Source organism: Lygodium microphyllum, chromosome 16 (genome assembly GCF_053477565.2).
Source record: "Lygodium microphyllum isolate KBCC chromosome 16, Lygodium_microphyllum_v1.1.10, whole genome shotgun sequence".
NCBI lineage: Eukaryota > Viridiplantae > Streptophyta > Polypodiopsida > Schizaeales > Lygodiaceae > Lygodium > Lygodium microphyllum.
The window spans coordinates 124107922-124180010 of NC_141150.1; the positions used below are offsets into that span (position 1 = coordinate 124107922).

A 72089-nucleotide genomic window follows, 5' to 3' on the forward strand; every position below is an offset into this window, starting at 1 on the left:
AAAATAGGTAGCTAACTTATCTCCCATTGAGGATATCAAGACATAGTTGAAGAAGAATTAGCAGAATAGGGCATATGTAGTAGAGTAAATCAACAAATTTTTGGATTGTGCTAAAGGAAATTGTGCATTAGGGGAACTTTGAGGTCATTTTTTTGCCCTGTAAGAAATACTAGAGAGAGAAAATCAAATGGAAATAAAGAAATAGAAAGTTCTAATAACATCATATTTTTAGAGGGGTAAATCCTTGAATTTTTACTAGTCAGCTTTTCGGCCATTTAATGCTCTCTCTAAATTCAAAACATCAAAGATCTTGTGTCACATCAAAACATTCCAAGATCTTTTTCCCTCCTCTCTCGAAATTCAAACTTTCCTCTCTCTCTCTCTCTCTCTCTCTCTCTCTCTCTCTCTCTCTCCTTCTTTGCTCCCCATGAGATTTTTAAAATTTCACCTATTCAGCCCATCTTCTTCTTTGTTCTCTCAAACCTACAAACTTGCTATTAGTATGGTGGAAAGAGAAGAGAACTCTAGCAAAAGGGCCCTTTATCATCTTCACATTGAGCTAGAAAGAGAATATGAGCCTCTTCATAAAAGGAGTAAAGTTTATACTGTCCCAAGGTCTGCACTACATACCTTGTGATTGCAATAGAGGAAGAATTTAGATTAATGGACAGATGGTGGCTTGTATCCCATAGATCCTATTAGAAAAACTAGCCCCCCATTTTTTAATAGTTCATCATTGATGCGGTTTGTTGGTGATGGTTATGGTGGGCTTCTTGGCTATACACAGAATCTTATAGCCGAGAGATATATCTTAAGATTGGAAAGTCACTTGCTAAATTAATAAAAGGACTCATTGTGTCAACAACTTGTAGAGTGCAAGGAGAAGATTATGGGTCTTGAGAAAAGCTTGAATACAGTAAGGAGAAAACAAACAAAGCTTGGATATCAACAAAGGCAAAGAAGACTCAAGAATATAGAGAATCTAAAGCGTGGAGGTGGAGGTTGTAGCAAACAGATACAAGCGGTAAGGTAAGGACATTTCTCTCTTCATGGTTTAAATAGATTATTGTATTTAATTTTGGTGGTTCTTTTTAGGTCAATATTTTTGTTTCTGATGTAGTATTTATGTTGTTCTTTGTAGGTTATTACTCCAACCATATAAGGAATAGAAAGACGTGCTTAGAGCATCACAACACTATAGTGATGTCCTTCCTCCAATGCTAGTTGGGAATATAATGGAGGAGAAATGTTCAAGAAGGCAAAGAAGCAGTGTCTGAATACTTTCTTGAAAAGTTCTTGTTTGGAGCCAGGGGAAGTCTAAAGAACTAAAGGAGAAGAAGCTGAAAGCCTCTTTGTTGCCAAAGCCATCATCAATTAGATAGGTTCATCGTCCATCTATTAATAATAAGGTTATGGAGATGCTGGGGAAGCCCTTCCATATCACAGATACTTATGTTGGTAAGAAAAAAGACCTTAAATTTGATGAATTCAATAATATATTCTTTGATCTTCTTACTTTACAAAGAGCTATGATTAAATTTTATGACCTTTCCCATGAAGAGGCAAATGGGGTTGCAAAGTTTGTGATCAAGCTAGATGAGTTTGAGATTCTGAAGTCTAGAAAGCTTGAAAGGGTTTCAATAACTCTTATGAACAGAGCTCTTTTAACAGAAGGTGATTTATTCTTGAAAAAGGATCCAAAGCACTTTAGTGTTCAGTCAAAGCAGCATATTTGGTGGCTTGGGGCTTTTGAGGTGGATTCTGAGGATTTCAACATACTGCATTGGGATTTCCATCAGACTACTATACCAGAGGTTATCAAAGTCCAGCAAGCAGGAGAAGAATTGTATGTTGAGGGTTTTGGGAGATACAAGGTGGAGTGGCATATGGTAGGTGATTTAAAGACTTTGAAATGTATGTATAATGTGTCAAAGGGGGCAAATGTTTGTACTGTATGTCTACAGCAGCAGCTGGGGAATGTAAGTCTTCAAATTGGAGCAAAACCCATTGATAGACATGTAAAGGACAATGGGCTCCAAGCAATTCTTGATATTCCTCTTACACATGTTCATATATGCACATTACATGCCCTTTGTAGGGTTATAAAAAAGCTAGTGCATCTCTATATAGGCTTTGCATGGAAGCTCCAACCATTATCTGCTAGACAAGAGGCCATTAAAAAAGTTGTGGGCACCCATGCCATGTCCCTGCAAGTGCGAAAGACCTTTGTTTTTGGCACCCATTGGTGCGCAGATCGGTCGCAGAATGCTCACGTAGTGAATCCCGGAAGGTCCCCAAGAACAATGAACTCTACCTTTTTGCACAAAAAACAATGTAAAAGCATGAACGACAAGAAGCAAGAGACCAATTGGGTTCAATCTCCCCCCATGCCTTGTGTGAGCGCTTCACAAAGCATGTATTTTATGTATATTTTCATCTTCATGCTCAATAATAGCCCAATTTACAAAAATATGACAAGCTTTTAGCTTTTGAGTTTGTTTTCTACAAAAATAGGAAATAAAGCTAATGGACGGTGCCCATAGAGCCTGGCACGCCCAAGATCTGAAATAATCACTTTTGGCAATCCATGGTTAGTAAAAACAGTTTTCAAAAATAACTGTGCTGCTTGTGATGCTGTTAAAGTTTTCTTACATGGAATGAAATATGCTTGCTTACTAAATCTATCTACAACTGTCCAAATCATGTCATGGTTAGATTTAGTATTTGGTAAACCAGTAATGAAATCCATAGAAATATGTTCTCAAGCTTTAGATGGAATAGACAAAGGCATTAGTAATCCATACTGTTTACCATGATGTCTCTTTATTCTTTGACAAATCAAACATTCAGAAATGAAATTAGATACATCTGCATCCATATGCGGCCAATAAAAATCTTTAGTTAACATGCGTAATGTAGATATGATACCTCTATGACCTTGATATGGGGGACAATGAATTTCATTCAAAACAAAAGATCAGAATGGAATAGTAATACATAGTCTCTTTTCATAAAACATAAATCCATCATTATATGACAATGAATCAACAGGAATGAAATTATTTTGAACTAATTTTTGCCAATCAGACTGAAAAGTAATATCCTGATGATATGTATCTTTCATAGCAATCAAAGAATCAAAAGATATGACATAAATATTATGAATTGCAGGTCTTCTACTCAATGCATCAGCAACTACATTTTCTTTTCTAGGTTGGTATTGAATGATAGGATGAAAACTTTGAATGAAGGAAGCCAATTTGATATGACGGTCAGAAATTTGGGGTTGGCTAAGTAGATGTCTAATGCTTTGCTGGTCGGTCTTTATCATGAATTCTGAACCCATTAAGTAGTGTTTCCACTGTTTTAATGCTTGTAGAACTGCTAATAGTTCTTTGTCATAAGTGGAATATTTGAGCTCAGAGGGTTTCAGCTTAGAACTAGAATATGCTATTGGATGATTGTCTTGCATTAGTACGGCTCCTATTCCTGATCCGCTAGCATCGGTCACAACTAAAAAGAATGGTCTATGAAAGTCAAGCAATTGTAGAACAGGGGCATTGGTTAATGCATGTTTCAGTAAGTCAAAGGATTTTTGCTAAGTTTCAGTCCATTGATAAACAATTCCTTTCTTGAGAAGTTTGGTTAATGGTAAAGCAAGTAATGAAAAATTACGTACAAACTTCCTATAGAAACTAGCAAGACCAAGGAATGAGCGTAACTCATGCACGTTTTTAGGAACAGGCCAATGCAATATTGCAGCAATTTTCTTAGGATCAACTTTAATTCCTTCTTTTGATACAATATGACCTAAATACTCAATTTCTGTCTTAAAGAATTCACTCTTTTCAGGATTTGCAAACAATTGATTTTCTTTCAGTAATTGAAAAACTAATGATAAATGCTCATAATGCTCTTTTTCACTTTGACTAAATACCAAAATATCATCAAAGAAAACAATCACACAGTACTGATATTTCAGAAAGATACGGTTCATCATTCTACTGAAAGTGGCAGGTGCATTAGTCAATCCGAATGGCATGACTAAGAATTCCTAATGGCCAAACTGTGTTCTGAATGCAGTCTTAAATATGTCAGATCTATCTAGCCTTACATGATGATATCCAGACTTAAGGTCAATTTTACTAAATATAGAAGATCCTTGCAGTTTGTCCATAAGGTCATCAACTCTAGGTATAGGATACCTATTCTTTACAATGATCTTATTTAAAGCTCGGTAGTCAAAACACATACAATAGGTATTATTCTTTTTCTTGACTAAGAGTACAGGTGCACCGAATGGAGAACTGCTAGGTCGAATTAAGCCTCTATTTAGTAATTCTTCAACTTGACTCTGGATTTCTTTTTGCTCTATTTGATTGTGCCTATATGGTGCTTTGCAAGGTGGTTGTGTGCCAGGGATTAAATCAATCTTATGGTCTTCTGGTCGTGAAGGTGGTAAACCTGGTGGTAGGTCTTCTGCAAAACAGTCCTTAAAATATGCAAGAAATTCCTTATGCCTAGGGTGCATATGATTTTCCTTTGCTTGCAATTCATTCACCCAAATGAGATATGATTTAGTACTCTTTCGTAATGCACGTTTTGCTTGAGTATGCGAAAGCAGTGGAAAGACATTAGATGCATGCATACCATATAATGTAATAGATTTTCCTTGAAAATTAATATTCATTGTGTGTGTGGAATAATCTATATTTGGATTATGCTGGTGTCTCCAAGGCATTCCTAAAATAATGTCGCTTGACTGTAATGGAACAACTAAGAAATTTCTTCTTTCAATGTATGAACCAATTTGAATCTCTAAATCTTGTACTTCTTGTGTGCCATTGTACCTAGTGCCTAAAAATGCAGCTTTTATGCGATAATGCGTAGGTACAGTCTGTAATTTCAATTCCTTTACCAATTTTGCTGAAATAAAGTCATGAGTACTACCGTCATCATGCAAGATAGTTCTTTCCTTTCCATGCACCAAACATTTCATAGTCAATAATGAATGTGGAGTAGGCATACCTGGTAGTGTCGGAAGTAGTAGTAGGATCATCCTCATCTTCAGTGAAATCAGGCATATCCTCGTGCTCGTCTTCGTCCATGGCTCCAAGATAGTTGATATGTGCTGGTGGCTTCTTTGAATGACAATTTGCTGCGAGATGCCCTGGCTGGTGACATTTATAGCATACTATTGGCTTGGCTTTGGTTACATTATTTGCAATGGCTGGAAGTCTGGGTACATTTGGATTTGCTTGTGGAATAGACTTAGGATTTGGATTGACATTGGATGGTAATGCAGGTGGTTTAGCCCAATTCTTGCGGAAAGATGGTGATGAGAAACGACCTGGATTAAACCTTCTAAAATTGGAATTGAATTGTTTAGATCCATAATTACCATTGCCTCGGAATTGCTGTGGTCGTCTGTCCCTTCCGCGTAACTTATCTTCAGTGTCATGAGCTAGTGAAATGGCGTCTTCAAGAGTAGCAAGCTTGAACATATTCACTTCAGCGTAGTAATGTCCAAGAAGTCCAGACATATACTTTCGCTTATGTGTCGTCTCTGGTACGTCTTCAAGCATGCGTAGTTGTAGGAGTGCATTCCAAAAACGCTCTGTATATTGTGGAATAGTCTCACGATCCCATTGTTGAAGTAGATCCCATTGCTTGATAGCCTTCTCATGAAATTGCGGTGGAAGGAAATTCTGCATGAACTTCTTCTTGAAATCTTCCCAAGTAGCAGGACATTCTATACTCTTGCGTACTACAGTCCACCAAAGTGATGCTCTGTCTATCAGATGATTAGTAACACACTTGATTTTATATTTTTCTGGATAAGTTTCCTCATGGAAATAGTCATCAAACTGGCTAATGAATGATAAAACAGTCTTTCCTTCTCGTATGCCATTGAAAGTGTGAAATTTGAAACTTCGTTTACTTATCTTGGATTCCTTGCGAATGGTTTGTGCTTCAAGAGTGGCGTCGATGGTACGTCGAATCAAATCTTCAGCTTGTGGTTCTTCTTTGTCGATGGATGCTCTTTGTAATTTTGTCAATTCCGCTTGCAATGCTTGCCTAGCCCTTCGCTCTTCTTCCAATTTCTGCATGATTAGATCCATCTTTTGTTCCATGGTAGGCTCAGGTAAGTCGTCTTCAGCCATAGAATCATCCATATGTGGAGTCCTCATCCTGTAAAACTCAATAAACCTTTCTCACTCGAAATCAGGTTAGCGGGATGAGCGTAGCTCAAATTCGGGGTTACAAGGCTATGTATTTTTTGGGTATTTCTTTCTCAATTTTCAAAAAATCTGCAATATTTCCTTCTTTGTTTGCTGGAAATACTTCAGCGAACCTGTAGATAGGTGGAATACTTTGTCACGAACAACTTTCCAGTTCAGAGTTTTTGCATAGGAACAAGCCTTCTAGGAGTTTTGAGCACTAGTCAGTTCTGACTCCAGTTGATTAGTCTGACTTGCAGAGTTGCAGACTTAGCCGACTTGCAGAGTTGCAGAACTTAGGCCGACTTGATGAACTTGCAGGACTTGATTCCAGTTGACTTGCAGAACTTGACTTCTGATGCGCAGGACCCGGAGTTTGGTGACTTTCTTGCCCTGTGTGACTTGCAGAACCTTGCTTTGACTTAGGAGTTTAAGCTTAAAAAGCTTAAACAGTAGGTCGTCTGATTTCGTGGGGGAGGGGGGGCCGTTTTTTCCACCACGCAGAAAAATCGGAGGTCCTCAGAGACCTCAAGATTGAAGATTTGAAGCAATAAGCTTCTTTTTAAGCTTATAAGCTTAACAATTAAGCTTTGAAAAAGATGGATTATGGAGTTTGCTCACTGTTTCTTGACGACTTGATGAAGGAGATGGATGCGTGGTCCTCCGCCTGTACAGCCTGATCCTTCGCGATCTGAGAGTAGAAACAGGGGTTCTTGATCGCCAGAAGTCTGCTTGTATCGACGGTTCACGACGAGATTGATTGTAGAGCCTGATCGTTCCTGGAGCTCCGCCTTCGCTCGAGATGGGTAGCAATTGGAAGCTCTTGATCTCAGCTCCGCTCTGATACCACTGCTGCACAGATCGGTCGCAGAATGCTCACGTAGTGAATCCCGGAAGGTCCCCAAGAACAATGAACTCTACCTTTTTGCACAAAAAACAATGTAAAAGCATGAACGACAAGAAGCAAGAGACCAATTGGGTTCAATCTCCCCCCATGCCTTGTGTGAGCGCTTTACAAAGCATGTATTTTATGTATATTTCCATCTTCATGCTCAATAATAGCCCAATTTACAAAAATATGACAAGCTTTTAGCTTTTGAGTTTGCTTTCTACAAAAATAGGAAATAAAGCTAATGGACGGTGCCCATAGAGTCTGGCACGCCCAATCTCAATGTCCAAAATAGAAATAACATATCCGTGCGCATAGGCGCATACAAAATAATAATCAATAATCGATGTCTCAATAGACATAACAAAATATAGGCGTGGCGCCTATCAAAATATAATCCAAAGGTCGAATACTCGCTAGACTCCAATGCTTTCCTCCGCCACTGCTGCTATCTCTACACATCAACTGAAGCATTCACAATCGTTAGTAAAATAATACAATTAAACCGACAAAAGTGAATACCTAGCAGTCTTCGGCTACATAAATAAATCAACTGGTTAGAAATAAATCCTAACCTTAATTTATTACGAGTGCGCACTCTAAACTCATAAATGTTTATTAATTTAATATGCATTTTGCGGAATCACCCGCTATGGAATCACCCATGTACACACTAAATTAATGAAACGCCCGAAAAGGACAGGCGTCCCCATCAACTTCTCGCACAAAGAATCCACTTTGTGTATGAGCCCCGGTCATCTAAGTTTACGGAATCCACCATAAAACCTCACGGAATCCACCGTGGAATATGCCTCTTGGAATCACCCATTGTCCTTCTTGTTCTCTTTTCTTCGATTGAAAGCCGTCCCTTGAAGAGTAGTGTTTCTTACAAGCGTTTAACGTTATTTCTGGGTGGAGAAGCTTTGCCTTTGGGGATCCACATATATGTAGATCCAGGTTGTGTGTTGATTAATGACTTTCTCATCCATTTCTTCGTTACTATGCTTTGGCTTTATGGAAGAACCTTTCTGAGTCTTGATCCGTTTAGAGGCTCTTTCTTGTACCTTGCCCTTTTGTTCTATTTAGTAAATGCTATTCCTAGAAAGCCCTCTATTGGTGGTGTGAAGGCAAGGATATTTCTAGGATTCCATGGAGAAATAGGAAAGATTAGCTCAAGAACAGGTGGATCCAACATCAAGTGGAATTAGTGGAAATCACTACACAATGCAATAAAAGATCATGTTGATGATGGCCAGGCCCGTAATAGGAAGGCAGCAGTGTGGAAGGCATTAGACACAATATTTTTCTTCTGCAATAAGACATTTTGGTAAGAGGGGGACCTGTCTGAGTATAAGAGGTAGCTCAATAAGTTCAAAAAATCCATGATAGAAGCATGGAGTGGTCAGCACTTTACACACTACATGAGATGTATTTTCCTACTTTACCTTTGATTACTTATAAAAGGAATAATTTCAATTTTATTTTATGATTCAATCAAGTGACTCCATGCTTCTTTCGAATCTTACTCCCTAGTTTACAGCATATACTTTACAATCATACTCCCTGGTTTGTGAAAGAATATGGAAGTTTATCTATCTGGTCAACTCAAGGCATGGAGAAGTCCCATTATCAAGCAAGATCCAGATATTTTAGACACACAAGTCATGGTGATGGAAAAAACAAAGCAAACAATCTATTAGAAGTCCTCCAATGGTTTTACATACAATACTGGCATAAAACAAAGTCAAAGGAGGCCAAAGTGTTATATGAGAGCTCAGATACAACAAGGACTATACAAATTTACTGAAAATAGACAGAGAGCATATAGGAGGTTAGATGCAAGAGAAAAGTTTTTACAATGGCTTGAAACTAAGCAAAGGGATGGACTTCAAGGCAGAGCTTGACTTGATGATGGATTTCCTTGCTCTTCTTTGGTGCTGTCTTTAATCTCCCACTCTATCGGTCCTCTGCACTTCAAAAGCTCTTGTTTCCTATATCCCACCATATTTTTCATATTCTTTGCACTACCTGTATGTGCAAGGACATATGCACCTAGAGTAGCATAGTATGCTGCCCTAGAGGCTACAACACCAGGCATATAGCCAAAGACCCTAATAGCCTCCTGCTTCTCTACAAGTATTATTTTTTCCACTCCCCTATGCAAGGGTTGAGATCCAACAACCCTTGAGAGGGCCTTCAAAGCTAGAAATGGAACTCCTGGATTTGTGCTAAATTTATTGTGGTAAATTGTAACTGTATATGTATTTAGGTCACCTATGTAGTGACCCAAGCTTTGATTTCTGCCTGTGCCGTGGGCCTTGAACCTTTTGCTCTCCCCAAGAACTTATTTGGGTCTTCAATGTCAATCTAAAAAAATAAAAATCTTAATTTAGATACTTTGTTTCAATCCTTCATGTGAAAAAATATCAAATACAAACTTATACATGTGGATTTTCATCATTTTCTATCAGCTCAGTTGAGTGAAGATTTATTGAGTTCTTTGGTTGAGTCTCTTGTGGCACTATTTCCTGAGCATTTTCAAATCCCATATCTTGAATATTTATCTCCTTTGAATTTCTTGAAATTCCTCTTCTAATGGAAGGCCTTTGCTTTCATAAGCCACACGAAGATCTGTGAAATATTGCCCTACTGTAGCTTTGTCCAATAAAATTATCACCCTGGGTATCCAATGTAGAGATGGGATCTATTGAACTATCTATAAAGCCTCTATCATTTTGGCCCCACTTTGCAAGGATGGCTAAACAATAGTCTTCCCTCAAGTCATAAAGATGTTGTATGTCATTGAGGAGGACATAATCTTTGTTGTTGATTTTGTAGCTTGGAAATGTTGGAATAGCCTGCAAAGGTTTTTCCAAGTCAATATCATCATCATTGATATTATGCTCAACCTTGGTTAAATTATGGGTCTTGAATTTTGCAATATCAAAAACCCTCCAAGTTCTCCTCTCTTCCTGTTCCTTTTGAAACTCCTCAGCTGCATCATCAACCTCCTGTGCCTCAACATCAGCTGTCTCTACCTCTCCCTTTGCTTCAGATTTGGGAAGACTCTCTTATATCCATTGAAAGAATACAAGAAGTGCCATATCCTTTTCTAGAATCTAGTAATTACCATTGACATTCCACTCACATTTCTCCAATATCCTCTTGAAAACATTTTCAAGGAGATTCTACTTGTGGGGACAAGAAGATGACTTAGAGATATAGCTTGCCACAACAACATCTGAGAAGCGGACATAATTGTCAACCCTATGATCCCTTGTGAAGAGGAGAAATACCTCTAACAAATCCATGAACCTATTTGAAAGGGATTGAAGGAGAGAATTGAGGTCCATTGGTGTGTTGAACATTTGGCTTATACTTGACAATTTAGATACATTTCCAGTACTCATAAGAAATTCAAAAACTTTGACCTCTGGAGCATCTTCAACATCCTCAACCTCTAGATCTGCAAATGAGAGCTTCCTCTTACTCATCCTTGTAAATCTTGAGGAAAGGTAGATATTATTGAGCTGCATGAAAATGGAAGGGAAGGTAAAAAGAGGTATATGAGGAATTCGAATAGCTCAACAATGGTTTAAAAAATATGCTATAAGAGGTGTAATTGGAATACGTAAGGATTATGGGCATGAAATCTTGGAAAAGGTCTTAGTAGTTAACAATTGATGAGTTGCGCAAAAATAGAAGGGAAGCTCAAAAAAGCTATATGAAGAATTCACGCAGCTCAACAATGGTAAAAAAATATGCTTTAAGGTTTGTAATTGGAATACTGAAGGCTAATGGGCATGAAATCTTGGGTGTAATTGGAATACTGAAAGCTAATGGGCATGAAATCTTGGTAGTTAACTATTGATGGGCCGCGCAAAAATAGAAGGGAAGCTCAAAAAAGCTATTTGAAGAATTCCCGCAGCTCATCAATAGAGATTCATATGCCTGAAAGGCTAGGAGGTGTATGTCTGTGTGTGTGGAGTGTTATTGTGGATGAAAATGGGCAAGATATGAATGATGCAGAATGTAAAGTGTCATCATAAAATCCTTTTCATTTTTATAGGTGATAAATGTGACCATTGCCTCACACGTGTGTAGCACATTTCCCAAGGCACCACATGTGTGAGGCAATGGTCACATTTCTCACCTATAAAAAGGTGAGGAGAAGGGCAGTATTATTTTATATTCTCTCCATTCCAACCCATACCTTCCTATTTCGAATTCCATTTTCTTTCCTATACACATACATTGCACACACACCTATTGATGAGCTACGTGATTTTAGAAGGACACTCTCCCCACCTTCTCCATTGAATTCGCGTAGCTCATCAACGTATCCTGATTCACACTTATTGCCAAGAAAGTCCAACTCACACCCTCTAAAAACCATACTATTTCTCATTGATGAGCTACGCGAATTAAGAAGGACACTCCACCCTTGTTCACTATTGAATTCGCACAGCTCATCAACTGTCTATTTTTCACCCTCATTACTTAGCAAGGCCCATATTCAACCTATTCCCCAGCCCACACCCACTAAATAACATATTTTTGCCCATTCACGAGCTACGCAAATTTAGAAGAAGGCTCGCCATTTACTTTACACAGATTTAGCACTGCTCATCAATGGAAATTTTTATTCCCCAAGGCTAAGCTTTGCCACTTACATTGCTATTCTTTACCTCCTTTGCTTTTAGATATATTCTTTCACATTGATAAGGTGCGCAAATTAGGAAGGGCACCTCTATCTCCTTGTGAACTGATTTTGCATAGCTCATCAACACTTCTTTGCTATGGCTAGAACCAAGCAAACTGCAAGGAAGGAAAAGGTTGACCCTAGAGGCATACCAGCCAAGATATACAAGGGTTAGAGCCAGGAAAGGAAGAAGCCACCCATGACAAAGCGAAAGTTCAAACAGTATGTCACCTCCCTTAGAGATATAAGGAGGGCACTGAAAGCATTGAACCTTGCAATACCAAGGCTACCTTTCCAAAGGCTATGTAGGCAGATCTGTGACCAGAGGAGTATTTCCATGAGATGGTAGAGATCAGCCCTTGATTGTCTCCAGGAGGCCGCTGAAGATTTCATCATTGAGTTTTTCCAGGACTCTTACATTTTTGTTGCCCATGCTCACAAAGTCACTCTCATGGATAAGGACATGGTTGTCCTTAGAAGACTAATGTATAGATTTAGTAAATTTCTTAAGCCCGTACCATTCAGGGATGAAAAGACCTTCAACATATTGAATATACCTCCATGGAGGAAACCAAAGCTAGAGGATAAAAAATCCAATGAGGAGGAGGTCAAGTACAAAGATGAGGAAGGGGGACATAAGAGGCAAACCTAAGCAGGATGCAAGGAGGGGGATGGAAAGGCAATGGAGGAGAGTGAAGAGCAGCTAGCCTACCTGAAGCAGGAAATGAAGGTACTTTTCACCAAAGTTGATGCAGCTGGATTCCTTGTAGTTTCCTTCCCTCCAGATGATATTGTGAAGAGAGAGGACTACATTGTCTTGGACCATGAGTGCCTGACACTACTTAGGGACATCAAGAGGGAGATAAATGACACCATTGTGCTAGCATCATTGAGGTAGGAGAAGTATTATGCTAAATATTTTTTATTCTTTTATTTCACAATATCAAAATCCCATCTTATTTGAATGTCTATGTTCTTGAAGGGTAACGATGCATAGTTTCCAGCTGGGAGTGCAACAAAAGGTGGAGGTTATTGATCCCTCCATATCAGTGTATCTCAGGAGGATGGGCACTGAGGTTGCTTCATTTAAGCACTGGGTGGCCAAAATTGATATGGAGACCCTTGAAGTGGTCTTACTGCCCTATAACGAAGGGTAAGTCCTTTTAACCAGAGCTTCTGTAATTAAAGACTGATATAGATTTTCTAGAAGCCATTAGAGCCTAACATTTACAACTAATAATGATTTACGGAAGCCATTGGAGTCTTATTATCATAGACATAGTTGACAAGAAATGTTTTTATCTCATTTCTATGAGAGGATCACATGGTATAGCAAAATTGTAAGCAATTTCATAAAATCTTCACTATGGTTACCTCAAATACTATATTAGGTCAACCACTAATTTCTAATACATTGATTGTTTTGTTTTGTATAGATGTGCAATGAGATTCATGTAGCTTCTGAAGAGTTGTCCACCAATGCCTCCAATCTTATCTACAGTTGAGTATCACCAAATCAAGGTCCCTTGAACTCTTAGTTATGTTATACAATCATGGTTTTCTGCCTTTCTTAAGAGTAGTCTAATTTCTCCTTATTCATGTAGTGTCCAATCCAATCTGACTCCCACTCATGTGGATGGAGGGTTGTTATAAATGCTGAGAGGATGATTAAGTTCATTTATGACAATGAACAAAAGAATATAAAAGTGTTTTGTATAGATGTGCAATGAGATTCATGCAGCTTCTGGAGAGTTGTCCACAAATGCCTCCAATCTTATCTACAGTTGAGCATCACCAAATCAAGGTACCTTGATCTCTTAGTTATGTTATACAATCATGGTTTTCTGCCTTTCTTAAGAGTAGTATAATTTCTCCTTATTCATGCATTGTCCAATCCAATCTGACTCCCACTCATCTGGATGGAGGGAGGGTTGTTATAAATGCTGAGAGGATGATTAAGTTCATTTATGACAATGAACAGAAGAATATAAAAGTGAGTATTTCAATCCACCTCTTTTGTAATGCAAAAAAATTCTACACTTATTTTTACAACCCTCTTACTTTCTAACCCCCTTTTCTTGTTTTGGCCAGTTTTCCTTGGATTGTTACAATGCTACACAAGTCTGGCTTGTAAGAGCCAGAATCATTGTAACAATGGTTGTGAATAATTTTCCTCTACAGGAGCTAGAAGAAGAGAAAAAACCATCTAAGAAGAGAAAGAGCAAAAGAGAACGGACGGCAGGGACCTCCAAGGAGCAGGATGAGAAGGAGAAGGTCCCTACTCCTAGGAAGCCAAGGACTCCAAGGAAATCCAGAAAGGCTAGAGAGGAGAAAGTGGAGGAGCAGAAGGAGGAGAAGGAGGAGGAGCAGAAGGAGAAAGAAGAAGCAGAAAGAGAAAGAAGAGGAGAAGGAGAAGGAGAAAGAAGAGGAGGAGGAGAAAGAAGAGGTGAAAGAGAAAGAAGAGAAGAAGAAGGAGAAAGAAGAGAAGGAGGAGGACAAAGAAGAGAAGGAGGAGAAAGAAGAGAAGAAGGAAGAGAAAGAAGTGGAGAAGAAAGAAGAGAAGGAGGAGGACAAAGAAGAGGAGAGGGAAGAGAAGGAGGAGGACAAAGAAGAGGAGGAGAAGAAGAAACAACAACAGGAGGAGAAGAAAGAGGAGGATAAGAAGGTGAAGCAAAAGAAGAAAGCAAGAAAGGCAGAAGAGAGAACACCACCAAGCACCCCTTCAAAGCCAATACTTGCCTCTACTAGGATGAGTCCAAGACACAAGAAATAGATTGACTCTTCTCATTAAAAAAATACTTTGTACATCTTTCCCTTTTGGGTTACATTCAGGTGGAAGTTTTTTGTATTTCTCCAGCATTTTGTAAATCCTTGATAGTAATCTCCAGCAACCTTCTTAATCCGAGATATGTAATCTCCTACAGAAAAGGAAAACAAAAGTTTGCACTTGTAAATATAATTCAAAGTAATTTGATATGTAAGTCTTTGAAGAAATCAATCTGATTATGTTTTCATGTTTCTTTTACCTAATTACTTAAACAGCAGTATTTTGGATGTCTTTGCATCTTATATTCCTTTCACTCCTTTTAGAGACCTGCAAAGAGTGTAAAGTAAGAAGATATGCATGCTAGTATGAAATGTTAAGAACATTAATGTTAGTGTCAAAAAAATTGCCTTTTTGTCATCCACTTTGAAAGAAAATGACTTTGGCGATTCAATTTTTTCATTTAGAAGATTCTGTCTCACTTGTTGCAATGTACACATGGCCCTTATCTTTAAAATAGTGATAACTTCATTGTTGAGCCACAAATCAAGATCAATGACTGGAATCACGCCAAAATCTTCCATGTCTTGGTCTAGAGGGATTATGACACCACCCACATGGTGCCATCTACTATAATAAAACGTCAAAATGAAGTTTTGTGTAGCAACCATATACTTGCAAGAAATTGACTCTTGATGCACCTTACATGTGATTCCACTAACTACTTTTGTGTCCCAGCCTTCATCAAGAAACTGAAGAACATTTTTTGCTTGTAAGCTTCTCACTGAGAATAAAGTTTTACACCTTCTAGCTTGCATATTAGAGAAGAAGTCTACAAACACAAGGATAGGCATGAAGAGGACAATTTTTCTCTGTTTACTGGCAATATTAGGTTTCATACATATCTGAAGTTCATTGAATAGCTTACATCTATAGCACTCACTTGTGCTAGAATTTGGTAAAGGCCACTCCTCACACCCAAAATCAGGAAGTGGAAGCTTGGTCAGAGAACCCCATGATCCTTGTGAGTTAGGAGAGACATAGAAATGGTCATAAAAGAACACACCATTCTCTGCAAGCAACCCTCTTGTTCTTCCTTTATAGAGTTCCTCTCCAACAGAGGCATGAAAAACATCAATAATATCAACAATACACTCCACTGGCTGCCATTCCTCTAAGTTGGAGGGATATAAATCTACAAAATAAAAAGCTAAATGCTATAAATCTAACTTCAGTTTTAACATGCAAAGAGAACTTATAGTTAGGCCTGTGTAAAGGAAGATCCCAAGTATTTGGTTGAAGATGGTATGCATAAAAACATGTTGTACCAGCACCTCTTTTATTGTCTTCATGTTTGAGCCATGTCTAAAATCCTTCACTCTTCCTTTCCAACACGAAATGAATGGATTGGTGGTTACCTGTTTCTTTTTCCTGTTTTGTTGCATAGTTATCCAACTACCCTTAGCTATGGTAATAGGAATCCATCTACCCTCCTGCAAATCAAATGTATTATATGTGGATATATATTCAATGGAGGTACTAGGACGTTTAGATCTGGCATAGTTTTCTATAGCCAAAAAATGAAGAAGAAGAATGAGCAAGAGAAGGAGAAGGGGGAACAACAAAATTCAAAATGGCGAGAAAGGGGGGGGTGCTTTTGTCAAGATTGTGGGAGAGAAGGAAGGAGTCTCGCTTGAAGCTTTCTTGCTTGCACAATGGGGGAAGACACACAAGGGTGGAGGCTGAAAACAGTTTTCCTCTTCTTAGTTGTGTAAGCCAAAAGAACTCAAGTACAAAGAAATAGAAGAACCCTCTATATGGGTCTCAAACCAAACTCAACTAACTAAGGTGGCATACTAACTGAGCCACGAACTAGAGTAGATAAGGATAGCTATCATGTAGCTATTATTCATGGGCGGTGTACCAACCGCGTCTGCAACTGACAAGTCGGTGACATAAATATACAACGGTCACCCTGGCGTATCACGAGTGGAGCTCGATATCTCAACACTCCCCCTCGAGCTCAATCCCAATTCCTGCACACCAAGCAGGTCTCTGAACTTGCGCAGCTTCTCTGCGCCCAATGCCTTCGTGAATATGTCAGCTACCTGATCCTCTGTGCTGACATAAACTAGATCAATAAGACCTAGTAAAACCCTCTCTCGCACATAGTGATAATGCACCTCAATGTGCTTTGTTCTAGCATGATAGACTGGGTTATTTGCCAAGTGTATACTACTCATGTTGTCACAATAAATGACAACTGGCCCATCTGTAGACTGATGCATATCATAAAGTAGCTTATGCAACCAAGCTACCTCACATGCAGCCATTGCTGCACCCCTGTACTCAGCCTCTGTGCTCGACAAGGCAACTGTAGGCTGTTTCTTGCTGCTCCAAGTGACTGCAGCACTCCCAAAAGAGAATACATATCCACTGGTAGATCGTCTATCAGAAATACTACCAGCCCAATCAGCATCAGTGTATCCATGCAACTGTATCTGAACCCCAGTCTCATAAAATAGTCCATACTGCAATGTGGACTTCACATACCTGAGTATGCGTCTAGCCGCATCCAAATGTGGTTTCCTTGGAGCCTGCATAAACTGACTTACCAATCCAACAGCATAGCTCAAATCTGGCCTGGTAATAGTCATATAAATCAAGCTTCCTACTATGCGTCTGTACATAGTAGGGTCTTCTAGAAGCTCACCTGCATCTGTGCTCAGCTTCACATTTTGCTCCAAAGGAACTGAAATAGGCTTACAGCCTGTCATCCCATATTTGGACAGCATGTCCAATCCATACTGCCTCTGCAAGAGCTGTATCCCACTTGGTGATCTAATCACCTCAATGCCCAAGAAATAACGCAGCTCTCCCAAATCCTTCATCTCAAACTTCTGCTTCAATAGCATTTTCACATGAAGGATATCTTCATCACTGTCACCTGTCATAATCAAATCATCAACATAAATGACAAGTAGCATAATACCTTTCTCTGTTTTTCTCACATAAAGTGAGAAATCTGCCTTGGAAATCTGAAAGCCAATAGTGACAAGATACTGTCCTATCTTGTCAGACCATGCTCTAGGTGCTTGCTTCAAGCCATACAAGGCTTTCTTCAACCTGCAAACAAACTCAGGATGAACAGCATGCACATAACCTGGTGGCTGCTCCATATAGACCTCTTCTTGCAAATCACCATGCAAGAAGGCATTCTTTACATCCATCTGATGTAAAGACCATCCCTTTGATGCAGCCATAGCAATGACTGCTCTTACGGTTGCCATCCTTGCAACCGGACTAAATGTTTCTTCATAGTCAATGCCATATGTTTGTGCATACCCCTTGACTACTAATCTTGCCTTGTATCTGTTCACAGAACCATCTGCATTGTGCTTCACCTTATAAACCCACTTACAGCCAATTGCATTTTTACCTTTAGGCAAAGGTACCAATTCCCATGTAGCATTTGCTTCCAAGGCATCCATTTCTTCATCCATGGCTTTCTCCCATTTTTCTTTTCCCATGGCTTGCTCAAAAGAAGTGGGTTCTGGTTCCTGTATCACTTTGACCATATATGCATAGTGAATGGCTGTAAATCCATCATATTTCAGCCTATCCACAAGATACCTAGCTCTCGTAGACCTGCGCAAAGTAGGTTCACTCCCAGGTGCTCTCAAAACATCCCTGGTCTTCCTTACTCCAGGTGTAACAATAGAAGGAATACCCAACTCATCATCAATGCTCTGTTCTGAGCCACTGGATTCACCATCCACATAAGAGTGACCTGCATTCACATCAAACATGGGCTGATCAACCTTCTCTTTTCCTTTTCGTGATACCTGCATACCACTATCTGCATTGCTTTGAGAAGATTCTCCTGATCTCAATCTGCCTGTCCATGGCGAAGAATGTGAACCACTGCTAGAGGACGCTCCAGGTCCACTAATATTTTGTGACTGCTGCTGTGAATTCTGTGTAGCATTACCATTTTGTGCATCTTCATCATCAATCACATTTACTGGTTTATACCAGCTACTCATCTCATCAAAAACAACATCTCTGCTCACTGTAAACTTACGAGTAGAAGGGTTATAGCATCTATACCCTTTTTGCTGCAGAGAGTAACCAATAAAGATGCACTTCTCAGCTTTTGGATCCAACTTGGATCTCAGCTCATCTGGCACATGTACATAGGCAATGCAACCAAAAATTTTCAAATGAGAAATATCTGGTTTCCTACCAGTATACCTCTCCTCTGGAGTCATTCCATGTATTGCTGCAGTGGGAGTCCTGTTCATTATGTAGACTGCTGTAGCAACTGCTTCAGCCCAATAAAAATCTGGCAAGTCTTTTTCATTGAGCATGGCACGAGATACCTCTCCAATATGCCTGTTTTTCCTTTCTGCAATTCCATTTTGTTGTGGGGTATAACTGCATGAATATTGCTGCTTTATGCCATGCTCCTGCAAGAACTTTGCAAACTCATTTGAGAGGTACTCTCCCCCTCCATCTGACCTTAGGCATTTTATCTGCAAGCCTGTTTCTTTTTCAACCATAGCTTTAAGAGTTTTGAAATGCCCAAAAACTTCACTTTTCTTTTTCATAAAATACACCCAAACTTTTCTGCTATAGTCATCAATAAAACTGACAAAATAATGACAGCCTCCAAGAGATGCAGCTTTAGTTGTCCACACATCAGAGTGAATTAATTCCAATGGCTTCTCACTCTCTTGAACATGTCTAGGAAATGGTTTCCTTGCCTGTTTTCCAAACTGACAGGCTTCACATACCTTATGCATTTCTGCAACCTTGAATTTCGGCAAACCTGCAACAATATTTTGGGCCTGCATTGATTTAAGTCGCTGTACATTAACATGGCCAATGCGTTTATGCCAGATATCAATATCTGCAACTACACCGGTCCCATGTGCAAACATTGCTGCACTCAATTCAGACATGTCTGCATCCAACGTAAACATTCTGCCCTTCTTCTTTCCTTTTGCTATCAAGCGACCTTTATTTTTCATATCCTCAACAAAGCATCCATGAGGATTAAATCTGACCTGCAAGCCCTGTTCAACCATTTGACCAACTGAAACCAGATTCTTGGTGATATTCGGGACATGAAATACATCGGACAGGTATTTCTTTTTCCCACCCTGCATAGACAAGGGAATTTTTCCAATCTGCACAATAGGATGTGCAGTATCATCACCAGTCTCCACAAATCCTGGTTTTTCCATTTTCTTTGCATCCTCCATCCATTCTGCATGACCTGTCATGTGGTTTGATGCACCTGAGTCAACATACCATACATCATTGCTTTCTTCTGCACTTGTCATAGAATTGTTCATGTGCTGCACCATGAACAAATGCTCATTTCTGTCATCACCCTGTCTACTAGAAGATGCATAATTCCCTTGTTGCAGTTTTCCATTCATGATGTCATTCTGCTTTTTATAGCAGTCTTTAGCCATATGACCCATTTTACCACAGTAGTAGCATTCAACATTACTGTTTGCATTTTGACCTCTTTGCCATCCACCACGACCTCTTTGGCTCCCCCTGCCTCTAGAGTTACCACGTCCTCCTCCATAGGACTGGTTTTCTTGAGTTTGCTGCATATTCTGATTTCTACCACGACCTCCAAATCGGCCTCCTCTACCTCTGCCTCTACCTCTTCCAGCATTTGAGTAGAAGACAGCTTCTTTTGAAGTTCCTCCTGAAGAAGATGCACCACCATTTCTCTGCTCCTCAGAAATTAGAAGAGCAATCAACTCCTCAAAATCAGGAAATCTTTCACGAACTGAAATGGATGTCCGAAACTGTGCATAATCCTTTCCCAGACCATTCAAGGTCACGGAAACTAAATCATCATCTTCCACTGGCGACCCAATGGAAGCAAGTGCATCTGCAATCTTCTTCACCTTCATGTGGTAGTCGTTGATGCTCATATTTTCTCTTTGCACATTGTGCAACTCTTGCTTGAGCTGCATTTTCCTGGCTTGCGTATTTGTGCTATACATTTTTGACAAAGTATCCCATGCCTCCTTTGGCGTACTTGCATCCTGAATATGCACAATCATAGAGTCTGAAATGCTGATAGACAGCCAGTACATAACTTTCCTGGCTCTCTCATGCCATGTTTTAAATGCCTGCATTTGCTGTTGATTGGGAACATCAGGAAGAACTGGTTCTTCTTCATTTCCTGCAACAAATTCCCAATATCCTTTTCCCATAAGGAAATTCGTCATTCTAAACTTCCATGCCTGGAAGTTGTTCTTATCAAGCTTTTCAGTGACAATCTGTGAAAGAGAATCAGACGCCATTACAGAATACTGCAAGAAATTCTGTCACTGCAAAAAACACAGCTTCACCCTCACAAGGGCAAATCTGCAAAACTGGCGAAAGTGGTATTTGACCACACAGTCACTTCCTAGTGACGATTTTGCATAAATAGGAACCAAGGATGATTCTGAAACTCCCAATGTCTCTGCGCACAAGCATACGATGCAATTTCTACAGTAACTTCTCACCGACCTGTAGAACAGTGGTCGCACAGCATAAAACTGAGCCTTTTCTTGAGTGCGTGCAGAAAACTTCCGTCTGCAAAACAGGCCCCGAAATGGCCTCAAATCAAAAAAACAAGGTCGCCGAGGAGCATATACTGCCCTCTTGCTTCACCGCGAAGGGCGTCTCAACCTGAGACAATGCACTCCTGCAATTTCCGGCTGTGCTACCTGCAGAGATCTGCTCCCAAAACAGGAAATGAAAGCAACACTGCTCCTCTTACCAGACCACCGCGAGCTTGGCTTGCTTTCTTGAGCTCCTTACCACGAACAAGGCTCTGATACCATGTCAAGATTGTGGGAGAGAAGGAAGGAGTCTCGCTTGAAGCTTTCTTGCTTGCACAATGGGGGAAGACACACAAGGGTGGAGGCTGAAAACAGTTTTCCTCTTCTTAGTTGTGTAAGCCAAAAGAACTCAAGTACAAAGAAATAGAAGAACCCTCTATATGGGTCTCAAACCAAACTCAACTAACTAAGGTGGCATACTAACTGAGCCACGAACTAGAGTAGATAAGGATAGCTATCATGTAGCTATTATTCATGGGCGGTGTACCAACCGCGTCTGCAACTGACAAGTCGGTGACATAAATATACAACGGTCACCCTGGCGTATCACGAGTGGAGCTCGATATCTCAACAGCTTTGGCTCTAAAGAAAGTAGGTGGCCTCGTGAAGAGAGAAGGCTGAGCTCGACATTTGTCATGATGGTTTGGGGGTGAAAAAGGAAGAGCTAGAGGAGAAAAAAGGTGACTTCTGACATGAAAAAGACCCTTTCACGAATTTTCCCCTAAATAAAATTAGCAAAAGAAATGCACTTCTTATTTTTAAAAAGAAAGATTCCATAGCGTAAGCTCTCCTCTCATTGGCTAAGAGCACTCTCTCTCTACATGCTAAAAGGCAAAAAAATGACCTCAAAGTTCCCCTAATGATTTGGAGGGATATTATCATCACTTCCTCATCTTGTTGCAATATGCATCTCCAAGAATGACTTAAGAAGTCAAGGTGGCTAGATTCATTATAGCTTTGAACCCTCCATTGAATTCTCATTTGCAATCTCTTTGATTGGCTACTTTCATAGACGTATTGGATGGTGGGAAGCCAATGGAGTAAGAAGTGAATTTAACCAAGAAGTGCAAGGAGGAACCTCTACCAAATTGGGATGTTAAGTGGAATCATTCCAGCTTCAAACCTAATCCTCAATGGGAGATAAGTTAGCTACCTATTTTCCTTAAAGAGAAGGCCTTCAAAGAGAATTTGTGCCTTAATTGTCTTGATCCAAGACATTGTGCTAGAGATTGTCCTCCAAACCCTAATCTACATCAACCCTCAAACCTAAATCCTTCAAATGTTCACAACTCTTGGGACCCTAACAAGAACTTTAACCAAGAACCTAACCCCAATAAAGGCTTCTCAGATCAAACTAATCCTCTAGCTTCTAGAATTTTATGAATCTTTCCCAAAGGAACTTCTAGCAATAGCACATTAAAAAATAGGTGGATTTAGAGGACCGCAAGGAGCATTCAAGGGTAATGAAAGTTAGTCTAATGTTGGATCTCAAATAGTGAGATATAATCCTAAAGCAAATCAAGGTGACAAATCTAAGGCTCAAGTGAATCAATTCATTACAAGAGAAGAAGGACATAGAGATCAAGCTAGCTTATGTCTATTTCAATATTGAGCACCAAGGAGCAAATCAATATTATAGGTGCTAAGAGGCCTCAATTCCAAATTTCATAATTTTCCAACTCTTCTAAATAATTTCCCTAATAAATTTATTCCTAAAAACTCATTAAATTAGAAAATTCTCTATACTCTTAATTCACAAATTAAGGGGAAAATTATCCTAGGTTATACTAAGTGAGAGGAAGTGATTAACAAATCCTCTTAGCTTAATTAAGTGTTTAGTTAATTTCCCCATAAATTCTATGTTATTTTTTCACTAATTTTAGAGTTTTAAACTCCATAATTACACATCTATTTATCTTCTCCTAGTCCCCTACTCAATTTTCTAAAGTAACTCTTTAATTAGATTTCCCAAAATTTCATCATTATAATGACACTACCTTCTCAATTAAAAATAAAATTGAGCCTTTTTTCAAAAAATAAATAAATAAATATATAATCCATGTAAAGAGGAGTGAGTATTTATGTTTCTAGAGTAAAGAATCTCTAGTTTGAATAAATAAAAGAGAAAAATTACATATTCTACTAGCGAAAAATGATAAATTACGTTTTCCTACTAGCAAAAATGATTAAATAGAGGTTGTCAAACAAGATTTCTCTTCCGTATGGGTTAGGCAATGATGTAGGTAGGGGGCCTTTATATAGCCTCTAGGGGGCCAGGTGACTGTGTAGGGCTTAGTTTAGCCTTTAGAGGGCCAGGTGACTATGTAGGGCTCATTTTAGCAACAAGAGGTGCCTCTCTTCTTGTAGTTCTTTGTTTGATTGGCTGAGAATGTGCTAAAAATGTGTTTTACCCCTCTTTTGAGGACTTGCTAAAGTTCTTACATTCTCTCTTCTCCATTGGGTGCTCCTGGAGTGGAAAGTTTTCACATTTTTTCCTTTCGTGCTAATTCCACTTACATTCTTTCTCCTTATCCACAATAGTTTGGAAGAGAAACTTTCATTTCTTACTCAAATTCGGGTATGTCAACCTTCCGAGAGCGAAAAACTCCAAGGAGGTAATTTTTGAGTAAGAAAATTCATACTATTAAATTTACATAGTTCTCTAGGAAACTCTAAGTTCACTAACTTTGAAAGGGACAAGATCCCTCAAGTACGCACAAACTTACACAAGATTGCATAAAGATCAAGCATAACAATTGAAATCTCCATGCATAGAGTGTAACATAGGGTAAAGATCAAATAAAAGCATCAACACAAGAATGGGTTCAATCTCCCCCTCCAAATGGCGGCACCCTTTCCATCTTGAGTATTTATATATTAAAGGGTGCCCTTTGTGCCAAAACTAGGGTGCACGACAAATGACTTCTTTATTTACAAGAAGGAGCTTTTATCCCAAAAGCAAGCTCCTATTTTTATTGTATGTCTTATCTGTTTATCTCAAGGCTATTTACAAGTGCACCCTCTTAGGGTATTTATTTACAAGTGACTATTAACCATAGTCATAATAAAAATCTGGGTAATCTCGGCTACTAGTAAGCCGTCCAAAATGTGTTCCCGCCATCCGTTGATCCTGCCCTTTACTTCATTATCACTCTCTCCAACCTACAGTTGTCCATCACACACAATTAGTATTTAATACACCAACAACAGACAATAAATCGATCAATTCAATCCAGCTATCCATAAGAGTATAGTGCCCATTAACCATGGATGTTACACACTAGGAGGGTACGGACACCTCGTAACATCCCTCCTACCTAGGATAGCAACTGTCCTCAGTTGCTTCACTCATAACTATCTAGTGTGTGATTATAAGAGTCCAGAAGTTCGGGATAAGTACGGAAAAACGTTTAGGGAAACCATTTAGCATCTTCTCTAGGATGGTTCTTAAAAGTCACAAGATAATGGTTTTACACAGAACCAACACGTGTGGTGGTAGTCTCATGGTCCACTATAGCATCAGGGAGTAGTTGTTCCTCTTGATCCACCAATTGAGGAGCTTCATCATATATAGGATGAGATGGAATAGTACCCTTGAAAGGTTTCAAGAGACTAATATGAAAAAAATTATGTATCTTCCAATGATTAGGCAATTCAAGACGATATGCAACATCATTAATTTTGTGAATGACTTTGAAAGGTCCATAAAATCGTGGTGCTAGCTTCACAAAGGGGTTAGTGTAAACACTTTTGATATGACGCTTTTGAATGTGAAGAATCACATAATCTCCTGTCTTAAAAAGATAAGGCTTCCTGTGCTTATTAGCTTGACGAGTAAACAATTCTTGCGAGTGGGAAATGGCAGCACAAACATCAGCATAAATTTTATCAAAATCAACAATTAAATTGTCAGCAGCAGCAGGAATAGTATTTGATAATCGTGTAATAGGTGTAGGGAGTGTGTGACCATATACTATTTCAAAAGGTGCTTTTCTAGTAGCAGAATGAGTGGTGTTATTGTATGCAAATTGCAAAATGTGTATGTAGTCATCCCACTGTTTTGGTTGTGTATGAACATAAGCTTTGAGCAAATCAATGATTGTGCGATTAGTGATATCACTCTGACCATTGGATTGTGGATGGAATGTAGTAGAATAGTCTAAGGTAGTACCTAGATTAGAGAATAAAGCTTGCCAAAATGCACTACAAAACGTGGAATCTCTATCAGATACTATTACCTTAGGTAACCCATGGTGAGTGAACACATGCTTCAAAAATAAGTTAGCGGCTTGAGGTGCAGACAATTTCTTATTACAAGGAATGAAATAAGCATGTTTGCTAAAATGATCTATGATGGTCCAAATCATGTCATGCTTATGCATCGTTAGAGGAAACAACGTAACAAAAATATGTTCCCAAGGTCTCTCGAGAATAGAGAGTGGATGGAGTAACCCCAACTTCTTGCTTATGGTAGACTGAACCTTTTGACAAATCAAACATTCAGCAACAAAGGATTTGACATCTTGTTTCATAAGAGGCCAAAAGAAGTCACGAGATAGATTTTGAAATGTGGCTGCTACACCTCTATGTCCCGCATAAGGTGGATTATGCAATTTCTCTATGAGAGGGTTTCGAAATGGTTTAGAGATGCACAATTTCTTTTGAAAATAGAGAAATTTGTCTTGAATAGAGTAATCAACAATTGATTGTGCATTGGGTTGATTCATTTGAGTCCAAATATGCTTAAAATCATCATAAAGTGCATAAGTGTCACGCATAGATTCAAATGAAATACTATGAATGACCGATAGTAGGTGATTAAGAGTTGTCTTTCTACTCAAAGCATCTGACCAAGATGGTATTGAAGAATTGGTTGAAAAATTTGAATAAATACAGCCCACTTAATATGCCTATCTGAAATCAATGGCTGTGAGAATAAATGTTTTAAACTTTGATGAACAGTTTTTATAACAAAGTCAATACCCATCAAATAATGCTTCCAAATTTTAAGTGCATGCACTACATCAGACAATTCCTTATCATATGTGCTATACTTAACCTGTGCTGGTCTAAATTTCGTGCTTTCATAAGCAAGTGGATGGTTATCCTGCATTAAAACAACACCCAAACCTTTTCCACTAGCATCAGTAACAACCACAAAGGAGGGACGATTAAAATCAGGTAATTGGAGTACTGGTGCATGTGTTAAAGCGTATTTAAGTGCTTGAAAAGACTGATCCTGCACTTTACTCTATGTGTAAGGTGTATTCTTCTTTAGCAACAATGTGAGATAGTGAGCTTTATATGAAAAATTGCGCACAAATTTCGTGTAAAAACTACATAAACCAAGAAAAGAACTAAGTTCATGCAAGTTTTTGGGTCTTGGCCATGAATTGATAGCTTGTATCTTCTTTGGGTCAACCTTTATCCCTTCCTTAGATACTATGTGGCCTAGGTATTCAATTTCTTGTTGGAAAAACATACTTTTCTCTGGGTTTAGATAAAGTTGATTTTCCTTGAGTAATTGGAAAACTTTGGCAAGATGTTTCTTGTGTTCCTCTTCAGATTTACTAAAGACTAGTATATCATCAAAGAACACTATAACAAAGTATTGGTGATCTATGAAGATCCTATTCATCATCCTTGTGAAGGTGGCCGGTGCATTTGTCAAGCCAAATGGCATGACAAGGAATTCATAATGACCGGTTTGTGTATGAAACGTCTTATAAATATCCTCACTAGTCATCCTCACTTGGTGATATCCTGATTTTAGATCCATCTTGCTAAAAGTGGTGGCCCCCTTAAGCTTGTCCAATAGATCATCTATACGTGGAATAGGAAACCTATTCTTGATAGTGATCTTATTCAATGCGCGGTAGTCTATACACATGCAGTATGTACGATTCTTCTTTTTGACAAGGAGAACAGGTGCCCCGTATGGTGAACTACTTGGTCTTATGAGCCCTCAGTTGAGTAGCTCTTGAACTTGAGACTTAATCTCTTGTTGTTCAAGAGGGTTTACGCGATAGGGAGCTCGACAAAGGGGTGCGCTACCATGAATGGTCTCTATGCTATGGTCCTCAGGTCGAGACATAAAAAAGTGTTAAATCATGCATAAAACACTCTTGAAATTGAGCAAGAAACTCTTTTTGTGCATCATTACAATGTGATTCTTGTGCAGCAGATATTTCATTAATGTACACAAGAAATGCTTTATCTCGTTTGCGAATGGCCCTTTTAGCTTGAGTGTGAGATAGTAATGGTTGATCTTCACTTTCATATGCAGTATGTAAACAAATTTGATGACCTTCATACATGAAAGTAAGAGAACGATTGCTATAATCAATCTTAGGATTTAATTCATGACGAAATGGCATTCCTAAGATGATATCTATCCCATGCAATGGAGCAACAAGAGAAGTACGCTCTTGAGAGTTCTCAATTGAAATCTTTAAGTTTTCCACTTGTTGAGTGCAATTGTACCTTTGGTTATTGAAAGCAATCTTAACTTTGTATCCATATGATGTAAGAGGTAGATTAAGAGATTTAGCAATGTGATTCGAAGTAAAATCATGGCTACTTCCATCATCAAACAAAATACTCACTTCTTTTCCTTGCACAATACCTTTGATTTTTAAAAGAGTGTAAGGTGAAATGGATGAGGGTTTAGGGTTACCTTCATTCGGTTGATCATCATTACCCTCATAGTTTGGATCGTAATCATCATCGTAGTCGTCGTTGTCTTCCAAATCCGCTTCTTCTTCTACGATAGGCTCATCTTCGACCATGTTGACTTAAGCAAGAGGGTGAGCTTTTTCTTCTTTCTTCATTGGGCATTTGTCTGCATAATGTCCTAGGCGATGATAATTGAAGCACTTTACCCTCTTCAAGCAGTCCTCGGCCCTTTGGTTGGAAGTGCCGTTGGTCTTCTTGAAGTTAGGATGAGCGCCTTGACCGTTAAAACCGTTGTGGTTGCCTTGACTGTTGTTGAGGACCTTTGCTTTCTTGTCCTCCCAAGAGTGTGGTTGTGCTTCCTCTCTTTTAAAGAAGGGATGCTTGAATTTATTATACCTGTCACTTATAAAAGACAAAGCAGGCCTCTTGCCTTGATTAAAATTTTGATGCTCTTGCTTCATGCGATTACCCCTAAGTTTCTTTTCACTATTTAGTGCTAAAGAGATTGCTTTAGCCAAGGAGTGTGGGTGAAACATCTCAATATCCCCTGAGACCTGCTGGCTAAGAGGTAGCTTTAGGCATCACTATGCCGAATTGACCAACGGGGCCCTCTTAGACCCGGCTGTCTTAATCCACGATAAAGGGATTGTTGCCATATTGGCTCACCCTGGGGTTGTTGCCGCTCTTGGGCTCACCCGTCACCTGAGGGACCGTTGCTCCTTCTTGAGCTCACCCAAACCTGTGGGGATTGTTGGCTCTCTTGGCCTCACCCAGAACCTTGAGGGAATGTTGCTCATCTTGAGTTCACCCTGAAACCTGAAGGGACTGTTGCCACTTTTTGGCTCACCCAGACGTCAAGGGACTATTGGCTCTCTTGGCCTCACCCGTTCCTTCCTTCGGTGTTGCATGATGCCCACTCATCTTCATCTTTGATGGTGGGTAGAGGAGTTTTATGTGTTTCCAATCACACGTTATTGTCCCACTCACTTTTGGCATAGTAGTGGGTAGAGGAGTTTAACATACATCCAATCCCACGACCTTGCCCTGTTTAAGGCAGATCCCACTGCTTGGGTTCAGGTCCATGGTTCTTTCTTCTTGAGGTCCTCCTTTCTGAGGAATGAAGGGGGTAGTCTCCGGCTCTCATCCTTTGTTTGAAGCATGTTGGTCCATCCCTTCTCTAGCTGTTGGCGGCTGGCTTCCTGTCTCTTTCATGACTCCACCCCCACAACAAGTCCCATTCCAAGTTGCGAGCTTTCTTATGATAAGCCACCCGTCCCATAACAGGCGCTTCCTCCACAGGTGGCTCCGTTTTGCTTTGTCATAGATACATGCATTCTTGTACACTTTTCTGATCTTTGCCTTTGATAAGAGCGTTCCTCACACCTGACTTCCCGCGAGGCACCGAGGGGAGTATTGACCACACGCCCTCCCTCGAAGGCGCTATAGTTCCGCTTTCGGCTCTTGCATGTTGGTCACCAGTCATCTCCTAGCCTTGCTCGGGGAGTGCTTTTCCTAAGCCTCATGCCGGCAATTTGACCACCACCGCTGGCTGGTTGATTCCAAGCTCCTTGATCGTTCCACCTTTGCTTCGCCTCTGTAGAGTCTCAGCAAACTCCCTTGTACCTTCATTGGATTCCACGAATCCTTGAGCTCATAATGCTTGCAAGAATAGAAGAGGTGAGCTGCCCCTCATCCCCTTAGCTTGTGCCACACAAGCTTGAAGCACTTTGCGTTCCCTTGGAAAATTTTTCCTCGGGATGTATCTGCCATGCCTTTCAAACCAAGCCAGTTTTTTCTCATGAGGCGAGGTCTCCCTCATTGATCATTGAGACGAGCCCCGCAAAATCCTTGCAACCCAGCTCCTCCTTAGGTGGCGCGGGTGCATCTCATCGCTAAGTGGCTCCTCCTTAGGTGGCTCACTTGCTTGAGTTTCCTTCGGCAAGTCGGCTCCTTCTTAGGTGGCTCGATGACCTACAATGCATCATTCTGCACGTCGCATGTGCAAGGGCCTGGTTCATCCGGGAGACTAGCCACTTGTTCGGTGCTATCTCATGTAGAAGATGAGGTCCCTCGTTTTCACTTGAGAGCCTTGGTTGATGGCTTTCCTTCATGCCGCCCCTCGCTTGCACTTGAGAGGTCGACGGGTCTTCATACCCTCCGGGATGCCCATTTTCCATGTTGGGTCGCCCTCTTCGCTTCACATTGCCGATGTCGCTCGACTCCCAAAACAGTCCCCCGAAGAGCCACACTTTTCATGTGAGAGCCCCCGGCTCGGTTAGGATCACATTCGGGCCAGGACCGGCTCGCCTCAAGCCATCGTTGGGCTCACTGGCGGCTACTTTACCAAAATCTGCCCCACCGGCTCATCGGCAAGGTTTTGCGCTCAAAACTGTCCCGTTTTTAGCCCATAAGATGTTAAGTTGCCCCCTAGCTTGGCGGGTCAACTTTATAGAAATTCCACTTGTTGCATGTCCGCAGCCATGGTGGGCACACCCCCGCCATGCTCTTCACCGCGTTTCGAGCCCCGGCGCATCACGCTTGAGGGCTGAAAATTTCCAGCCATGTAAAATTTCAGCCCACCCCCCGTCTTAGTGAGGCAGACCGGCTCGGACCACGGCCCCGTTTCTGGCCACATATCGCTTTTCTTCATTTTTCCCCCCTTCGGGAGGGACTTTTCACCATGAGGGACACTACCTTTTTCACCTCAAACGCATCACATGCCGGCTGGACTCGGCTCCCCAGCCTCGGCTAGGCTCACCGGCCTGCTTGACTCACACCGTCTTGTGCGGCTTGAGGGAGCACCTACTCCCTTATAGTTGCGAAAATTTGGTGCGGGCTGGAAAACTACCCAAGCACCACCGGTCACCGGATAGAAATTCCACCGGCTGGAACGCGGCTCAAACTCCACTGACTGGACCGCCGGGGCTGGACCGCGGTTCTCGACTCCACCGGCTGGACCCCAGGGAACCGCACTGCTATCCCGGCTGAAAACTGTTTTACACATCGGCACCACTCCGTCTTCGCGGTTCCACCATGGCTCCCCATCTCGGCTGCCGTTTCCTTTCCAAGAGCTCAACACAGCTCTGATACCAAGTGTCACGGGCGTAGATTTGAGGTTTCTGCCCACATGTACTCGGGACCCTCTAACACCATGTGGTGAGGCCGAGTTGGGATCAAACTCGCCTCGCCTCTTTGCGTTCCATCCAAGTAGAGTGGCCTCCTTTGGGACGGCTCACTCGGGTTGGCCCGACTCGCGGCCCGCGGCTCGACTTGCAGCGGAAGATCTTGAATCACATAGCTCTTTACACATCCAAGGGACTCCCCATGTCCCTTTGAGCGGCCTCACTTGGGACGGCCCGCTCTACCCTCACCACATGGAGGGGAGGCACTCCCATTTCCGGGCGACTCAACCACTAGTCATACCACAGGGCATAGCGTCTGCACCACACAACCCCGCACCGGGAGGTAGCAGTGCTCGAGTGCGTGCTATGCTCGCTAGTGTGCCTAGGGTGAGTTTCTTGTGGGTCGAGATTATGCCTCATCGTCCGTCATCCCCGGGGTCCCTGTCTTGAGTGAGGCCTTACAGGCAGAGCGTGCTTGGTTTCTACTGCACTACTCTCGTGAGCTTCACAAAAGTGTAGTGTTGGCATTGGCAGAGGATCTTAGAGGTCGCTCGGAGATAAATCTACCTTGGCCAGAGACTACATATGATTTGTTTCCCAATTCAAATATCATATGGAATGTCCAAAAGATATTCTTGGATGATAATAACCATTGAAATGGTAATTTGAAATTGGTTTTAGCTAAGGAAAATTTAGGTCTTGTGCGTTTTTTTCATGTGACACACCAAAGAAATGCGAGAGTTCCTCTTGATGTAATGCATTGTAGAATGAGTGTCTTGTTTGCGATCATACCAAGTAAAAGACTATGGTATTGTCATTCTTGCAAGTGATATGTGCGAGATTTGTAATTGAATGACATTATGTTTTATTCTTTAAAGTAGTGTGAGAATCTTTTTGAAGTTATACATGAGTATCTATAAAGTTTGAAAGATAATTATAGATCAGAATTTTGTTGGATATGTGTTACATTTATGATTATGGCCACCTAAAGGAAACAACATTCTAAAGAACTCTCTTCTATAGCCATGTGGTCTTTAGGCCATAAGGATGTGATTGTATATCCCTTTGGCCATATAGCTAGAAAAGAGATATCTATAGCTATAATAAGTATTTTTTGTTGAGTCCTATGGCTCTTTGGCCATAGGGCCATGAATGAATATACACTTAAATAGATCTAATGCCCTTTGGTCACCATAAGACTAAAGGACTATGAATGATATCATATGGGACTCTTTTTAACTCAAACAAGTTGTGGATACTCTTGATTGTTTGGATAACATTCCTATACCTATAATTGTGTATTATGGGCCTAGAAAATAGACTTTTATTACAATAAGAAATCTTTCGGGGTGAGCCCTATGACCCTTTGGCTATAGGATTATGATTGAGTGTAATGGCCCTTTGGAGACCCCATCAAAAGGGATAATAGGATATGCTTGAGTTTGATGGCCCTTTGGAGACCCCATCAATGAGAAAATCCAATGTTTGAGTGACCACTAGTAACCCCTGTGGCCCTTAGGCCATAGGTTTAAGATGTAGATATTCTTCACCAACAAGTTGTATATATCTTGAATCATTTGGGGGGGCTATATTTGAGTGTCCTTTTAATGGGGCCCCATCAAGAGGTTACCCCTATGGCCACTCAGTCATAGGCCTTTGTAGGAGAAGAGGAAATTCATATGACCACCTAGACACATGAATGTATAGGAGACCCCATCAATGAGAAAACCCAATGTTTGAGTGACCAGACCTCTAGCAACCCCTGCGGCTCTTAGGCGATAGGGTTAAGATATAGGGATTCTTCACTAACAAGTTGTGTATATCTTAAATCATTTGGGGCTATATTTGAGTGGCCTTTAGATGGAACCCCATCAAGAGGATACCCCTATGCCCACCTTTTCATAGGCCCTTGTAGGAGAAGATGGAATCCATATGACCACACAAACATAGGAATGTATAAGAGATCTCATCAATGAGAAAACCCAATGTTTGAGTGACCACCACTAGCAACCCCTGTGGCCCTTAGGCCATAGGGTTAAGATATAGGGATTCTTCACTAACAAGTTGTATATATCTTGGATCATTTGGGGCTATATTTGGGTGGCCTTTAATCCATACATAGGAATGTATAGGAGACCCCATAGGGATTCTTCACTAACAAGTGGTATATATCTTGAAGTATTTAGGGCTATATTTGAGTGACATTCAAATGCAACCCCATCAAGAGGATACCCCTATGGCCACCCATTAGAAGAAGAGAAAACCCAATGTTTGAGTGACCACTAGCAACCCCTCTTGGGCCATAGGGTCAAGATATAGGGAGTCTTCACTAACAAGTTGCATATATCTTAAATCATTTATAGGAGAAGAGAAATCCATATGACCACAAAGACATAGGAATGTATAGGAGACCCACTAGAAACCCCTAAGGGCCATAGGGTCAAGATATAGGAATTCTTGAATCATTTGTAGGAGGAGGAAACCCATATGATGTTGAGATATCGAGCTCCACTCGTGATATGCCAGGGTGACCGTTGTGCATTTATGTCACCGACGTGTCAGTTTTGCAGATGCGGTTGGTACACCGCTCATGAATAATAACTAGATGACAGCTATCCTTATCTACTCTAGTTCATGGCTCAGTTAGTATGCCACCTTAGTTAGTTGAGTTTGGTTTGAGACCCATATATAGGGTTCTTCTATGTCTTTGTATTAGAGTTTTTTTGGCTTACACAACTAAGAAGAGGAAAACTGTTTTCAGCCTCCACCCTTGTGTGTATTCCCCCATTGTGCAAGCAAGAAAGCTACAAGTGAGACTCCTTCCTTCTCTCCCACAATCTTGACATGGTATCAGAGCCTTGTTCATGGTAAGGAGCTCAAGAAAGCAAGCCAAGCTCGCGGTGTTCTGGTTGAGACACCCTTCACGGTGAAGCAAGAGGGTGACCCTATTTTTTTTATTTGAGGCCATTTCGGGGCCTGTTTTGGAGTCGGAAGTTTTCTGCAAGCACTCAGGAAAAGGCCATGTTTTATGCTGTGCGACCACTGTTCTACAGGTCAATGAAAAGTTACCATAGAAATTGCATCGTATGCTTGTGTGCAGAGACATTGGGAGTTACAGAATCATCCTTGGTTCTTGTTTATGCAAATTCGTCACTAGGAAGTGACTGTGTGGTCAAATACCACTTTCGCCAGTTTTGCAGATTTGCCCTTGTGAGGGTGAAGCTGTGTTTTTTGAAGTGACAGAATTTTTTGCAGTGTTCTGTAATGGCGTCTGATTCTCTTTCACAGATTGTAACTGAAAAGCTTGACAAAAACAACTTCCAAGCGTGGAAGTTTAGAATGAAGAATTTCCTTATGGGAAAAGGATATTGGAAATTTGTTGCATGAAATGAAGAAGAACCAGTTCTTCCTGATGTTCCCAATCAACAGCAAATGCAGGCATTTAAAGCATGGCATGAGAGAGCCAGGAAAGTTATGTATTGGCTGTCTATTAGCATTTCAGACTCTATGATTGTGCATATTCAGGATGCAAGTACGCCAAAGGAGGCATGGGATACTCTGTCAAAAATGTATAGCACAAATACGCAAGCTAAGAAAATGTAGCTCAAGCAAGAGTTGCACAATGTGCAAAGAGAAAGTATGAGTATCAATGACTACCACATGAAGGTGAAGAAGATCGCAGATGCACTTGCTTCCATTGGGTCACCAGTGGAAGATGATGATTTAGTTTCCGTGACCTTGAATGGTCTAGGAAAGGATTATGCATAGTTCCGAACATCCATTTCCGTCCGTGAAAGATTTCTTGATTTTGAGGAGTTGATTGCTCTTCTAATTTCTGAGGAGCATAGAAATGGTGGTGCATCTTCTTCAGGAGGAACTTCAAAAGAAGCTGTCTTCTACTCAAATGCTGGAAGAGGTAGAGGCAGAGGTAGAGGAGGCCGATTTGGAGGCCGTGGTAGAAATCAGAATATGGAGCAAACTCAAGAAAACCAGTCCTATGGAGGAGGACGTGGTAACTGTAGACGTAGGGGGAGCCAAAGAGGTCGTGGTGGATGGCAAAGAGGCCAAAATGCAAACAGTAATGTTGAATGCTACTACTGTGGTAAAATGGGTCATATGGCTAAAGACTGCTATAAAAAGTAGAATGACATCATGAATGGAAAACTGCAACAAGGGAATTATGCATCTTCTAGTAGACAGGGTGATGACAGAAATGAGCATTTGTTTATGGTGCAGCACATGAACAATTCTGTGACAAGTGCAGAAGAAAGCAATGATGTATTGTATGTTGACTCAGGTGCATCAAACCACATGACAGGTCATGCAGAATGGATGGAGGATGCAAGGAAAATGGAAAGACCAGGATTTGTGGAGACTGGTGATGATACTGCACATCATATTGTGCAGATTGGAAAAAATCATTTGTCTATGCAGGATAGGAAAAAGAAATACCTGTCCGATGTATTTCATGTCCCAAATATCACTAAGAATCTGGTTTCTATTGGTCAAATGGTTGAGCAGGGCTTGCAGGTCAGATTTAATCCTCATGGATGCTTTGTTGAGGATATAAAAAATAAAGGTTGCTTAATAGCAAAAGGAAAGAAGAAGGGTAGAATGTTTACGTTGGATGCAGACATGCCTGAATTGAGTCCAGCAATGTTTGCACATGGGACCGGTGTAGTTGCAGATATTGATATCTGGCATAAACACATTGGTCATGTTAATGTACAGCGACTTAAATTAATGCAGGCCCAAACTATTGTTGCAGGATTGCCCAAATTCAAGGTTGCAGAAATGCATAAGGTATGTGAAGCCTGTCAGTTTGGAAAACAGGCAAGGAAACCATTTCCTAGACATGTTCAAGAGAGTAAGAAGCCATTGGAATTAATCCACTCTGATGTGTGGACTACTAAAGCTGCATCTCTTGGAGGCTGTCATTATTTTGTCACTTTTATTGATGACTATAGCAAAAAATTTGGGTGTATTTTATGAAAAAGAAAAGTGAAGTTTTTGGGCACTTCAAATCTCTTAAAGCTATGGTTGAAAAAGAAACAGGCCTGCAGATAAAATGCCTAAGGTCAGATGGAGGGGGAGAGTACCTCTCAAATGAGTTTGCAAGGTTCCTATAGGAGCATGGCATAAAGCAGTAATATTCATGCAATCATACCCCACAACAAAATGGAATTGCAGAAAGAAAAAACAGGAATATTGGAGAGGTATCTCATGCCATGCTCAATGAAAAAGACTTGCCAGATTTTTATTGGGCTGAAGCAGTTGCTACAGCAGTCTATATAATGAATAGGACTCCCACTGCAGCAATACATGGGATGACTCCAGAGGAGAGGTATACTGGTAGGAAACCAGATATTTCTCATTTGACAATTTTTGGTTGCATTGCCTATGTACATGTGCCAGATGAGTTGAGATCCAAGTTGGATCCAAAAGCTGAGAAGTGCATCTTTATTGGTTACTCTCTGCAGCAAAAAGGGTATAGATGCTATAACCCTTCTACTCGTAAGTTTACAGTGAGCAGAGATGTTGTTTTTGATGAGATGAGTAGCTGGTATAAACCAGTAAATGTGATTGATAATGTAGATGCACAAAATGGTAATGCTGCACAGAATTCACAGCAGCAGTCACAAGATATTAGTGGACCTGGAGCGTCCTCTAGCAGTGGTTCACATTCTTCGCCATGGACAGGAAGATTGAGATCAGGAGAATCTTCTCAAAGAAATGCAGATAGTGGTATTCAGGTATCACGAAAAGGAAAAGAGAAGGTAGATCAGTCCATGTTGGATGTGAATGTAGGTCACTCTTATGTGGATGGTGAATCTAGTGGCTCAGAACAGAGCATTGATGATGAGTTGGGTATTCCTTCTATTGTTATACCTAGAGTAAGGAAGACCAGGGATGTTTTGAGAGTACCTGGGAGTGAACATACTTTGCGTAGGTCTGCCAGAGCTAGGTATCTTGTGGATACGCTGAAATATGATGGATTTACAGCCATTCACCATGCATATATGGTCAAAGTGATATAGGAACCAGAACCCACTTCTTTTGAGCAAGCCATGGGAAAAGAAAAATGGGAGAAAGCCATGGATGAAGAAATGGATGCCTTGGAAGTAAATGATACATGGGAATTGGTACCTTTGCCTAAAGGTAAGAATGCAATTGGTTGTAAGTGGGTTTATAAGGTGAAGCACAATGCAGATGGTTCTGTGAACAGATACAAGGCAAGATTAGTAGTCAAGGGGTATGCACAAACATATGGCATTGACTATGAAGAAACATTCAGTCCGGTTGCAAGGATGGCAACCGTAAGAGCAGTCATTGCTATGGCTGCATCAAAGGGATGGTCTTTACATCGGATGGATGTAAAGAATGCCTTCTTGCATGGTGATTTGCAAGAAGAGGTCTATATGGAGCAGCCACCAGGTTATGTGCATGCTATTCATCCTGAGTTTGTTTGTAGGTTGAAGAAAGCATTGTATGGCTTCAAGCAAGCACCAAGAGCATGGTCTAACAAGATAGGACAGTATCTTGTCACTATTGGCTTTCAGATTTCCAAGGCAGATTTCTCACTTTATGTGAGAAAAACAGAGAAAGGTATTATGTTGCTTGTCATTTATGTTGATGATTTGATTATCACAGGTGACAGTGATGAAGATATCCTTCATGTGAAAATGCTATTGAAGCAAAAGTTTGAGATGAAGGATTTGGGAGAGCTGCGTTATTTCTTGGGCATTGAGGTGATTAGATTACCAAGTGGGATACAGCTCTTGCAGAGGCAGTATGGATTGGACATGCTGTCTAAATATGGGATGACAGGCTATAAGCCTATTTCAATTCCTTTGGAGTAGAATGTGAAGCTAAGCGCAGATGCAGGTGAGCTTCTGGAAGACCCTACTATGTACAGACACATAGTAGGAAGCTTGATTTATATGACTATTACCAGGCCAGATTTGAGCTATGCTGTTGGACTGGTAAGTCAGTTTATGCAGGCTCCAAGGAAACCGCATTTGGATGCGGCTATTAGGTATGTGAAGTCCACATTGCAGTATGGACTACTTTATGTAACTGGGGTTCAGATACAGTTGCATGGATACACTGATGCTGATTGGGCTGGTAGTATTTCTGATAGACGATCTACCAGTGGATATGTGTTCTCTTTTGGGAGTGCTGTAGTCACTTGGAGCAGCAAGAAACAGTCTACAGTTGCCTTGTCGAGCACAGAGGCTGAGTACAGGGGTGTAGCAATGGCTGCATGTGAGGTAGCTTGGTTGCATAAGCTACTTTATGATATGCATCAGTCTACAGATGGGGCAGTTGTCATTTATTGTGACAACATGAGTAGTATACACTTGGCAAATAACCCAGTCTATCATGCTAGAACAAAGCACATTGAGGTGTATTATCAGTATGTGCGAGAGAGGGTTTTACTAGGTCTTATTGATCTAGTTTATGTCAGCACAGAGGATCAGGTAGCTGACATATTCACGAAGGCATTGGGCACAGAGAAGCTGCGCAAGTTCAGAGACCTACTTGGTGTGCACGAATTGGGATTGAGCTCGAGGGGGAGTGTTGAGATATCGAGCTCCACTCGTGATATGCCAGGGTGACCGTTGTGCATTTATGTCACTGACGTGTCAGTTGCAGATGCGGTTGGTACACCGCTCATGAATAATAGCTAGATGATAGCTATCCTTATCTACTCTAGTTCGTGGCTTAGTTAGTATGCCACCTTAATTAGTTGAGTTTGGTTTGAGACCCATATATAGGGTTCTTCTATGTCTTTGTATTAGAGTTTTTTTTGCTTACACAACTAAGAAGAGGAAAACTATTTTCAGCCTCCATCCTTGTGTGTATTCCCCCATTGTGCAAGCAAGAAAGCTACAAGTGAGACTCCTTCCTTCTCTCCCACAATCTTGACATATGACCACAGAGACATAGGAATGTATAGGAGACCCACTAGCAACCCCTATGGCCCTTAGGCTATAGGGTCAAGATAAAGGTATTCTTCATGTTAAAACGTGAAGGGAAAACCCAATGTTTGAGTGACCACTAGCAACCCCTATGGCCCTTAGGCTATAGGGTCAAGATATTCATCACTAACAAGTTGCATATATCTTGAATCATTTATAGGAGAAGAGAAAACCCTTAGGCTATAGGGTTAAGCTATAGGGATTTTTCATTAACAAGTTGTATATATCTTGGATTATTTGGGGCTATATTTGAGTGGCCTTTAACCCAGACATAGGAATGTATAGGAGTCCCCATCAATGAGAAAACCCATTGATTGTGTGACTAGGTTAAGATATAGGGATTATTCATTAAGAAGTTGTATATATCTTGGATTATTTGGGGCTATATTTGAGTGGCCTTTAACCTAAACATAGGAATGTATAGGAGTCCCCATCAATGAGAAAACCCAATGATTGTGTGACCACTAGCAACCCCTATGGCCCTTAGGCCATCGGGTTAAGATATAGGGATTCTTCATTAGCAAGTTATATATATCTTGAATCATTTGGGATTATATTTGAGTGGCATTCAAATGGAACCCCATCAAGAGGATACCCATATGGCCACCCAATAATAGCCCTTTGTAGGAGAAGAGGAAACCCATATGACCACCTAGACATAGGAATGTATAGTAGACCCCATCAATGAGAAAACCCAATGTTTGAGTGACCACTAGCAACCCCTGTGGCCCTTAGGCCATAGGGTTTAGATATAGGGATTCTTCACTAACAAGTTGTATATATCTTCGATCATTTGGGTCTATATTTGAGTGATCTCTAATCCAGACATAGGAATGTTTAATAAACCCCATCAATGAGAAAACCCAATGTTTGAGTGACCATGCCACTAGCAACCCCTATGGCCTAAGGGCCATAGGGTTATGATATAGGGATTCTTCACTAACAAGTTGTATATATCTTGAATCATTTGGGTCTATATTTGAGTGGCCTTTAGATGAGACCCCATCAAGATGATATCCCTACGGACACCTTTTCATAGGCCCTTGTAGGAGAAGATGGAATCCATATGACCACCCAGGTATAGAAATGTATAGGCGACCCCATCAATGAGAAAACCCAATGTTTGAGTGACTATTAGCAACCCCTATGGCCCTTAGGGTCAAGATATAGGATTCTTCACTAACAAGTTGTATATATCTTGAATCATTTGGGTCTGTATTTGAGTGTCCTTCAAATGAAACCCGTATGACCACCCAAACATAGGAATGTAGAGGAGACCACATCAATGAGAAAACCCAATGTTTGCCACTGGCAACCCATATGGCCCTTGGGCCATAGGGTTAAGATATACGGATTCTTTGCTAGCAAGCTGTATATATCTTATACATATGGCCAAGTGGTCCCCTTTTAGGACCTATCATGGACCTAGAAAGCCCTATGGCCTAAGGGTCATAGGTCTCATGAAGAAACAATACCTTGGTAGAGATCTCCTTCAACCTCTCTTATTAATTTTGTCTATTTAATTCAAAATATTAGGTGACTACTATTGAGTTTGATTAGTCTTACCTCCTTACTCTACAGTTGTTCAGCAAAGCAATGAGGTGAAGCAAATCGATGATAGTAGTGATATCAACCAGCAAATCAAAGATAGAAGTGATGTCAACCAACAAATTGAAGATAATAATGATATCAACCAACAAAAGGATCTTTACAATCCTTTAGATAGTGTGTGTAATGATCAAGAGAGAGTTACATTTCCACCTAAGTTGCATTATACATTATACGACTATACGTGAATAATTGTATAATCACGTATTTGGTGAACCCTTAGAAATAAATGGTTGCATTATACGATGACACATCACCTTTAGACATTGACTCGTTTTTTTACAGGTTGTATTCGGTCGAATAAATATATTATTCGATCGAAATATATTCTCTATATATACAGGAAACTTTCGGGTTAATTTTTCTCGATTCTATTTGTACTCTTCTAGGTTACACACAGGATGTGGTACACACACTAGAACTAAATTGGGTGCTAGTTGTGGATACCTATCCTTTACATCGAGACATTAAATAGCATGCACACGCCAGTGCTAGTTTGGGTGTTGGAGGTGGACACGCTAATTTGGGTGTTGAATGTGGACACGCTATTTTGGGTATTGGTGGATTGTGGTGCTAAAATAGGGTGGACACGCCAATACTACTTTGGGTGTTGGAGGTGGATACACTAATTTAGATATTAATTGTCCATGGTGATATTTGATTGTAGTGCATACACAGATATATATTGTTAATTAATTTGCATATATCTTTGCATCTCCCCTATTATTATTTTGGTTAATTCTACAAATTCTTGTAATTTGAAATGACTTGTGGTAATGAGTGGGAATATGTTGAAGAATTAAAAGCTGGAAAGAACACTTCTCATGTATGATGCAAGTCATGTCAGCATGAGTTCCATGCTAGCGCAACTAGAACTAAAGAGCATCTACTAGGGATGGGTGTTAACGTGAATCATTGTCGTAATCCACCTTCTAATGTACATGTAAAGCTTTCCAAATATATTCAGAAATTAAAGGCCTCTGGAAAGTGGGGGGGGAGGTTACACTATTGAAATTACGTCTACTACAAGAAATAATGATGCACCAAGCAATTTCGTGAATGTACTACAACATGTGGGTGGCTCCTCATCACAACACTCACAGTTGATGGACGAAGAACATAGATACAATGTGAGTGCAGGCTCTCAGGAACACGGATGCTCTAACAACATGGACAAATCAAAGAAAGGAACTCTGTATAGTGCATTTGATAAGTCATCAATGCTAGAGTTGCACTTGAAATGTACACAAGCTTTCATTGCTTGTAGGATATCTTTGAATGTAATGAGAAATCCCTTATTTCAAGATGTTTTGATGTCTCTTACAAAGCCTGGGTTTGTTTTTCCGGACTACAATAGGATGTGCACAGAGTACTTAGACAAAGTCAAAGGTGGACTTGAGCAAAGCTTGAAGTGTTCTGTCCTTGATTATGTACCTACCTACGGATGCACCATAGCTATTGATGGATGGATAGATTGCAAGAAGAGGCCTCTAATAAATATCATGTGTATATGTCCAAGGGGGTCAGTGTTTTTGGATGCAATAGATACATCTCTTAAAGAGAAAACCTCCATGTATATTTCAAAGATATATGAGAGGGCTATTGCACATGTTGGAGGACCTATTAATGTCACATCTATAAAGACTGATAATGCCTCTAACTATAAAGGAGCAGGGATGATTATACAAGAGAACTACAAAGAGATTACATGGGTTCCTTGCGCTACACACTCAGTCAGTTTACTCCTCAAGGATATACGGAAAATGAGTTTTTCAAAACTTACTTTAGTAGAGGCACATCATGTGGTTAAGTGCATCAGGGAGCATCAATTTACGTATGTACTCTTTCGCACAAGGTCGGAAAAAGTATTATGCATATTTTGTGCTACATGCTTTGCTACTGCTTATTATGTCCTTGAACGTTTATTGGAAGTGGGAGATGCATTGAGGGAAACAATTGCAGATGGACGATAGGTTGGATGGGTCACTAAGCATTAGATGCATGCACTTACAGCAACGAAATGCGCAGCAACAATCAGCTCAGATGCATTTTGGGTCAAGGTGGACAAAATTGTGAGTGTCACTAAGCCATTTGTAGAATTGCTAAGAGTTGTGGACAGTGACAAATTTGTACTTGGTAAAGTATACTGGCTCATGTCTGAAGCAATATGCAAGGTAAAATCATTTGAAAAATTGAAGCTTGTAGAGCGTAAAGAGATAGCCAATTGTGCAGAAAGACGATGGGCAAGGATGCACACTCTCCTACATGGTGCTGCATTCATGCTAGATCCTTCGTTTCAATTGCATGATCAAACAAAGAATGATGAGGTGACTCGAAATTTCCACTTTGTGTGTGCCCAGCTGTTGCCTGGGGAAGATGGAAAACGTGCATTTTATGGTCGCATACGGTTTTTTGGTAGAGAGGGAAAGTTTAGTGACAAGTGGTGTTTAGATGCCATTACATGCTTAAGTTCACTTGTTCAGTGGAATGAGTATGGTTCTAATGAAGTAGAGCTTCAACATGTGGCAAGAAGGGTATTATCAGTGGCAACATCTTCAGGCAGTTGTGAGCGAAATTGGTCTGCATATGATTTCATTCATACTAAGAGGCGTAATCGTTTAAAAGCTTCAAGGGCAAGAGACCTAGTGTACTGCTTTTGTAATATGCGACTGCTTCATAGGTCGTCATCAATTGCAACTCGTATTACACATGCAGAAGGGAAGCCACATCGAAGACGAACGCACAAGGTTGTTTCTAAAGACCAAGGTTCAGAGTCTGAGAACGAATGGGAGGTTGATTCAACTAATTCCAATGTGGATGATATAGTCCCTACTATTGACAGAGTGAAGACAACATAACATGCATTAAAGACTAAAAAAACATAGCAGGGGAAAAGAATAGCATAAACGATACATTAGACAGAATCTCAAAATTATATTCCATGTATCAGGTCTTGAAATTGAATACCAAGATATATACAAAAGTTGTCTATATATCAACAAGTCTTAATCCAAATTTACAAAATCACGAGTTTGTGTGAGCTTATCAATTGCAAAAGTATCGCCAATTATAGGAGGTGGAGGAGCATGTGCATCCTCATATCTCTTGCATACTCCTTTTAGTCATTGATTCTCTAACTCCATTTCAACTATTCTCAACTCTAGCTCATGGACGCGAGTTACCATAGTGTCTACGGTGAGTCCTTGTGTCACTAAAGTCATGCCTTCGGCTGCAAAATTCGTTAAGATGTCATGGTCGTTGGTGGTGAGTACCACAGGCTTTGTCTGCTTCAATTCTATGCCCATCTCTCTTGCCCGCTTTCGATCGACGGGATGACCCATGCCAATGCCAGCGTTCTTGGCTCTTTGCAGCCACATAACTTGCCTTCCTAATATGTCCTGGAAATATACTTGTTGAACAAGGTATATTGCCACTTGTCCATTATTAGGTTCAGCCTGGTGGTTCTCCGCAAATCTTTGATATAGTGTGCATGATAATCCTATGTGTTGAAGCTCTGATAACTTCATTGGATATTTGCGCTTTGGGTCTCTTTGTCTGCTGTGATTTGTCGATCTAAATAAAACATTTCTGAAAAATTCTATTGGGCAAAGAAACTTCAATCCATCGAGGTCAAGAGGAGGGCCAACCAAGTCGTTTCTTGGTTTGGCCCAAGTGACATGAAACAAAAAGTGTGTATATGGTTTCACTATGAAGGGGATTGGAATTGATTGGAGTTTGAATTCTCTTGTATATGCGTGTTCAGTCTCAGTGTCACTCTTATGAGGGAGATGTGTTCTCCATGCATCCTAACTTAGCACTTAGCTTTCTTTTTTCTATGATGATTATATCAAGGATTGTATCAAGCAAGGAAAGCTTCTCTTTGGCCCACACAAAGAACATGAACAAGATACCAAGGATTGAGCCGAAGAAGAAGCGAGTACAAAACACACGCGCAAGCAAAGAAAGATCCTCTATGGCCTTTCTCGGAGAGAATCTCAATCCTTTTCGGTGATGAGGAGACTAAGAGGTGAGATTCCATATTGTTGCTAGGTGCTCAGGTAGTGTTTAAGAGTGGCATGAGAGTGTGAGTTTTTCCTCTCATCCTACTAAGCCCCTGTGATTGAATCTTGGTGCCTAGAGCAATTCTCAAGTTGTGTATTTTTCGCGTCTCTTTATTGTTTTGGGTGTTGGTGGCATGGTGAATGTTCAAGGGCAATCTAGCTCTGGTCCTTGTTTTGTTTTTTCTTTGTTCGAGCTATAGTTGGCGATGACCATGTTTGGTTGTTGTTCATTCCAAGGCTCTCAAAAGGACTATTTATAGAGGTGGTTCTCTTTCCCTCAGGCCTTCTCGCAATATCTCAAGGGCCGGTTCACTATCCATAAACCCTCTATATCACATGTGTTAAAGGTGTATTTTTAAAACCCCTTATCTATGAGTTTTTAATTATTAAAACACACTCTATTTCTATTCAATATGTAAATGCCCCCTTTAAAATGGAAGCCTTTTGTAAGTAAATAATATGCAAAAAAGGATTTTAAAAAGCAGCGACCCCCCCATAGTGCTAGAGAAACTATATCATGAGAACAAACCCGATTTGGTACACCGATGATTGGTGTACTGTGTGTGTGTGTTCACGCATGTGGATGTGTGTGCTTGCAAGTGTTCTAGCTCTCTCTCTCCTCCAATGTTTTCAATTAAGTAGCAACATGGTGAGATTTTTAAGAACATAACCATAAATAGCACATAGATAATGCTTTTGTAAGGATGGTGTGTTGTACTATGTGTGTATGCACACATGTGGGTGTGTGTGCTTGCAAGTGTTCTAGCTCTCTCTCTCCTCCAATGTTTTCAATTAAGTAGCAACATGGTGAGATTTTTAAGAACATACGAACATAATCATAAATAGCACATAGATAATGCTTTGGTAGAGATCGTGTGGCACATGTCTCTGCCAATACTATAAGGTCGTTGTGTGTGTGTGGGAGTCTCGCTCTCTCTCTCTTTCACACACACACCCCCTCTCTCTATAATGGATGCTTTCTTTTACACTACCTTTGGGTTTCCTTGGTGGGCATATTTTGAATAGTGTTCGAGTGATGAGTGCTTGTGTTGTAGCTTGTATTATTGCTATTGGTGGGGACATGGGAGAAGGGTGGTATGGTGTTCCATGCCAAGCTTTGTTCGATACGGCGCATACACCGCATCTTATGTCCACTCTCTCCATGGACCACGAATGCTATAATTATGAGCATAAAGGAAAAAGGGAATAATAAAGATAATGCCGCGAATATAGATAATGCGGACATAATAGGCAATTATCACCTGCACGTTAGCGCCTATAAAGAGGCAAGACGGCGGTGAGATGATCAAGTGCAGAAGAAGAACTAATAGCACCTTCTGAAGATCAGGATCAGAAAAATGGCAGCAGAGCAGGCGAAGAAACATGGCTCCATTTTGTACGCCGACCAAGAGCTGGCGACGGATGAGAGCTTGACCTCGGAAAATGGGCAGTATTCTCTGATCATGCAGGGTGATGGGAATTTTGTGGAGTACAAGTCGCCAGCTGGAACTGCCGTCTGGCACAGCAACACAGCTAAGCGTGGCAAGCGGGCCTGCCTGCAAAGGGACGGCCGCTTACTGGTGCTCGGTGATTGCGGCACGGTGGAGTGGGCTAGCTCCGACAAGCCTCTCAAGGACGACAGCTACAAGCTAGTGCTGCAGAACGACGGCAACGCCGTCATCTATGACGGCGCTGACGTGTCCGTCTGGTCTAACTGCGTCGACAAGAAGTAGCTTACATACAAGTTACACTACTTATAGAAGAGGGGTGGTGTTTCTGCCTGTGTTGTAACTGGATTGGGCCCAGGTGTTATATAGCTAAATAAAACAATGGCCACCTCTCATCGTCTGCAATCTCTCTCTCTCTCTCTCTCTCTCTCTCTCTCTCTCATCCCACGTTTGTTTCTCTCTCTCTTTCTCTCATCCCACGTTTGTTTCTAAGAATCTAAACTCACCAGATTTACGTGTCTAGACTTATGTAGTTACGGTATTTCTAGTGTTCGCACGTCTAGGCTTATATAGTTATGGCATTTCTAGTATTCACACATGTGTGCTTGAATATATCCACCATTTCTAGTAGACTCATGCACTTACCATGCATCATTTCTAGTTGAATTTATATGCTTAAGTTCTTCATGGTGGGCTTCTCCCATTCTTCTCGCAAATAAAAATATGGTTGCATGTGCTCTCTCTCTCTCTCTCTCTCTCTCTCTCTCTCTCTCTCTCTCTCTCTCTCTCTCTCTCTCATCCCACATTTGTTTCTAGGAATCTAAACTCACCAGATTTACGTGTCTACACTTATGTAGTTACGGTATTTCTAGTATTCGCACGTCTAGACTTATGTAGTTATGGCATTTCTAGTATTTGCACGTCTGTGCTTGAATATATCCACCATTTCTACTAGACTCATGCACTTACTATGCATGATTTCTAGTTGAATTTATATGCTTAAATTCTTCATCGTGGGCTTCTCCCATTCTTCTCGCAAATAAAAATATGGTTGCATGTGCTTCTTAATAGATTACTATACACTTAACTAGATAATGGCGAGAAATAAGTACCAAATGCCAAGCATTATGATGTTGATGGATAAAGTTTTAGGTTCATATTTGGGAAAAAATATAGTAGTTCTCCTTAATGATATAATGATTTATAATAAACAAAAAATAGAACACGTAGAGTACTTAATATGTGCTATATTCAATTTCATCAAGAAGATCAAAGTATTTGGGAAGGAATCTAAATTTTGATTTTTCACTCAAAAGATCCATTACTTGAACCATATCATAACCACAAATGCTACGAAGATGAGTCTTCATAAGAGCGATGCCATTATGAGGTGGTGGTGAGAGTCTAAAATCTCAAGGGCCTCTATTGCCATGTAGTCTATTGTGTAGACACTATCCTAATCGTATTTGTTCCTAAGGAAATGACCTTTGCCAACCTAGTTGGTGCATGGAGGCTTCACTCACAATGGAGTATTGGTCTTGTGATTCAAGCTCTTGGAGTGGCCCCCCTTGATGCTTGGTTTGGAGAAGAAGAGCTTGAAGGAAGCTCCTTCTAATCCTATCACTTCCTTCTCACTGCACAGGTATGGTTCAAGCACATGGGCAAGAACACTTGCGGGCTCTCAATGCAATGCATAGCTAGCCCTAATGTAAACCCTACACTAGGCTCAAGCACACACACGTGCATTCAAGCTCAAGCAAACACTCATGCATTCACACAAGCAAGAAGATAGAGAGAGAGAGAGAGAGAGAGAGAGAGAGAGAGAGAGAGAGAGAGAGAGAGAGAGAGAGAGAGAGAGCAATAGACATGCCTTAGCATAAACGTAAGCAATAGAGAGAGAGAGAGAGAGAGCAATAGACATGCTTTAGCATAAACATAAGCAATAGATTAGTCCTCCTTAACCAAGACAAGCTCATGAGAGTAGAGAGCTCTCACAAGTATGCTTCTTCACTCTCCACAAGAGGGAGTTGAGAAAGGAGCAAAAAAGGATGGGTTTTACACGAGCACTCACTTATATAGGAGTTTTGGCCAAAAATTAGGTATTGTCCAAAACTAGCCAAAACTCAAGTTTCTTCTAATTTGAGTGCTATCAAGGCTAGTTCTAGCTAAATTCATGGGCGGGAGTTCAGATGATTGGGAAGTTACAAAGTGAAACTCATACGAGCCCGAACATATTACCATGTGGATATATTCGCAAGGTTTGGCAGGATTTTAGATTAGTCACCCAAAATGTCAAAAAACTGTAAAACATGCCTTGAGCGATCATTTTTTGATGAAGATCCTTGTAAACTTAGGGTGCAGGTTTACATTCCCCCCTACCACACTATATTCCATCCTCGAAATGGTAGTTAGAAGAAGTGGTAGTGCTGGTGGTGATTGTGGCCAGCTCTGGGGAACCTCTTCTAATCTTTGTTATTAGTCACGGTAAATGTCGTAATAATTATCGTATTTGATAGGAGAATAGGTAAAAAAGATGACAAAATTGTGAAAAAGAAGTCCCTTATGTGTCCCATTCAAGTTCTCCCAAACAGATGAGGCGTGGCAAGTTAGTGGCGATTTCACATTTGATGTGAATGGGAACACAAGTAGTGGTGAGGATGTCAGAAAGTAGGGGGATCGTTTTTTGCAAAGTGCACATATTTCTTGATGGATCTTGATAGCTATGGCCCTGTATTGGCCATCTCGAGCTCTAGTCACTCTAGCATCTATTGTGCTGGTGATGTGATTGAACTCATCTTATAAGTTTTCAATGAGAAATTGATCAGCTTGCAACCTATGCGTAAGTTTTCTCTAGCCTTAGAAATTTGTGTGAGAATGTAGTGTTCACTTCATAGCAACTGTACTTTTCATTACTGACATGTTGTTGTAGGAGCACTCCAAGCACACTAATGTGGAACTTGTTGAACCATGCATCCAGCCGAGGGTTTGCCATAATGGTTATAAGGCTGTTTGGAGAAAATTTGACAAGATTTTGGAAGCACCAACTGTTTACACTTTTTGGACCTATTTTGGGTTAGTATTGAGTGTCTAGGTCTCTTCTGGGAGTGTGGTGCATGTACACACATAATATAAAAGAATTGGTTTCATACCTAAGGTGTGTATACTCTTTGAAACACCATATGAGTGTGTGGTCTGTTGCATGCACAGCCAAAACCAAATCTCACACAATCCTGTATATGATGTTTTTATCTCAAACTAGTGATGACTTGATATACCCCCCTAATCTATATGCTGAGAGGAACCTATGGCTGAAGTATGAAGGGAAATGGAGTTTTTTATGAGTGGCTATGACCTCTCATAGTTCTTGCACACACACAAAACACATATGATGCACATGGTCACTCAAAACATGCATAGAGCACATCAACGCATAGTTAACACATAGGAGTACACACATGTAAAAGCAATAAACCTAATTCTTACTCATTTGCAATCAAAAATTGATGGAAAATGACACGACTCTCTTTGATGAGAGCTCCTTTAGTTGTTGCATTTAAAAAATTCTCCTCAACAAAGCGAACTAGGCGGCCTCTATGCCCAGCCCATGACCAAAAATTTACAAGTATAAAAACCCACTTCCTAGGCTTACTAGGTTCAATAATCTACAAATTGGAAACAAAATCAGTTGTCCCAGTATAGTTACAAAGATGGTTTTATACAAAAGATGGTTGGCCCTGCTGATCCCCAAAAATAATTTGGTCGCCCCAAAACTTGGCGGAACACAAGTATATTGTTCCACGACCAGGATGCATTCAATTGTAGGAGTCTGACACAAGGTTGTAGTAATCAACATACATCAACGCAATCAATTGCACACCAAACTTGAAGTACGGCTAAATTCCTTAGGTATCCATCAAGATGGCTATTTGATGTCTTGGCAACTTATCTATCAAGCTCCTTCTCTGGTGGTTGATCAATGGAATAAAAAAAAGCACTAGAATTAGGGTTAACCATGATGGCTACACTAGTACTAGAAGGCATATCTAGGTCCATGATCTCTATAAACTCATGCATAATAATATCTTTGACCTCTGATGTTGTTGTCCCCACCTCCTTCATAGTTTTGATTGGCTCTGCATGCAGAATAATATCTTTGACCTCTGATGTTGTTGTCCCCACCTCCTTCAGAGTTTTGATTGGCTCTGCATCTTTCTCTTCATGTTGACGCTTCCTCTTATCATTTTTCCTTTTTCAAGAGATATTGATTTACTGTCATTAATGCAGTGATGAAAGTGGTGGCACTCACTAGCTCCTCACAGAGGTGTTTTCTAACCATTCCACCTTCATCATCATCATCTCACCCTCGGCCATGTGTGATACAACACTCAAGGCCAAAGGATTCACTAGATAAGATATACCCTCTGTTGTCTTCACACAAAGGCATGAAGACCTATCAATGCCGCATGTGTCTGCTTTCGTATATTGAACAGCTCCACAATTCTTGAAGGGAGAGTCATGGCAATCCTTAAAGATCAAATGAACCTACTCTAGAATGCCTCTAGATGGTGAGCAAAAATCCAAATCCCATTGTTTTTTAGGCTCTATAGTGCCATCCACCAAAGGTGGTTTGGTTCTTTTGTTGTTGTGACATCTCACCTACAAAGGTGTCCACAAAGTAATTTTTTTTACAAAGTGTTTCCAACGATCTTAAGGACCATATATAATAGCCCCACACCCCTATGGCCAAATCCATAAGAGTTATTAGTGGTCACTCAAACAAGTAAGAGGCATCTTCTCTCCTTTGATGAATAGCCCTATAGGGATTTTATTCTCAAGAATATCAACTTGTTTTATTGAAAGAAACCCCATATCCCTATGGTCAAAGAGCCGTGGGACTTAATCATAACCTAATAGCCATACAACCCTTTGGCCATATGGGTTTTTAGCTGCCTTGAAAATACATCTCTATTTTAGTCCTATGGTCAACGGTCCATAAAACTCAACAAGCAAGGTTTCTTAATGTTTAAGGGCCCTTACAAACATAGCCATATGGCTCATTAAGAAATATTTCTTAAATATGGAGAGGTTTCTTTTCTATTCCTGCTTTATGGTATCCACTCAGTCATAGTCCTATGGCCAAAAAGCCATAGGACTCAAAGAGAGAGATTTCTATGAGGTCTCCTTTCTAGGCAATAACCACCCAATCTCATTATTAGGTCTCGAATGGTAATCCACTCGGCATTACGGCTCAAGAATGAAGAGTTATTACTGATGTAGAGGTATCCTTGGAGGCATAAGACCACTCAGTTAGAGATATTTTTATATTCACTCATCCATATCCCTATGGCCAAAGGGCCACAAGACTCAATAATGAAGACCTCTTATTACTATAAGGGTATCCATTATAGGGCTAAGAAAAATCAGTCATAGGTCTTGGTATAGAGCTTGAGTGGTCATAGTAGTTTTTTGGTGGCCACTCAATCATGGCCCTCATTTCTAGCTCCTATTGCAAAAGAGTACTAGAATTTTCTAGCCCTATGACTAGAGGCCTATAGGACTCAATCTTAGTCATTCGATGAGATAGACTTCTCTAGCCTCGTGTCTTAAAGGGTCATAAGACTCAATTTTAGTCATTTAGCAATATAGTCTCTATTCCTATGGTCATAGGGACATAGGACTCAATCATAGCCATTTAGCCAAGAGTGACAACTCCCTTTGTCTAGAGGACTCAATCTCAACCATTTAGCCATCACACTCATTCAAAGCCCTATGTGACTCATACGCACCTGTTTCTCTACATCACTCATTCATAATCCTATGGCGGGTCTCTTTTCTAGGCCTATGTGTGGCTACATAGGTCTCTTTCTATTTGCCAGAGGCCTCTTTACTAGGCCTGTGTGACCGGCTTGCCATAAGAGTAATAGGGTGCTCCCTCTCTTTTGAATCTCTATCTCTTTCTCCTTTTTGTTTCATTTTGCCCCCCTTCTTTCTCTTCTTGAGTCCTTAAATTTTCTAGCCCTATGCCAAAGGGCCATAGAGGTCTCTTTTCTAGCCCTATGCCAAAGGGCCATAGGGGTCTCTTTTCTAGGTCTATGTGACTGGGTTTTACTGCCAAAGAGTCTTTGAGTTTTCACGCCCTATGGCCAAAGGGCCATTGGACTCAATCATAGCCCTTTAGCCACTAGGACTCAGTCATACCAATTTATTAACATCATTCACTCAGAGCCCTATGGCCCTTTGGCCCCACAGGGGTCTCCTTTCTAGGCCTATGTCGGGCTACATAGGTCTCTTTTCTAGGTCGCAAGGCCTCTTTACTAGGCCTGTGACATTAGGGGAAGGTTGAGGTCCATAGGGGCCCTTTTAGTTGCCATATTAAAATTTTAAGCACTTTGGCTTAACTTGTTAATGTTCTTTAACTTTGGATGCTCTTCTTTTCTTCAAACGGCTAGAATTTCAAATTTTAAAATTTCCCACCAAAACCAATTTAAAATTGGAGGACGAGAAAAACTATATCATGTAACATATCTATGGAAAGATTTCAATGCGTAGATTCCAGATCTGTAATCTTTGCATATGTTGATCCGAAAATCAAAAAATTTCCCTCCCACTTTTCTAGAGAGAAAAAGTACACAAGTAATCTTTGAAAGAATCTTTTAGACTTTCTTAAAAACCCAACATTCTTCTCCACATGGCAAACACCCATTTGCCTTTCTCTTAATCATGTTGATTAGCCCATGGCATCTTAAAGGGCCCCTATGGACCTCATCCTTCCCCTAATGCCAAGAAGCCACAAAAGTCATAGGGTATTCTCTCCCTCTCTCTCTCTGTGTCTATCTTTTTTGAATCTCTCTCTCTTTTGTATTCTCTCTCTCTCTCTCTCTCTCTCTCTCTCTCTCTCTCTCTCTCTCTCTCTCTCTCTCTCTCTCTCCCTCTCTCTCCCTCTCCCTCTCCCTCTCCCTCTCCCTCTCCCTCTCCCTCTCCCTCTCCCTCTCTCTCCCCCTCTCCCTCTCCCCCTCTATCTTTTTATGTTTCTCTCTCTCTCTTTCTGTCACTCTTTTTGTTTCATTATCGTCCTCTACTCTTCTTGTGTCTTATAATTTTCTAGCCCTATGGCCAAAGAGTCATAGGGTATCCTCTCTCTCTCTCTATATATATATATATCCTTCTATCTAGCTTTTTTGTATCTCTTTCTCTATCTCTCTCTTGTGTTTCATTCTCTCCCCTCTCTCTCGCTCTCTTCTCTCTTTATCTTCTCGAGTCTTACAATTTTCTAGTCCTATTGCCAAAGGGTCATAGGGTATTCTCTCTCTCTCTCTCTCTCTCTCTCTCTCTCTCTCTCTCTCTCTCTCTCTCTCTCTCTCTCTCTCTCTCTCTCTCTCTCTCTCTCTCTCTTATTGAGTCTTACAATTTTCTAGCCCTATGGCCAAGGGGTCATATGGTATTCTCTTTCTATCTGTCTCTATGTCTCTCTCTCTCTCTCCCCTTGTCTCTCTTTCTCTAAACCTAGGGTGCGGGTCTACATTCCCCCTACCACACTACATTCCGTCCTCAGAATGGTGGTTGAAAGAAGAGGTAGTGCCGGTGGTGATTGTGGCCAGCTTTGGGGAACCTCTTCTTATCTTTCTTATTAGTCACGATAAATGTCATAATAATTTTCGTAGTTGATAGGTCAAAAAAGATGACAAATTTGTGAAAAAGAAAGCCCTTATGTGTCCCATTCAAGTTCTCCCAAACAGATGAGGCGTGGCAAGTTGGTGGTGATTTCACGTTTTATGTGAATGGGAACACAGGCGATGGTGAGGATCTTAGAAAGTAGGGAGATCCTTTTTCACAAAGTGCGCATATTTACTGATGGATCTTGATAGCTATGGCCCTGTATTGGCCATCTTGAGCTCTAGTCATTCTAGCATTTGCTCTGTTGGTGATGGAGTTGAACTCATCTTGTAAGTTTTCAATGCAAAAATGATTAGCCCGCAACCTATGTGTAATTTTCTCTAGCCTTAGAAATTCGTGTGATAATGTAGTGTTGGCTTCATAGCAGTTGTACTTTTCATTACTGGCATGTTGCTATAGGAGCAGTGCAAGGACACTAATGTGGAACTTGTTGAACCATGCATCCATAGCCAAGGGTTTGCCATAATGGTTGTAAGGGTTTGCACCAACTGTTTACACTTTTTGGACCTATTTTGGGTTAGTATTGAGTGTCTAGGTCTCTTGTGGGAGTGTGATGCATGCACACACATAATAAAACATAGTGGAAAGATTTGGTTTCATACCTAAGGTGTGTATACGCTTTGAAACACAATATGAGTGTGTGGTGTGCTTCGTGCACATCCAAAACCAAATCTAACACAATCGTGTATATGATGCTTTTGTCTCAAAATGGTGATGACTTGATATACCCCCCTAATCTATATGCTAAGAGGATCGTATGGTTGAAGTATGAAGGGAAATGGAGTTTTCTATGAGTGGCTATGACCTCTCATAGTTCTTGCACACACACGACACATATGATGCACATGGTCACTCAAAACATGCATAGAGCACATCAACGCATAGGAGTACACACATGTAAAAGAAATAAACCTAATTCTTACTCATTTGCATGCAGGAATTGATGAAAATCACATGACTCTCTTTGATGAGAGCTCCTTTAGTTCTTGCATTCAAAAAAGCCTCCTCCACAAAGCAAACTAGGCAGCCTATATGCCCACATCCCATGATCAAAAATCTACATATATAAAAACCAACTTCCTAGGCTCACCAGGCTCAATAATCTACAAATTGGAAACCAAATTGGTCCTAATATAGTTACAAAGATGGTTGGCCCTGCTGATCCCCAAAAATAATTTGGTCACCCCAAAACTTATCGAAACACAAGTATATTGTTCCACGACCATGATGCATTCAATTGTAGGAGTCTTGTCGTAATGAACACAATGAATTGCACACCAAACTTGAAGTACTTCTCAATGCCTAGGTATCCATCAAGATGGCTCTTTGATGGCCTAGTAACCTATCTATCAAGCTCCTTCTTTGGTGGTTGATCAATGGAAGCAAGTATTAGAAGCAGGGTCAACGATGATGGCTACAGTAGTGCTAGATGGTATATCTAGGTCCATGATCTCTATAATCCCTCTCTGTCTCTCTCTCTATCTTTTTATGTTTCTCTCTCTCTCTTTCTCTCACTCTTTTTGTTTCATTATCTTCCTCTATCTCTCACTCTTCTTTTGTCTTATAATTTTCTAGCCCTGTGACCAATGGGTCATAGGGTATTCTCTCTCTCTCTCTCTCTATCTATCTATCTAGCTTTTTTTGTATCTCTTTCTCTATCTCTCTCTTCTTTTTTTTCATTCTCTCCCCTCTCTCTCTCTTCTCTCTTTATCTTCTTGAGTCTTACAATTTTCTAGTCCTATTGCCAAAGGGTCATAGGGTTCTCTCTCTCTCTCTCTCTCTCTCTCTCTCTCTCTCTCTCTCTCTCTCTCTCTCTCTCTCTCTCTCTCTCTCTCTCTCTCTCTCTCTCTCGTTTCATTCTCTCTTTGTCTCTCTTCTTGAGTCTTACAATTTTCTAGCCCTATGGCTAAGGGGTCATATGGTATTCTCTTTCTATCTATATCTATGTCTCTGCCTCTCTCTCCCCTTGTCTCTCTTTCTCTAAACCTAGGGTGCGGGTTCACACTACATTTTGTCCTCAAAATGGCGATTGAAAGAAGAGGTAGTGCTCATGGTGATTGTGGCCAACTCTAGGGAACCTCTTCTTATCTTTCTTATTCGTCACGGTAAATTTCCTAATAATTATCGTAGTTGATAGGAGAATAGGTAAAAAAGGATGACAAATTTGTGGAAAAGAAGGCCCCATTAGGAAAATTTTGGACCTCAAAAGGGCCCTTTAGATTAAGGGGTGATTATGAATGGGCCAATAGGAAGAGGATGGTGGTAACAATTGGGGCCCTCCATAGAGTAGGGGGAAGTCAACTTTTCCAGCCTCATTATGTCTTCGTCCCTAGAGAGAAGGAAGGGGGGTAGGGGGTGGGGTTAGGTAGGGGGAGTGGGGGGTTATTAAATGCATGCATTTTTAGCCCCACCAAAAAATCTTGTGCATAAAAAAACCTTAGTTTTTTTTTTTAATGAAACTTTTTCAAAACTTCACTTTTTCCCTCTAAAACTCCCTCCCAACCTATACTACGGTCAAAAAAGCATTTCCTATCTCTAGTATCCCTCTCCCAAGCTCCCTTTGATTGCAAGTAAACTTTTTGTTAGTCCACATCCTCTCCTTCCCATTTTCTCTCTCGAAACCTCTCAAGCTCTCCATTGCTAAGAATCATCATCTCCTTTGCACCCTAAGCCCTCCATTGCTTCTCCACACTCAAGCTCTCCAAGTTTCCAAGTGCACCATCCCTCCCAAGCTCTCTGTTGCTTCTCCACTCTTAAGCTCTCTCAAGCTCTCCTAGCTTACAAGTGCACCATCCCTCCCAAGCTCTCTCCGTTGCTTCTCCACTCTCAAGTTCTCCATTAGTGCACCTAATCTGAGACTCCCATGGTCTCCATTGATGCATACATCTCAACCCCTCCTTTGGTGCACCTCACCAAAGCTCTCCATCAAAACTCTCTCCATCAGCTCTCTCTCAAGCTATCCATTGCTGCCACAACCTACACTTCACCAAACCTCTTAGAAGCTCGCATTAGCTTTCTCAAGCCATACTAGCTCCCCCCTTCCTCCATTCAAATGACCACCCTGTGCACACACCATCAACGACCAAAAGACGAAATTGAAGAACTTGTGTTGCATAACACACGGAACAATGGTGGAGAATGGGTAGCAACAAGGTTCGAGAGAGGCTCTTGGGTTTACATGCAACCCACAGCGATTGGCCCTTATCGTGTGCGGCAACGCGATGTATTAGACCGACATTGGAAAGGGAGGCTTCTTGGTTTCAAGGAGAAGAAATGTGCAGAGTGGTGGCGATTGTCCATTGGATTATCGGACATACATGAACGTAATAACATTTGATAGAGGGCATTCTCTACGAATTGTAGGTTTCTTGTTTCATGTATCACATTGTTGCTCTTCAACTTCAATATAAATCATTGCATGCTTACTTACTTTGGTGCTTTTGTAGTCATCTTCCCCTCAAGTCTCGTTGAAGAGCAAACTCTCCAAAGTCTATCGAGTACATTCACATCGATTCATACGAGCATTGGGGAGGTGATGTTCGTTGGAATGCCTCCATCACAACTCAATCAGATGAGGGTATTCTTTTATTCGCATACGTATATTATTCCTAATAAAGTGGGAGAGTATGGTAAACTCGAACCTCTCTCACCACCTGATCTTCATAGCTTAGAATGGCCCCAACTAGATGCTTGGTCAGCGTTTGCCCTCAAGCATAAGACCAGTATGGATATTTGTTCATCAATGAAGTTTGGAACAACGTCTAGATCTCTATGTTTGAGTTGGTGTAGTGCAATCCATGTCTTTGTGCACATTTTTCATGACCTTCCATTCAGCCAAACTACTACTATGTTTGTATACAAGGAGGTTGAATTTGAGCTTTTTGAGGAATTACTTGGTGAGAAATGTGCAATTGTGGAGGAAGGACTGCACAATGGGTACACTTATAGATGCAACATGGGGCAAAATATTAGCATAAGATACCTAAGATCTCGCACAACATTGTATATTCGCTTTCATTATGAGCATTGGATGCTTAAAAAGGGTAAATGGATTCCTCTACAGCTTAACCAGGGCGAGATATTACCTATTTTTCTCCATGATTTGGATAAAGCATGCAACCTTCGAATGGATGAATGCTTGGGGGATGCTTGCCATCAAGATTGAATTCCCCTTAGACAACACTGCTAACCCCCCGAGTGACATGCTCCTCCCCCTTGGTGATTCTGTACTAGAAACTGTCACCCTCATGAACGAGGAGATCGAGAATGTAGAGCAAGACCTAGTGTCAGAAGAGGAATTCATGGCCATCCAAGCATTGCTCGTTGCAGAGGACGATGCACCCCCCTGCCCGACTCCAAGTAGAAAAAGACACCACACAAAAAAGGTCTTCCATTAACCTTAACACGAACAAAGAGGAAGACGATTTGGATGAGGTAAACAAACGCCTTATGTCGCTCAGTACAGTTTGGTTTTTACTGCTAGTACTAATATGTCTTGTACTTGGAGAACGTAATTGACATGGACGCATGGGTGAGCCACGCGCAAGGCATTCGGCCCACAAGCGGCAATCGTACACTATATCGAGAGGATGCCAAAGGAAGATATTGCCATCCTGCACATAGACTTCACACCCGTCGACCGATTCTATGTATGGGCAGTGAAAGCCCTCTCAAAATTTTTGTGCCTCTCCCCTATAAACCAAGGGGCTAACTATGTAATCCTAGTGAGGAAGGGTCTAGCTATAGGTACCTTTAGCACAGGATTCCGGGGTAAAGTGCTTGCCCACATAGGGATACACCAAAGCTTAGGCAGTGATGATCTTGATGCCATGACCAAAACCCTTTTGCTTGCTAAGGTCCCTAAAGCCAAGCGGCATTGCACAAACTTTGTAAATAAACTTCTTGGAAATGACGGTCGAATGTAAACATGATTTTTAATGAAAACACATGTTTTGTTGCACAACTTCTGTTCATTCCTTTTTGTTCAGTTGAAATTAAAGTTATTGCTTTGATATGGACGATACGAGACTTGTGGACTGACAAACAGGTATGTGCTGGTGATGAATTCTTTTTTTGTCAGCTGCTAGGGGCTCCTGTGTGGCTGTAGGGGCCTTGGCCAGAGAGGCGCGTAGATCAACCATCCAAAATCCTTGGAAGGCTGATTATTGGCCACACAGGGGCGCCTAGCAGACAGCTGACAAAAAAATAAATTCATCACCAGCACGCCGGTCGGTGTGCAAGTCTCGTGTCATCCGCAAGAACTTTTGTAGATGAGAAAAAATATCAAAATAAGAATTTTAAGCTAGAGCGCTCGTGTACAATTAGTTAATTACACAATCGAAAAGGAGCTAGAGCGCTCTGACATAGTCATAGACAAAAGTATTTTTCATTACAGAAGGAAGATTACATTTGAGGTTTCTAATTATGCTTGCCTCTAATGCGCCGTGCAAGGGCGTGTTGCTACTATTGAAGTATGTCTTGTAGCTCCTGCCCTTCATTGCTAGGCTGTTGCTCATCATCTTCATTGTTTTGTTCATCTTCAGGCTCTACGGGCATTTCTGTGGTTCGTAGAGCTCGAGGAGGTAGTACCTTGCCTCGAGGGCCTGATGCGTGGATGGGAGGGATCTCCGTGTCCTCCCATGGTGCCTTGCCGCCTACACTAGGCTCCCCGTCTGAATGGGTTTACGGCTCCTCTGGGTCCGTGTCTGGCTCATCGTCGATGTACCCTCCTATTAAGCACCGCCGGCCTCCCATCATCTTAATCCGGCCCATTGTTGCTGTAGATGTTGAGGCCGTGTTACCTACGGACTATGAGGCCGCACATCGTCCTGGAGTTCGTAGTGTATGGATGCCCCACATTACACTCTGTTCTTTGTGTGGTACTGATGTGGAGGCCCAATCGGTCTCATCAGGTTTCCATGGGCATTGAGTACCTTGGAGCGTGTTACGGTTTTGCACATTGAGTTGGGAAACGTCCCAATGGGGTGGAGGTTACGCCCATAGAACTTATTCACACGGCTGAAGCCATCAATTCCGCCCAGCTGGTGAGAATTCAATTTTACCCATTAGAAATTTCCTTATTTAAAAATTTCTTTTTTCCAAAACAAATTTGGGAAATTCAAACACTTCCATTTGGAAAGATCAAACATTCTTTTGAATTTAAAATACTTTAAAACACGTGCGTGAGTTTCCTAGAACGATTGTCCGCATTTACGGTCAAGGTTTCTCTCAATTAGTCCCTAGGCTAAGAATAAGATCGCGTATGCAATGCCTTTAAATTATGACATTAATTTAATTCAAGAACTTCGTAATTGAAAGCTTTTCCACTCGCCTCGTATACATTCGTAGCAGCGACCACATTGTGTGTAGTGGCTGCTCCCAACGCTTCATGTTCGCGGCTAGTCCCGGCTTCGTTGTGTACGGACTCGCGAGCACGTTTTGGGGCCATTTTTCACTCACACACAATAATAAGCTCACGAGGAAAATAAAAAAAAACTGACACAATTTTCACATATAGATTGAGATTAGCGTAGAGTGCGAATATGAGTTTCCGTTACAATTACCCTATTATTTTTTAAATTAATTCTAATTTACAATTTTTGAAACAAAACTAGAATTTCCTAATTTTCTAGGCATTTTAATGCAGATTTTATTAATTTCTGCATCTTCTTTAATTAAAAAGTCATTTTAACTCAAAAAATTGATTAAATTTTCCTAAAATTAGCAAAAATTATAAGAAAAATATCTAAATTTTAAAAATTCAGAATTCTGTAAAAAAATTTAGAATTTATTTTTTCTATAATTTTCTTAGTTTTATTTAATTAAATTAGCTCGATTTTTAACTCTAATTAAGTGATTTTCTACCCTTAATTAATTCAAAAATAGATTTTCATAATTTTCTCTCGATCCTTACACTAATCTTCACACATGGTACTCACATCACTTTTTAATTTTAAGATTCTCTAATTTCCCCTAATTTCTTTCCATAATTAGGAAATGTAATTACTTTTTAATAATTAGATATTAATAGATTTTTGAGTGTTTTTTTATTGCATCATACTTATATACTATCTAATTTTGCAAGAAAAATATCAATTCTTGCTAATCATGATTAGAGCTTGCTAATTACAATTTGGTAAATTAAGCGTAATTAGACACACACACACGCATAGAATGCTTTTATATATCACATTGAGTGTATAAATGCTCATGCATGCTTTAATTAAAGAAATTGACTAGATACATAAAAGGATTTTGATTAATGTAGATAGAAGGAGAGTAATTGAGGTCTAATTGAGCTTAATTAAGAGAGTAAGAATTTAATCTAGTGCTCAAATTCATTAATTTGCAGCAATTAAGAGGATATGCAACTTGAAAATTACAAGATTACCCTAGCGCTTATGGTCCTTGCTCCTTCGCTGTCAACTTCTCTCTAAATCTAATGAGTGATTAGGAAATTTGGGTTTTCCCTAATGTGAAACCCTAATCTCACAAACCCTAACCCTAATTTCTCTAAAGCTTAACCCTAAATTTGCTCTCAGATTTTTCTCTAAAATTTTCTCTAAAAATGGCTAAGGATGGGGTCTTTATATAGGGGTGTGCAGGGCCTTAGTGAGAGGGTGTTAGGAGCAGTAAATTAAGCCCATTCTCTCTCTAGAAGAGGCGCCTTCTCACATGCTCCTGACACTACGCAGTGGTTGCCTCATGCACCACACATGCCCAAACCATGTGCCTAAAACCATGGGTTTTGCCCTAAGCCTTTTCACCATTCAATTTTGCATTTTTCCCAGCAATTCCTCATTAATTGAATTGAGTCTAATGTGCACATACTTTGTCCGTTTTCCGATCCCTTTCGACCAATGAGTACGCACGCACATATAGCACAAGAATCCTTTGCGAATACGGTAATTACTCCTTCAAAAAATGTACAAAAAGAAAGCCAAATTTGTACACTTTTAAAAACTCAATTCTCTTTAAAGTTCTCGTAAGAAAAAGATTCGGAATAGCACAACCTCAGGTTGGGATATCACATTCTCCCCAACATAAGGACTTGAGATGTCCTCATCTCGCAAAGAACTGAGGGTAATCCTTGAGAAGTGAAACTTCGTCTTCCCATGTCTCATCCTCGGTTGGGTAGTCCTTCCATTGTACCAAATGCTCTCTTAGGACTCGGTTCCTAAGAATCCTTTCCTGAGTCTCCACTATTCTTTCAGGTTGTTACTCAAGAATACTCTGACTTGGCATGACAATCTGCTCATCGTCAAGTACATGATCTGGGTTCGGTATGTAAGGTTTTAACAGACTTACATGAAAAACATTATTTACCTTGAGATATGCCGATAGGTCTAGTTTGTAGGCTTGGGATCCTATCCTTTTGGTAATAGTGTAGGGTCTACAATACCTTGCACTGAGCTTCTTATACTTCCCTAGGGATAGTGAACTTCTTTTGGGTCGTACTCGAAGGAAAACTTTATCGCCCTCTGCAAATTGTCTATCCGATCTCTTCGCATCAGCGTACTGCTTCATCGTAGTCTATTATCTACCTTGAAGGGGAAACACGGTCTCTTAAAGCCTCTAACTGTTAATCGAGATCTGCGACCTCAAGATTACAGTAAATAAACCTTGCACTTGGTTCATAGAGTTAATGCCTTTTTCCCCATCAAGTGTGAGGCACGGCTATTAACCTTTCCCCTAAAACAAGTTTCATTTGGGTTCTCATCCTTACCGTCTTCTACAGACCTAGAATTGTTGGAAAGCTATCCAACTTATCTGATCCATCCGGCCATGAATCGGAGTCGTCGGGACTACCAATTCCCCACTTTCCTTGAAGGGTCCAGTGTTTCCTAATTACTACCACACTGTTTTACATATACAAACAGGTTCCTTTACTTTATTTATGATACTTTGTTCGTTAAAATAGCCTTTCAAACATTTCAAACAAGATAAGAAATTGTTTACCGAAAACAGTCCCTACTTTGATTTAAATTCATTATTCAATTACAATCATTCACTTTTATTTAATGATGCTACCTCCATCGGCGTTTCTGTGTCCCAGCATGGCCTGTCGAGGTGTATGAGTTCATCCACAGCACAACCCTTTCCCGGGCTTCCAGTGCCTTTCCATTGCACAACCCATACGAGCTTCTAGTGCCTTTCCATTGCGCCGCTTTCCGAGCTCCTGCGCTTCCAATCGACTCGGCCTCAAGCACTATGCTAATACATCAGAAGATCTAAAATCCGGCGATACCAATGAGGGTAGCTAACATCTCGTCCTAAGTGACTAAGGGATTTTTAATTGACTCATAGCCCCCGCTAAGTTCCCTTGCCCCTTGGAGATGCTCCTCGCTTGGCGGGCTTATTGGCACCACTCGTCTCTTGCCCAAGAAAAACGAGTAGCTCATCCCATCTCAAGCTACGATGCGCTAGCCTTCTAGAGTGGGGAAATGTCCCAATGGGGTGGAGGATACGCCCATAGGACTTATTCACACAACCAAAGCCGTCCATTCTACCCAGCTGGCGAGAATTCAATTTTACCCATTAGAACTTTCCTTATTTTAAAAAATTGCTTTTTTTGCCAAAAAAATTTGGGAAATTCAAACACTTCCATTTGGGAAGATCAAACATTCTTTTGAATTTAAATTACTTTAAAACACATGCACGAGTTTCGTGGGACGATTGTCCGCATTTACGGTCAAGGTTTCTCTTAATTAGTCCCTATGCTAAGACTAAGGTCGCGTATGCAATGCCTTTAAATTATGACATTAATTTAATTCAAGAACTTCGTAATTGAAAGCTTTTCCGCTCACCTGGTGTACATTTGTAGTAGCGACAACCTTGTGTGTAGTGGCTGCTCCCAACGCTTCGTGTTCGCGGCTAGTCCCGGCTTCGTTGTGTACGGACTCGCGAGCGCATTTTGGGGCCATTTTTCACTCACACACAATAATAAGCTCACGAGGAAAATTGAAAAAAAACTGACAATTTTCGCATATAGATTGAGGTTAGCGTAGAGTGTGAATATGAATTTCCGTTACAATTTCTTTATTATTTTTAAAATTTCATTTAATTTCCAATTTTTGAAATGAAACTAAAATTTCCTAATTTTCTAGGTATTTTAATGCAGATTCTATTAATTTCTCCATCTTCTTTAATTAAAAAGTCATTTTTAACTCAAAAATTTGATTAAAATTTCTTAAAATTAGCAAAAATTATAGGAAAAACTCTCTAAATTTTGAAAATTCAGATTTCTACAAAAAACTCTAGAATTCTACTTTTTTATAAATTTCATACTTTTATTTAATTAAATTAGCTCCATTTTTAACTCTAATTAAGTGATTTTCTACCCTTATTTAATTCAAAAATAGATTTTCATAATTTTTCCTCGATCCTTACACTAATCTTCACACATGATACTCACATCACTTTTTAATTTTAAGATTCTCTAATTTTCCCTAATTTCTTTCCATAATTAGGAAAAGTAATTACTTTTTAATAATTAGATATTAATAGATTTTTGAGGGTTTCTTTATTGCATCATACTTATATGCTATCTAATTTCGCAAGAAAAATATCAATTCTTGCTAATTGTGCATAATTTTGCTAATTGTGATTAGCGCTCGCTAATTACAATTTGGTAAATTAAGCATAATTATACACACCCACACGCATAGAATCCTTTTATATATTACATTGAGTATATAAATGCTCATGCATGCTTTAATTAAAGAAATTGACTAGATACGTAAGAGGATTTTGATTAATGTAGAGAGAAGGAGAGTAATTGAGGTCTAATTGAGCTTAATTAAGAGAGTAAGAATTTAATCTAGTGCTCAAATTCATTAATTTGCAGCAATTAAGAGGATATGCAACTTGAAAATTACAAGATTACCTTAGCGCTTATGGTCCTTGCTCGTTCGCTGTCAACTTCTCTCTAAATCTAATGAGTGATTAGGAAATTTGGGTTTTCCCTAATGTGAAACCCTAATCTCACAAACCCTAACCCTAATTTCTCTAAAGCTTAACCCTAAATTTTCTCTCAAATTTTGCTCTAAAATTTTCTCTAAAAATGGCTAAGGATGGGGTCTTTATATAGGGGAGTGCAAGGCCTTAGTGAGAGGGTGTTAGGAGCAGTTAACTGAGCCCATTCTCTCTCTAGAAGAGGCGCCTTCTCACATGCTCCTGACACTTGGCAGTGGTTGCCTCATGCACCACACATGCCCAAACCATGTGCCCAAAACCATGGTTTTTGCCCTAAGCCTTTTCACCATTCAATTTTGCATTTTTCCCAGCAATTCCTCATTAATTGAATTGAGTCTAATGTGCACATACTTTGTCCATTTTCCGATCCCTTTCGACCAATGAGTACGCACACACATATAGCACAAGACTCCTTTGTGAATACGGTAATTACTCCTTCAAAAAATGTACAAAAAGAAGCTGAATTTGTACACTTTTAAAAACTCAATTATCTTTAAAGTTCTTGTAAGAAAAAGATTCGGAATAGCACAACCTCGGGTTGGGATATTACATTCTCCCAACATAAGGATTTGAGATGTCCTCATCTCGCAAAGAACTGAGGGTAATCCTTGAGAAGTGAAACTTTGTCTTCCCATGTCGCATCCTCGGTTGGGTAGTCCTTCCATTGTACCAAATGCTCTCTTAGGATTCGGTTCCTAAGAATCCTTTCTCGAGTCTCCACTATTCTTTTAGGTTGTAACTCAAGAATACTCTCACTTGGCATGAGAATCCACTCATCGTCAAGTACATGATGTGGGTTCGGTATGTAAGGTTTTAACAGACTTACATGAAAAACATTATGTACCTTGAGATGTGCCAGTAGGTCCAGTTTGTAGGCTTGGGATCCTATCCTTTTGGTAATAGTGTAGGATCCACAATACCTTGCACTAAGCTTCTTGTACTTCCCTAGGGATAGTGAACTTATTTTCGGTCATACTCGAAGGAAAACTTTATTCGCCCTCTGCAAATTTTCTATCCAATCTCTTTGCATCAGCGTAGTGCTTCAACGTAGTCTATTATCTACCTCGCAGGGGAAACACGGTCTCTTAAAGCCTCTAATTGTTAATCAAGATCTGCGACCTCAAGATTACAGTAAATAAACCTTGCACTTGGTTCATAGAGTTAACGCCTTTTTCCCCATCAAGTGTGAGGCGCGGTCGTTAACCTTTTCCCTAAAACAAGTTTTATTTGGGTTCTCATCCTTACCATCTCCTACGGACCTAGAATTGTTGGAAAGCTATCTGACTTATCGGATCCACCCGGCCATGAATCGGAGTCGTCGGGACTTCCAATGCCTTTCCATTGCATGGCTTTCCGAGCTCTTGCGCTTCCAATCGACTCGGCCTCAGGCACTATGCTAATACACCGTAAGATCTAGAATCCGGCGGTACCAACGAGGGTAGCTAGCTTCTCGTCCCAAGCGACTAAGGGATTTTTGATTGACTCATAGCCCCCGCTAAGTCCCCTTGCCCCTCGGAGATGCACCTCGCTTGGCGGGCTTATTGGCACCACTTGTCTCTTGCCCAAGAAAAACGAGCCGCTCATCCCATCTCAAGCTACGATGCGCTAGCCTTCCAGAGTGGGGAAATGTCCTAATGGGGTGGAGGATACGTCCATAGGACTTATTCACATGATCGAAGCCGTCGATTCCACCCAGTTGACGAGAATTCAATTTTACCCATTAGAACTTTCCTTATTTAAAAAAATTGCTTTTTTTGCCAAACAAATTTGGGAAATTCAAACACTTCCATTTGGGAAGATCAAACATTCTTTTGAATTTAAAATACTTTAAAACAGATGCGCGAGTTTCGTTGGACGATTGTCCGCATTTATGGTCAAGGTTTCTCTCAATTAGTCCCTAGGCTAAGACTAAGGTCACGTATACAATGCCTTTACATTATGACATTAATTTAATTCAAGAACTTCGTAATTGAAAGCTTTTCCACTCACCTCGTGTACATTCGTAGTAGCGACGACATTGTGTGTAGTTGTGTTGCTCCCAACGCTTCGTGTTCGCGGCTAGTCCTGACTTCATTGTATAAGGACTCGTGAGCGCGTTTTGGGTCCATTTTTCACTCACACACAATAATAAGCTCACGAGGAAAATAAAAAAAAACTGACACAATTTTCGCATATAGATTGAGGTTAGCATAGAGTACGAATATGAATTTCCATTACAATTACCTTATTATTTTTTAAATTTAATCTAAATTTCAATTTTTGAAATAAAACTAGAATTTTCTAATGTTCTAGGTATTTTAATGAAAATTTTATTAATTTTCTGCATCTTCTTTAATTAAAAAGTCATTTTTAACTTAAAAATTTGATTTAAAATTCCTAAAATTAGTAAAAATTATAGAAAAATATCTCTAAATTTTAAAAATTCAAAATTTTGCAAAAATTTCTAGAATCTTAATTTTTTATAATTTTCTTAATTTTATTTAATTAAATTCATTCAATTTTTAACTCTAATTAAGTGATTTTCTACCCTTAATTAATTCAAAATTAGATTTTCATCATTTTTTCTCAATCCTTATATTAATCTTCACACATAGTACTCATATCACTTTTTAATTTTAAGATTCTCTAATCTCCCCTAATTTCTTTTCATAATTAGGAAAAGTGATTAATTTTTAATAATTAGATATTAATAGATTTTTTAGGGTTTCTTTATTGCATCATACTTATATGCTATCTAATTTCGCAAGAAAAATATCAATTCTTGCTAATTTTGCATAATTTTGCTAATCATGATTATCGCGCGCTAATTATAATTTGGCAGTGAAGAATAGGTATCCTATACCCAGGATTAATGATTTTCTTGATGAGCTTAAGGGGGCTCGATTATATACGAAGATTGATTTGAGATCAGGGTATCATCAGATTCGCATGCGAGAGGGTGATGAAGTCAAGACTACTTTTAGGACTGATTGTGGGCTCTATCATTTCTTGGTGATGCCATTTGGGCTTACAAACGCTCCAGCTACCTTTCAAAGCCTGATGTCAAGCCAAAACTTGATCATGCTTCAAAGTGTGTATACAAAAATGTCAAGCCAAAACTTCAGAGTATACTAGTTTTTGAGGACTTTGAAGATGACATAGATGAAGCTAATGCAATGGCAATTAATGTTGAAAATGAAGATCTTGAGGAGGAAGTTGGACAGGAGTACTTTTATGATCCAGCCGACTCTTTTCCTTTTGATCTAGATGGAGATGTTCCGTTTGACCCTGGTGGATCTTATGATGAGTTGCTTGCTGCCACTAATTGTTCTATCTCTATGGATGCTTGGACGGGATTTGAGAGCCCTAATACACTTCGTATGAAGGGAAGCATATGTGGAAAGTCAGTGTTCATCCTGATAGATAGTGGCAGTACTTATAGTTCTGTCAATAAGTCCATCATGGACAAGTTAAATTGTGTTCCCATAGACTTACAGCAACCCATTAGAGTACAAGTGGCTAATGGTAAAGAAGAAATCAGCACACAGATTTGCCCACAGGTTTCTTTGCAGTTGGCTGAAAATTTTGAAGCCAAAGTAAACTTGATCACTTTGGAAATGGGGCCCATAGATATTGTACTTGGTTGTGATTGGTTGATGACATTAGGCAGGATCACTATGGATTTCTCATAGTTATATATGGAGTTTATCTCCAATGGACAGCTTATCCATTTACAGGGAATTCCTAGTAAATCTGATTTTCAGCTTATCACCATTCAACAACTCAAAAGAGAGTCCAAGAAGCGCTCACAAATATTTGTTTTACATTTGAATAGAGAAACACAGGATCAACCCAATAATTCAGCAAACCATCCAGCCTTGACAGCTCTTCTTGAGAAGTATAGAGATTTGTTTGAAGTACCTACTTCATTGCCTTCTAAGAGAGCGGTGGATCACCCCATTGATTTGGAGCCCAATTCAAAGACAATCAATAAGCCACCTTACAGATTATCAAAGTGTGAACGAGAGGAAGTAGCCAAGCAAATCAAAGAACTTCTTGAAATGGGATTCATTGAACCAAGTTCTTCACCTTATGCATCTCCAGTCCTGTTAGTCAAAAAGAAAGATGGATCTTTCAGAATGTGCATTGACTACAGGGATCTCAATAAGATAACAGTGAAGAATAGGTATCCTATACCCAGGATTAATTATTTGCTTGATGAGCTTAAGGGGGCTCGATTATTCACGAAGATTGATTTGAGATCAGGGTATCATCAGATTCGCATGCGAGAGGGTGATGAAGTCAAGACTGCTTTTAGGACTGATTGTGGGCTCTATCATTTCTTAGTGATGCCATTTGGGCTTACAAACGCTCCAACTACCTTTCAAAGCCTGATGAATAAGATCTTGCAACCTTTCCTCTTTCAGTTTGTCTTGGTGTTCTTTGATGACATTTTGATCTATAGCAAGACTTTACAGGATCACTTGGCACATATGAGGAGGGTTTTTGATGTGTTGAGACATCATAGGCTTTTTGCTAAGGAGAAGAAGTGCTCTTTCATGCAGACTGAAGTGGAATACTTAGGACATATAGTCAGTGAAAAAGGAATACAGACTGATCCAAAGAAGGTGCAATGCATAAGAGATTGGCCAACACCTACTACTACTACCTCTCTTAGAGGATTCCTTGGTCTATCTTCATTCTATCGTCGATTTATAAAGCATTATGCGGCAATTGCAGCTCCTTTGATTGACAGGTTGAAGAAGGAGGCTTTCTTTTGGGACGCTTGCAGATAGCAGCTTTAACCAGTTTAAGGAACTCCTTACTTCTTCTCCTATCTTAGTATGCCCGGATTTCTCCAAAGAGTTTACTATACAGTGTGATGCTAGTGGCCGTGGCATTGGGGCTGTTTTGCTTCAGGAGCATGGAGTAATTGCATTTGAGAGCCGTAAGCTTACAGATAAGGAGATGGCCATGAATGTTTATGACCAGGAGATGTTGGCTATCCTGCATGCAATTAAGAAGTGGCACCATTACTTATATGACAGCCGATTTAGAGTACATAATGATCACCGGGTCCTCAAGTATTTCCTTACTTAGTCAAATCTCACACCAAAGCAACGTCGCTGGGTAGCTACATTACAAAATTATGATTTTGACATCACTCATACAAGGGGTAAAGATAACATAGTGGTTGATTCTCTTTCTCGTATGTGGGCCTGCAAAGTGTCAGCTATGACAGAATTACATAATGATTGGATTGAAGAACTACAGGAGGCCTATCTTTTAGATGAGGAATTCAGCCAAATCTTTCAGAAATTATAGCAAGGTCTTATGGAAGAAAACTTGCATTATCAGCTTAAAAATGGTCTTATTTGGTGGAAAGGCAAGATTGTTATTCCCTCTACTTCTTCTTTTAAGCGGAAAATTATGGAGGAGTTACATTATTCACCTTTAGTTGGACACTTGGGAGTTTTCAAGACTTATGATAGGATCAGCAAAAGCTTTTATTGGAAAGGACTGTGGAAAGATGTCAAGGACTTTATTATGAAGTGTATGCCTTGTCAGCAAAATAAGGATAGCACCCATAAGCCAGGAGGTTTGTTACAACCATTGCCTATTCCTACGGGTAAATGGACTCATATTACTATGGATTTCATTACTGGCTTACCTACTACTAAGAAGGGGTGGAATAGTATTTATGTGGTGGTTGACAGACTCACCAAAGCAGCTCATTTTATCCCAACAAAGATTCACTTTACTGCTTCTCAAGTGGCCAACTAGTTTATGGAGCATATTTTTAGACTACATGGATTACCGCAGGTGATTGTCCATGATAGGGACTCAAAGTTTATGAGTAACTTTTGGCAGGCGGTATTTACATCTATGGGCACTAAATTGGCTCCATCTACGGCTTATCATCCCCAAATTGATGGACAGACAAAGAGAGTTAATAAATGGTTGGAGACTTATCTTCGCCATTTTTGCTACGATGTCCAAACTTCATGGGATTCTTGGTTACACCTGGCTGAGTTTGCTTACAAAAATTCCACTCATGCGAGCATAGGAGTTTCACCCTTTGAGGCTTTATATGGTTTCAAGGTGCCCTTACCCACAGTCATCTTTAATGAAAAGATCAATCCTCATGGGAAGGAGGAGTTGGAAAGAATGCAGACCCTTCTTCAGCAATGCAAGGTAAATCTAAGGAAAGCTCAAGATCAAATGAAGATGTATGCTAATGAGAAGAGGAGGCCTTTAGAGTTTCAAGAAGGAGAGCTGGTTTTGTTGAAGGTGCCCAAATCCAAGTACTCTACGTTAAAAGATGGATCCAGTAATAAGCTTGCCCACAGGTTTTATGGCCCTTACAAGATCCTTAAGCGAATTGGAAATTTGGCATACAAACTAGAGCTTTCCTCTTCCACAAAGATTCATAACATCTTCCATGTTAGTCAACTCAAGCCCTATTATGGTGATCCAGTGGATATAGTTGATGAGCTACCACCCATTGATGAAGATGGTCTTGTTCAGTACATCCCAGAGGCTATTATAGGTCAGCGTAAAAAGAAGCTTCGATCATGTTCTATTGTGGAATATATTGATCAAATGGAGAGGTTTACCATCTGAAGAGGCTTCTTGGAGACCTGATTCTATATTGGATGAGTATCCATACTTGAGGGAGACATTGGTGGCTGAAGCCTATTGCTTATGGAGCTAGTAGTGATGCAGACTAGTTCAGGACAATTAAGCTATCTATATGGGCTTAAAGTACTCTTCAAGAGCTTCATTTTGATATATGGTACATCTCATTTGGACACTTCTATCAAAAGTTATGGCAGATTTGGTCCAGCAGGGACTATTTACTCAGCAAGCTGTCTACTTTGCTCTGGGATTATTTGTTGAAGACTTTATGGCTCCATTTGCTTTGAAGTATTTTAAATCATGTATATAGCTAGGGCTTACTTCCGTTCTTCAAATTCAACTCATGTAGTGGTCATTTTTCATTCATTTCCCATTTTTAAAGCTGTAAAACCAAGTAGTACTCTATTCTATCCATCTTCTTTCTAGTTGTTTCTAGGTTTGTTTTTTAGGACCAAAACTTTTGGGAAGGGATGGATTGTAAGAAGCTGGGAATAAAAAATTAGTGTTAATAATATTGATATTATGCCATGTCACATTGACATTGGTATAAAAGGAGAGAAGATGTAATTTTTCACATCTTTTTGACACATTAATACAATTACAATCTTTCTCTCCCTTCTTGCTCACAGCTTCTATGGCTTCCCCTTCTTTCCTGACTTTCTCTCTCTAAATCTAGTATTTCTCTCTCCTCGTCACTCTTCTTCTCTCTC

At 40.2% G+C, this 72089-nt stretch overlaps 3 protein-coding genes across 3 annotated transcripts; 2 read left to right on the top strand and 1 right to left on the bottom strand.

Annotated features, from left to right (window-relative positions):
• Window positions 1-14846: 14846 nt before the first annotated feature.
• LOC148023368 (uncharacterized) lies at window positions 14847-28005 on the bottom strand. The gene is made up of 3 exons (XM_087695378.1): window positions 27894-28005; window positions 14987-15771; window positions 14847-14906 (listed from the first exon to the last, which is right to left on the bottom strand). The coding sequence occupies exons 1-3, from the start codon at window positions 28003-28005 to the stop codon at window positions 14847-14849; spliced, it is 957 nt and encodes a 318-aa protein (XP_087551504.1).
• Window positions 28006-42601: 14596 nt separating this feature from the next.
• Window positions 42602-43462, top strand: LOC148023369 (uncharacterized). Its single transcript, XM_087695379.1, has one exon. It carries the CDS (start codon window positions 42602-42604, stop codon window positions 43460-43462), a length of 861 nt encoding a protein of 286 aa, XP_087551505.1.
• A 2561-nt stretch (window positions 43463-46023) lies between these two features.
• Window positions 46024-46398, top strand: LOC148023370 (mannose-specific lectin-like). Its single transcript, XM_087695381.1, has one exon. It carries the CDS (start codon window positions 46024-46026, stop codon window positions 46396-46398), a length of 375 nt encoding a protein of 124 aa, XP_087551507.1.
• Window positions 46399-72089: the final 25691 nt, after the last annotated feature.

Bases quoted from the DNA above. Each gene is read 5' to 3' on its own strand.
- LOC148023368 (XM_087695378.1), bottom strand. From the start codon at position 28,005: ATGGTCGAAGATGAGCCTATCGTAGAAGAAGAAGCGGATTTGGAAGAC. The intron at 15,772-27,893 runs GTAACCCTAAAC...TTTATTTTGTAG, and splicing joins TGATGATCAACCGAATGAAG to ATTTATATCCCTCCAACTTA. The intron at 14,907-14,986 runs GCAATTTTTTTG...CACTCTTTGCAG, and splicing joins TCAAAGTGGATGACAAAAAG to GTCTCTAAAAGGAGTGAAAG.
- LOC148023370 (XM_087695381.1), top strand. From the start codon at position 46,024: ATGGCAGCAGAGCAGGCGAAGAAACATGGCTCCATTTTGTACGCCGAC.
- LOC148023369 (XM_087695379.1), top strand. From the start codon at position 42,602: ATGCATGCACTTACAGCAACGAAATGCGCAGCAACAATCAGCTCAGAT.